The sequence below is a fragment of the Phocoena phocoena genome, chromosome 4 (genome assembly GCF_963924675.1).
Source record: "Phocoena phocoena chromosome 4, mPhoPho1.1, whole genome shotgun sequence".
Lineage (NCBI taxonomy): Eukaryota > Metazoa > Chordata > Mammalia > Artiodactyla > Phocoenidae > Phocoena > Phocoena phocoena.
The window spans coordinates 73,687,548-73,759,636 of NC_089222.1; the positions used below are offsets into that span (position 1 = coordinate 73,687,548).

Sequence of the window (72,089 nt, forward strand, 5' to 3'; positions counted from 1 at the left end):
GGGAGGTAACTAAAGTTAGATGAGGTCATGAGGGTGGGATCTTTTGATGGGACTAGTGTCCTTGTAAGAAGAGACTCCACAGAGATTGCTCTTTCCAAGTGTACATATACAGAAGAGGGTCCAGTGAGCACACAGCTAGATGGTGACCACCCACAAGCCGAAAGGCCTCAGAATGAAACCTACTTTGCCGGCATCTTGATCTTGGACTTTTAAGACTCTGCAGCTGTGAGAAATAAATTTCTGTTGTTGAAACCACTCAGTGTATGGTATTTTGTTATGGCAACTTGAGCTAAGGAAAAACTCTTTTAATACACCAGGGAAGATATTGAATTTATGAAATAAGAACAGAAGGCTGTAAAAAGATCAGAAAACGAGAATGATCTTAAAAACGTGAGGGAGTTCCCTGGTGGTCCAGTGGTTAGGACCTGGCACTTTCACTGCCGTGGCTCCGGGTTCAATCCCTGGTTGGGTAACTAAGATCCCACAGGCTGCACGGCGAGGCCAAAAAAAAAAAAAAAATAATAATAATAATAAAAAATAAGTAAAACAACAAAAAATGAGATAGTTGATATATGTTCAAAAACGGGTCAGAGATAAAATCAAGGAAATTCTCCCAGAAAGTTAAAAACAAAAGGCAAAGAGATGGAAAGCAGGGAAGATAAGAAAAACAGGAGATTAATGCTGGAATTCCAGAAAGAAATAACAGGGGCAGAAAGTGGCAATTATTAAAGAAATAATACAAGAATTTACCAGATCTGAAGGAAATTAGTCTGTTATCATGAAGGCCTGCCGAAACCTAAACATATAGACCCTCTCCAAGGCATTTCATGGTAAATTTTCAGAACAAAAGCTCCAGAGAGGCAGGAAAATGGGTTACATATAAAGATGTTATCAGAAATGGCAGGTTTTTAAGATAATGAAGCAGGGACTTCAAAATTCTCAAGGAAGATTATTTCCAGTCTAAAATCCTGTACTATCAATTAAATGTGAGACATTTTCAGACATGCAAGCTCTTAAAAATCTTAACCTATATGCACCCTTCCTCAGGACACTAATGAAAGATGTACTTCTCCAGGACACTAATGAAAGATGTACTTCTCCAAAATGAGGAATAAACCAAGCAAAAGGAAACAAAGGATCTAAAGTCAGGAGAAAAGTGAAACTGAGTTTCAGATGCCCGAGGGCAGAAGGCCTGTAGAGAAAGAGCCCAAACTGGAGCCCTAATCAAGTTCCCGGAAAGAAAAAGGAACTGTCCTTATCCAAGACATTTAATTCTACAGAAAATTGTCTTCAGAGGGCTTTTGTGGTGAGTTTGGAAAAACTTAGCGATAGGAACATAGAAACTTTCAAAGGAAACAAAAAGACAAAATTAACAATAAGAAAAGCAAAGAGTTGCACAAGAAATGACATGTGATAATAAATTACTCAACTCAAGTGAACAACAGTCCTACATAGTCATAAGGTAAAAACTGACTGCTAATCAAATAAAACTTTGCCACCTTTCTTAATTGGGAGACTAGAGGGAGTAGAAATGGGAAAATGGGATGGTATAATAGTAACTAAATTCTCAACTGTCATAACAGGAAGTTTCCAGAAAAAGAAAAATACAGAAATGTCAAGAAATACCCGTAGGACTTCGCTGGTGGTGCAGTGGTTAAGAATCCACCTGCCAATGCAGGGGACACAGGTTTGAGCCCCGGTCCGGGAAGATCCCACATGCTGTGTGTGCCACAACTACTGAGCCTGTGTGCTGCAACTACTGAAGCCTGCATGCCTAGAGCCCGTGCTCCGCAACAAGAGAAGCCACTGCAATGAGAAGCCCACGCACTGCAACAAAGAGTAGCCCCCACTCGCCGCAACTAGAGAAAGCCCGTGTTGCAACAACTAAGACCAAACACAGCCAAAATAAATAAAATTAATAAAAAAGTAAAAAAAAAAAAAAGAAATACCTGTATAAGTATATAATATAGAAATCTGAAAATTAATGCATGCTAAAACCAGCTCAAAGTTAAAAGCAGATGCCTCTGTGGAGCAGGACTCTGCAGTGAGAAAGTCTGCAGCTGGGGACTGGCACTATTTATGACTCCTTTAAGATTACCTGACTTTTTAATCTGTGCATATTATTTTATTAAAAACCTAAAATAAAGGTCAAACAAGACCTTTCCTTTCATTGTTCTACTCTTCCTCCTCTTCCAAAGATAAAAACTTGTTAAATGATTTGAATAAAAAATAATTCCCTAATTTAAAAAAAGTCACAAATGTCAAAGTAGTAGTAAAGCATGTGTTAAGCTCCTACAAATACTGCTTTTCAATAAAATCAATCATCTAGGCATTTTTGAACTTTTCTTAGGCAAATGTTTTGGGCATTTGCTATAGTTTAAGAAATACAAATGTCAGAATAGCAAAAAGCAGTTTTATAGTGTAACAAATATATTTTATGCAGTCATTGCCTACACTCCCCACTCCAGGCTAAAAAATGTATAATTTTGTTTTTTCATAGTGAACTCTCTATAATGCACCCGTTCTCCATGTCAGCATATCCAACATTCAAATTAAATGCGTATAATGAAGTGATGCCTTAATGTATGGCACTTTTAAAGATTTCTTGGTGCATTTAACACAAAAATTCTAGTAAGATTCTTATTACTTCACCTAGGTAAGCATTAGAATTTCAGGCCAAATTATTGAAGGTATTTCAACAGATCAGAAGTGCTTCCCTGGGTCTGATAGCCAGAACATTTTGAACAAATTTATTCTGAAACTGATTTAGAAGAGCGAAGGCTCATGCTTATTACTCATTAATTTTTGAAAACCTTTCTAATTTGGAGCTCTGTAATACATTCATGGTGCCATGACATGTTTAAAAAATATTCATCCTTAAAAATACTAGAACATTCTTTGAAAACCTATTACATTTATTCTTTTAAGCTATTCTGATCTAAAGAAAGAATTAAAGTTTAGGAAAAGGGAAAATGAACATTTAAAAAAGTTTATTTCTAGCCCTGAAAGAACAAAATTATTGAACAAGGTCATCAAATACAGCAGTTAATGTCAATGTAACAATTAAATAATTGAATGGGATTAAATTAAAAATAAAAGTCAATATAAAATTTGAAGACAAAACAGAAAAGACAAGTTACTTTCACTTAGTTCCATTTCTATCTAACAAAAACAAAAAAACCCAAAACAAACAAAAAACACACAAGACATTCCTACCAAAGATGTTTGACAGAATTATCATACATTTCTTTCTCTCTCATTTGGCAACATTCTAGAATGGTGAATGAGAAAGACTTCAGTTCTCTCAAGGCCAGGCCAGTGCTTGGTTCTCCTTTGTAATTCCCACAATATCTACCACAGTGTCTTTGTCAAAGTGGTCAATAAATGTGTTAGTGAGAAATAAAATCTGTGTGTGTGTGTGTATTTTTCCCCCTTCTTACACATACTCATATACACACACTGTGGAAAAACTGATTTTAGTTGTTTATTGTGGGAGCAGTTGAGACAAGGAAGACAGTCTGCTTTTTATACTACTATAATTTCACTAAAAAAAACCCCAAAAGAATCTTAATCTGGATTTTAGCTATATTGCATAATGATTTTTTGACATTTCACTGGATATGGATCTCAGTATATTTTAAAACTTTTAGATTAAAAAACTGATGCAAATTTAAGCACCCATTTTTTTTTCCTAACTATAGCTACTGCCTGATCAGATCTAAAATTATTCTGGCTAGAATACAGTATATATAAACAAACATGTATTTATGTGAGCCCTACAAAGAAATCCTCATAGGTAGTTTTAAATTGCTTATTAAAGGCACAGGTCATTTAGGACTGGTGGTAACTAGATACATTTTAAGCAGCTTAATATTTATATGTTGAGGAGAAGAGAATTTGTACTGTGTGCCAGGCACTCAACACATGAAAACAGAGTTGTGTTAGCCTTAGTTTCTTATGCTAGCACAATCACTCTACTTGTTTACTATTCTATGTAGGATGAAATATTCAATATTTTCATGGTTTCTCAGTTTTAACTGTCCCTTTTAAAGCAGCAAAAGGAACAAGAGGAGAAGGAAACTTTTAGACTGCCAGAGAGTCTGAAATATAATAAATACTACAGTAATATTGTCTTAATAACAAAAGAGGACTACTAAGCTAATTTTTAGATTTAAATGGGAATTTTCATTCTAAAGTAATGACAAAAAGGTAAATACAAAAGGCAGTTATTAAAAAAAAAAACCATGAATCTTGATTCAGATATAATTTTTCTTGCAACAACATGTGAACATTTTAATTTAAAATTAATAAATCACAATTCTGTATTGCTTTTAAGATTAAGATTATTCAAAAATTGACACATTTCAAATTAACCAAAGTACATTTCTATTACAAGTTAGTTTATCCAAGTAAGTAAAGAATAAACCACAGCGTAGCTCCCTTAACCTAGGAGTCAGGTTTTAATGACAAAGTCCGTTGCCAGCAATGGACATGCAGGTAACCATCAAGGAAGTTGTAAATACAAACCCCAAACTGCTTCTATAAACCGAAAAGACCTTTGTTGAGTCACAGGCATAAAAATGGGGCATTGGCACTGCATTCAGTGAATATGGCCTTTATGACTTACGCATGGAAGTGCCTTCTAGAGTGGTCATGAGGATCACAGTCTTATACCATCTAGTTGGTTTTCTATTTCATTGGTAGCATCTTCTTTATCATAATCCATCCAGAGAACTATTTACAAAGAATGTTCAAATCTGGAACTCAACAGACGCTGTAGCTTCCACCAGAAATAAACCAGCTTATTTCTGTAAAGTAATTTAGTAATAGCTGTAGAAGGCCAATATAATCCAGAGAAAAATGAAATCAAGAATCAAATTGAAAACAGAGACTATTAAGTGCTCTAGATACAAGTTTCACTAATTATCTTACTTATTTTTGTGAAAACCTTCCTGTATTACCAATTTAAAAAAAAAAAAACCCCACCAGCCATTTCTATCCTTATACCTGTATCTTAACAGAGATATGACGGGAATGATAGGAAATAAAACTCATATTTAAGTTCTCCTAATGTACTCCAAAACATCAAAATTATTTTTATTCATGATTTGTACTATTGCAGGATGGCAAGTAGGTGTGAAGTCAATTAGGAGCGAATGGTGGGAACAAAAAGCCAGAACCAAAGCACGTATTTTTCTCTTTCATGTGGCTCTTGGCATGTCAGAAGGGACAATACTGCCTCCAAAAGCCAAACAATTAAAATGATGAGAGAAGAAGAAGGGAGGAGGGGAAGGGAGAAGAGAGGGCACTCTAATAATTAATGTTACAGGTCACAGACCTTTTTTAAATCTTTAAAATAAAAAATGTATTGCTATCAACAAGCACATTTCATTATTCTTTCTTTCTCCAGTTTTTTACATGAATATTATTTACTTATTTGAAAAAAATCTAAAGTAACTCAACATCTCAAATGACCCATGAATTTACCAAGAAGTACTCTGTCACTTAAGTTCTCACAGACAGTAAAAATGTTGGTAATGGGCTGGAAACAATGTTTATAACAAATCTCTACAGTTTACTGGTCAGAAGCTGCATCTCTAAGTAACTGACATTTCTCTTTCATGAATATAATCTTATCTATTTTAGAGCTCACCAAGGTTCAAGCCTCTCACTTTGTCTCTGCTAGCTCCAAGTATTTTTTACCTTTAAATGGAAAAAAAAAGGTTAACTTTTAAATTCTGAAAATTCAATGGTTATTATATTATTTACCATGGGAAGGGGAGGAGGAGTAGGGTGAGAAAGGGTTAATTAAAAAACAAACTAGCTAAAATTACAACATATACAGAAACTTATTTCCAAAATGAAGGGGAAAAAAGAGGGAAGGGGAAACTAGCGGCACAAACCAAAGTCCTGAAGCCAAATCTGAAGAGGACATAGAAAGAAAAACACAGTGCAAGAAAGTAGAGTCAATGGGATTCTTTTTCTGTTTCAATGATTTAGTTATAAATATAGATTATTAGTCTTCTCTCTATACATGTAACAAATGCCAAACAACTCACTATTATGAAACTTTTAAAACTGATTCTTTCACATTTGTTAAAAAAGGTAAAAATCACATTCTTTTCTTCCCTTCCTTCAGTTCAAACTCTGAACTGAAATATTACATGTAACAATAGCTGGTTCTAACTTCTATACAAAGTTAAACGATATTGAACTCCTTTGCCAATATAAGGAGCTACATATTTTCTATCACACTTTCCTCCAATTTAGGCATAAGAAACATTTCTCAAAGCAACTCAAAAGGAGCAAGTCAAGGAAAAGAAAGTTATGGAGAGAAAAGAAGACTAGCAGATAAAAACACATACTCTGAAAAACTCAAATCTGCCATTCAAGTACTGAAAATACCTCAAAAGGGACAATGAATGGGATCTATTATAATGAAGTCAGCAAAATAAAATGCAAATCTCAAGCATGATAAATGGCCCTGATGGGCTTTCTGCTGAAAGATGTAAGGCTAGTGATTCAGTCCACAATTCCTTTTGGACCCTAAAGAAGGGATTCAATAGAAAGTTGTCATTCAGTTCTGCAATTTTTTCTTGGTTGTCTTCAGGAAATAGTAGCTTGTTTTTTTCCTCCTTGTTATGTAGACCATTTCTTTAAACCCCAAAAGAATAATAATTTTCATATATTAAAAGACTTCTTTTAGAAAATGGAGAAAAGAATATGAGGCCACGGCAATGATGTTAACGGTTACTCTTCATTGCTTCTTTAGCTGCCATGATCAGTGGTGTCAAGCTGGATAATGGTTTGGCCAGTTTCAGGAAGGGATGCTGTCAGAAAGAGTGGGGGAAAATAAATGTAAACGTCACCAGTTTAGAAGCCAAATATTTCAATTAAGCCCCTAAGACTATTTTATGGATCATAATTTATTTAACAAACACATATTTCAGTACTTATATAAAATCAACATAATCACTACATCACTTTTATGGTTGAAAGTGTAGTCTTTTTAGTTTTTCTCATATTATAAAATCTCAGTTAAATGACCCAGATACCCATGCCTGCAATGAACTGGTGTGAGACCTGGTAATATGAAAAACTTATACATTTATCCCAGTACTATGGGTACTTTATTCCCAGCAGATAAAATCCTGAACTGCAGCAGCTGCCATGCTGCTGGTAATGAATGGATAGTGAAATGTAATTATGAACTCTATGTAAACTTTCTGCCCATTACTCAAAAAAGTCAACTTTTTCCCAAAATAGTATTATTTCCAAATTCACCTGTAACAATTCTCTGGCTGAACCCCTTTTCTCCACATCCATCTCCAAACATCGATTTAAGAAATCCCGAAATATGGGGGAAAGTTTCTCTGGGTTTTGAAGTTCTGGAGTTCCATTAGTTGCTATCAGGTACAAGGCCTAAGAATAGAAGAACAACTCTGACATACTTAAGATAGCTCAGCAAAGTTAGAGAGTACTTTAAACTTTATGGATCTTTTATGTATTTAAAGACAATTGTCATACACACTAAAGTGTGGTTATTATTTCTACCCATTTCGATTAGATATTTTTCACTTTATTTTTAGATGTTACATTTCCCTGACTTCTTTTTCAAAATTATCTTCACCTTTTTCTTTTTTTGGATTATAAATACATAATGATAAATAAAACTACCACTATAATAAAATGGTATAAAGAAAACTGACCACAATCCCACCATCCACATATAGTATCCCATTTATCTTTCTTAAGATTTTTTTTCCAAGTCATACCACATTTCAAAACAATGGGATTTGTTGAAACTGCTTTAAGAAATTTTAAATTAGCTATATCTATATAGCTATAGATGGACAGGTGGAACACATAGGATTTTTAAGGCAATGAAGATACTCTTTAAGATACTTTTATAATGGACACGTTATTCAGTATACATTTGTCCAAACCCACGACATATGACATCAAGAGTGAACCCTAATGTAAACTATAGACTCTGGATGATAATGATGTGTCAGTGTAGGTTCAATGATGGTAAGAAATGTACCCTCTGTGAGGGATGGTGATAATGGGGGAGGTTATGCATGGGTAGGGGGAGAGGGCATATGGGAAATCTCTGTACTTTTCTCTCAATATTGCTGTGAACATGAAACTGCTCTAAAAAAACAAAGTCTTAAAAAAAAAAAACGAAACAAAACTAGCTGTATCCCACCCTCATCATTACTATCAATAATAACAGATTAGATCTATAAAATTATTTTAATGGCTGAATTGAATAGTGTCTTATTATATGGGTGCTTCATAATTTAGTCAATCCCCTTTGGAAAATCCTTGTATTCTTTATGTAATTCTCTATTTTCTTTGAATTCCTAGAAATGGAATTAAAAAAAAAACCAAAATCCTCAATAGACTTTTTAAAAGAAGTTTTAGATGCACAGAAAATTGAGCAGATAGCACACAGCTCCCATATACCACCCCTACACACATACACACACACACACACACACAGAATTCCCCCATTATTAAAATCGTACATTAGTACGGTACACTTTGTTACAAGTGATGAACCGATACTGACACACTTTCATTAAACAGAAGTCTGTAGTTTACACTGGGGTTCACTCTTTGTATTGCATAGTTCTATGGGTTTTGACAAACGTACACTGTCATGCAACTACCATTATAGTATCACACAGAATACTTTCACTGCCCTAAAAATTCCCTGTGTTCCACCTATTGGTTATTATGAATAATGCTGCCATGAACATTTGTGTACAAGTTCTTGGGTGGATGAATGCTTTTAATTCCCTTTGTTATTTATCTAGCAGTGGAACTGCCAAGTCACATGGTAACTCAAAGTTAATTTTTACAGGAACTGTCAAACTGTTTTCCAAAGTGCTGTACCATTTTACATTTCCACTAGCAGTGTATGAGGGTTCCAATTTCTTCACATTCTCACCAACACTTATCATTGTCTGCCTTTTTGATTACAGTCATTCTAGTAAGGGTGAAGTGATCTTGTTGAGGCTTTGATTTGCATTTCCTTATTAACTACTGATATTGAGTCATATATGATAATTTAAAAGAAGTAAAAGGTAAAAGAGAAAGAAAGAAAGATGGAACTCTCCACCTCAGCTGCTGGAATACGTACATAACTGTTTAAAATCTACTGACTTCATCTGTTTCTCAGAACCCTCACTCTTTTGTTTGAATATGGGCTTTAACATTGCCATCTACACAGGTTTCTCATAGATGTGACCCTGCTTTCCTCTTTGTACCTGGGGGTACAGAGGCCAAGGTTCAAAGTCAACAACCTGAAGGATATATCTAGAGCCCCTTAATTCTGCAGAAAAGTGACCAAATTCTTACTTATGTGCAAATTTAGAAACCACAGAGCTTACCAAAAATTTACAAACTCTTTACCTAACACATTCAACTCAATAAGCCAGAAGCAAATCATTTTTAGACGTAGAGTGAGGGCAGAGACTAGGTTTTATCAACTTCGTATCCTAAATTCTTGGCCAGTGCCTGTAAAAGCAAGGTCTAAATAAATGATTTAAAGAAAATTATTTTTCTTAAAATAAGGCTGGTGCTTAATTGGTCTTACCCTCAAAGGATTTTCATTGAGATATGGAGGCTCTCCTTCTACCATCTCAATAGCCATAATACCCAGAGACCAGATGTCAACCTTAGGACCATAAGCTTTCCGTGTAACCACCTCTGGTGCCATCCAGTATGGCGTTCCAACCATAGTACTTCGCTTGCTCTGCTCAGGGGTGATTTGGGCACAGAAACCAAAGTCAGCTATAAAACAAAATAAAACATCTTGAGTTAATGGTGTCCATGGGTTGTTTAAGAGTTTACTTAATATGATTTAACTAATTACATTTGAGTATTCAGCCTCTTAATTTTTAAGAATGTATTAATAAAGAAAACCAGAATGGGCTTACAAATATTTTGATGATGTTATATACTCTCACTTTTTAACTTTCACTTCCCACAAGTAGAGGGTAAATTATCAGGAAGCCTTTTTTTTTTTGGGGGGGCGGTACGTGGGCCTCTCACTGTTGTGGTCTCTCCCGTTGTGGAGCACATGCTCCGGACGTGCAGGCTCAGCGGCCATGGCTCACGGGCCTAGCCACTCCGCGGCATGTGGGATCTTCCTGGACCGGGGCACAAAGCCGTGGCCCCTGCATCAGCAGGCGGACTCTCAACCACTGCGCCACCAGGGAAGCTCTATCAGGAAGCCTTTTATTCTAAATAATTCTATCCTAAAAATTTTAATAAAGTTGAAAAAGGTCTAAAAGAAAAAGTCACCAAAGCCGGACACCAAAACTATGTCCACTGTGACTCAGGCAAAGGTCAGGAGGTGGAAATTACTTTTGAAGAAAATAAACAGAAGCTAGAATTAATAATAATAAGCATCTGACTCAGCAGAGAGCCTAGGAAAAGAGCATGTTTAACTGCAACTGTACCTACAAGGTCTTCACCAGCATTACTCTATTCTAACCACCTCATTTTATAACTGAAGAACAGAATGCCTAATTTAGTACCCAGTATTAATTTAGTAGAAAAGTCAAGATGAGAATCCAGAATTTTTTCCTTCCTTCTACTGTTAAACCCATTCTACTCCATATGTAAACACTGTTAACATTTAGGTTTGTAAGCTTTAGACTCTTCGTTATGCATTTCCAAATGTACAAATAATACCCGTGAACTGACTGATTTATTTTACCTAGTTAGGATATTTTGTAAACTGCTTTTTAAAACCTAATTTTTTAGATATCTTTCCATATTAGTACATTAACCCACCTCACTATTGTAACTACACAACTTCACGGAACATAAAAATACCATAATGTAATCACTTCTGTACTACTAGACATTTAAGATACTGTTGGACTTTTTTACAAGGTTGCAGAGAACATTTTTGTACTTATTGCTGTGCATATGTTCAGTAATTCTATAGGAGAGAATCCTAAAAGAGCAATTGTTAGGTCAAATCATAACATTTACAGCTAAAATGAGTGCTTATAACTGTTCCAAGTATAATAACTCATAAGAATTAACATACCTCATGATAACTTTATGAGACAGGCATATTTACTACTGTTATGATTTCCATTTTACAAATGGGGAAACTGAGGCATACATATTTTTAGATAACTTATCCAAGATCATTCATCTAGTAAGTGGTAGAGCCATGGTAACATATTAACTAAAAAAGTCAAATTTAGTTACCTGTGTATCCACCAAAAATGTATGAGAGTGTCAATTTCTAGTTTTCCCACTAAAATTACAATTATTAACTATATATTCTCACTATCTGACAGAACCTGGGTCCCCTTTTCTTGTGGTTGAATAACCTTTGGAGTATCTATCTTAAAAAAAGAGACGTTAAAAAAGGAGCCAAACTCTTTAGGCAAACATAAGAAAAAGTTTTTGGTCTCTTGATCTAAGAAATGCCTTGAATTTTGCATAGTTGGAGAAACCTCAGTAGAAGGTCTTCTTGAATCCTCCAGAGGACATGGTTGGAACTGAGATTATAGCCAGCAGAGGAAGGGAGTTTTTGTTTTTTTTTTTCCCATGACTCTACCATGTCTGATACAGAAGTTAATTAGGGAAAGAGGTTTACACATGGTTTTTTTCAGACCTTGTCATCTCTGACATAACAGTCATACAGCCCTCCCCCAATTAGGCCACCACCTACCAAATCCAGAGAAAGATGAACAGCATAATGACAAAAACCTACCCCAACAGGTAGCAGAGATAAATCCAACTTTATGTTTGGAAGACAGCACCAACATTATAATAGTCTCAGACACTGTTCCTCAATGCTTTACATTTTTACTACTCAGAAGAATTCTCTGAGATAGGTACTGTTATTTTCCTTATCATACAAATGAGAAAATGGACACAAAAAGAGATTACGTAACTCACCCAAAATTATTCAGCAAGTAGTAGCAGATCCGCTATTTAAACTCAAGCTGTCCAGCTGACAGTCCATATCTTTTTACTACTATTCTCCCCCACTGCATGTATTGTCATAAAAATGTTAATAGCAGAAGAGGGTTTTTACTTAAACAAAAGGCAGAAAATTATAAGTAACATATAAATGTTATTTATTCACTTGTTACTCACTAAGTTTAACAGATCCTTCCATGCCCAAAAGCACATTGTCACTTTTGATGTCTCTGTGGATCACTTGATTAGCATGTAAAAACTCCAATGCCTGTAAACACTGAACAGGAGAAAAACACCTATCAATGAAACAGTCCCTGAAAAGTCTAAGGGAAGTTCACATACACTATTTATGACCTGAGCACCACCTCTAGTAACCAGCAGAAGACACTCTAATAATACATTTGTGAAGAAAAAAATCCTGTCACATGCAGTTGTGAAAATAAGACACCTTAAATAATTAGATCCCCCTCTTCCCACTCTCTGCTCTTATCCAGAGACTATTATTATATAATGTCTTATCTAGGCTTATTTCTGCCACAGATTATTTAATACCATAGAATATCACTTAGTCTTCAATGTTCTCATTTATGAAATGGTGGGTGGGTCTACATGATTTCTAGGCCTGCTCAGGTTTAAATGCCGAAAGGTATGCAGCACTTGGTAAATATGCACAAGGCTTTTTAGAAATCATTTCAACAGTAAAGGATAAACTTGCTATCATTTCCATTTGAATCTGAAATATGCCAAAGTCTAATCAATGTAAGCCACTGCGGGTCTGGTTCTCTCCAGCTGTTCAATGCTATGTAAAATGTTTTCTTCATTTCTTCTATGGTAGGTTTTACATAAAGCTATACCCACACCCTAGACACCAATGATGATCCTGGACACCACTTCCATCTTATGCCATATTTCAGAAAGCACTGAGTCAAAAGAGCAGAAGAACTACTCTTACTTCCTTAAAAACAAGAATTAAATTCAATTTTAAAAATCTACTTGCTATGTTTTTTTTAATGTAAACTGAGTATAAATTGTAACTTGGAAAAAGCTGTTTTTATTTCTTACCCCCACTAAAGTAGAACAACAAATAAAGTCTGTACATCATTAATAACAAAAATCTCACTCAAAATAATCTCTTATTCAAAGAAAAAAACCAGATTAACTGTGTATTACTGCAATACATTTACCAAGTATTTAAGCATATTCCTGAAAAGAACAAATCCCCAGAAAAATTCTTGTGTTAACAAATAGAAACAAATGTTATCACAATTAGAGGAACTACTAAAATAATTTTATATTGATTATGAAAAAAATTATTAGAAAAACAAATTAAGTATAAATAGATAAATCCTTAAGTTTTTATCAGCTTTTAAGTGATCAAACATTCTTTGTTAAGGGATATATTATTGTTTCCCTCCTGAAAGAGTCAAGAGGGCTCCCCTTAGGTGAAGCATAATTACATTAGAATTAAAAGTTTCAAAGAATAGTTTCTAAAAACACCTAATAAAAGCTGAAAAAGGAAAAACATCACATATACTGTTCTTACATGAACAAAGTTTATAATTTACTTATAATTAACTGTAAAAATGCTGAAAGCCAAATCACAGGAAACATAATAGTCGTAAGAACTTTTACAATTTTGTCCTTTGTGACAATGATTCCTAGGGTACTCGAAGAAAGTACTGTTGCAGTTTTAATGACAATAAGCAAATCATTAACCTAAGTCTCATCTGTAGGAAAAGATTACATGGAAGAAAGAAAGGTTCATTTTTGGCTTATATGTAGGCAATGTGGCAGAATTCTACTAGCCTAAGCAAACAGTATGTCTCAAATTCATTAATGAATATCATCTCATTGGTCACCTTTAAAGAGATCGATAAGGCCACAAGTAAACTTATTAATTAATACTTAGGGTGAAGATGTGTACCACTTTGTCCTTGTTTCCACTGTTGAGCGGTGTTATTTTTAATGGCACTCCCTCTCACCCTTAAAAGTATCCTGCTTGGATAATAACTAAAAATTTGCTTCTTTTCACATCCTGTTAACCACATTGTTACTGTAACTTTTCAAAAAGGGAGCAAACTCACCTCTCTGCATACAGCAGCAATCTGTGCTTCGTCCATGCAGGTCTCTGTTACAACATCAGTAAGTGATCCCCCAGCGAGGTACTCCATTACCACAAACAATTCGTCTCCCACCAAGTAACTAAAAAAAAGAACATACAAAATACATTCACACTTTCACTTTTTCTAAACACGTGGCACTCTATATTGAAGAATTCAAATGTTAGGGATCCTAATTAAAAAAACTAGAAAGCTGGTAGCTTTGATAGCTGGGAAGAAAACTGAAAAGTTGCTATGGAACAGCACAAAAAAAAAAAATACCTGAGGGTCATTATGATTTTTCCCAAATCACTAAAATTTTGCCCGCAATTCTAACTTGAGTGTGTACGTAGATTATTCCAATTCAAATAACCTTGTATGGCAGGAATGATTTGTCCTTTTTTACAGATGAAGAGATGGAGGCTTGGAAAGGCTAAGTAACTCATCCAAGGTCACACAGCCAGTAAGTGCCAGAACAAGAACCTGAAGCCAAGCACAACTGATTCCAAAGCTTATGACTTATTTTAACCACCATGCTTTACTGACTTGAAATACTATTTTAAAAAGCAGAGAAATGTACCTGGCAAGTTTCTTTCTATGAACATGGTGCCCAGAGCTAGCCCTAAAGTCTAAAACTGTGTTTTCTTTTAACCCATTCAAAAAAATTTAAATATGGAAATTAAAAAAAGATCAACTACGATTCCCTATCTCCAATACAATCACTACTATAATTTTCATTTATTTTTCTACAATTCTTCTTTCATTCACATATATGTAACTGCTTTAAAAATAAGCAGATGTAAGGTAATTCCCCGGCGGTCCACTGGTTAGGACTCTGAGCTCTCACTGCCGAGGGCTCGGGTTCAAGCCCTGGTTGGGGAACTAAAATCCCATATGCCACATGGTGCGGCCAAAAATTTTTAAAAATTAAAAATTTAAAAAATAAAAAATGTAAGATACGTAATTTTCTCTCCTACTTGTTGTTCTGCTATTTAACATCAATTCCTAAATTAAGTCAGGTTTTGATAAACATGCTATTTGCCCATGAAAGACAAAATTTGAAATCAAAATTGACTTGAATGTTTAAAAACTGTGTGGCCGGTCATCTCTGTCAGTCAAGACATGAATCATAGCCAACGTTTCCTTAATGTTTCTGCTTCTGATCATTTGTAATTCATATGAGCACCAGCAGCAATGTCCTTCATTTAACTGCCTTCTCTCACTTGCCAAGTGATAGCTATGTAGCAAAAGGACCTTCTGAACTGCAATATGCTATTTTTAACCTTTCCTCCTCCTTCAAGTTTATTTTTCAGTGTTGACACTCAACCTTAGTCTAACTAAACTGGCTAGCCCCCAAAACCATGAGACTTAAAATTTCAACATTTTTCTCCCAATGTTTAAGAAATATTTATATTTACCTGTCTAAGAAGTTAACTATGTTGGGATTCTTTAATTCTTTCATCACCAGAATCTCATTAATGATCAATTCCTTCTTTGGCTGTTTCTGTAAATTAATCTGCTTAATAGCAACCTATGACGGAAACAGGAAAAAAAAAGTCAGAACAAGTTTCCTAATACTCTTAGAAAATTACAAACACAGATCAGTTAATAATCTAATTTATTACATACATACTATACGATGAGATTATAATTTACTCATAGGCAGTACTTTAACTTCCACACTGCCTATGCACAATTCTTTGTAATACACAGAGCTTAAATATTTTTAGATTTCTCTTGAAATCTAAATGCAAGGTCAGCCCAGTGCCAGGAATTAATCCTCTTTTCATCCCAAGCTGGGAAAATAATTTTTAAAATATTTATTTATGAAACCAAACACATAATTACTTCTTTTTTCCCCTCAATAAGGAAAGTGCTATAAAATTACCTAGAGTAATTCTTTCAACATATTCAACTGCAAGAGATTCCTTACTGATTATTCACAGGCAGATCTAGTTTCTTCCCATATTAAAAGCTAATGGTAACACCCAGAAGTATGAAAAAGTAGCTACCTCTTGTCCCAATGCCACATCAGTAGCAGTGAAAACTGTGCCAGAAGCCCTAGGGAAAAAAAGACATAACCAGATTTAAGGTTTCAAAATCATTCTCATTTATAACATCCAGACTTTATACTCAGAACTAAAAAGAGGTTAAAGAACGTTTAAGACTGAACCTCTTCAAAAGAAGTAAAAGCAAAAACAAAGGGGGAAAAAATAAGAAAAAGAGGCAATTCTTGTGGCCAAAACTTATGTTAGAAATTTGTCATAAATTTCAGACCTACAAAAATACAGAAAAAAGATAAAGAAAAGAAAGAAAAAAGTCACATATACTCATGGATCCACTGCCCTGTTTAACAAACAAAGAACTACAAATAAATTTGAAGGTTCTTATGTGCCCTTTCCAAAGGCATCATACCTCCTCCCTAAAGTAATCTATATTGCGTATTTATTCTATATTTGATGTGCATCATTTACATGTATTTCTCTATACTTTATTAGACCCATAGGTGTGTACCGCTATAGAAAATGCTTCACATAATTTTTTTGTGTGTGTGTGTGGTACGCGGGCCTCTCACTGTTGTGGCCTCTCCCGTTGCGGAGCATAGGTTCTGGACACGCAGGTTCAGCCACTCCGCAGCATGTGGGATGTTCCCAGACCAGGGCACGAACCCGTGTTCCCTGCATCGGCAAGCGGACTCTCAACCACTGCGCCACCAGGGAAGCCCCAATTTTCTAACTTCATATAAATGATTTCATTTTATGTATTTTCCTATAATTTGCTTTTTTAATTCAACATTGGATTGGGGATGGTCATCCATATGGATAGGTGTTATCCTTGTTCACTTGTAATTATTACATATATTATCCAGTATACTATTTACAGTTTATCCATTCTCAGGCAGAAGAATATTAACATGATTTTCAATTTCTTGTTATTAAAACCAGTGCCACAAGTGAATTTGGTTTTTAAAAAGAAATTCATAAGGAAGTTTTCAAAAAGACTCAAGCTCACTTTCTAAACTGACAGAACACTTTCCAGAGATTAATAACATTAAAAATTCAAGATGTTCATTTGCTCCCAAGCAACAGAAAAAAAGATTTCAGTTAGCATAGTTTAAAAATACAAATTATTGGGAATTCCCTGGAGGTGCAGTGGTTAGGACTCCGCGTTTCCACTGCAGGAGGCCTGGGTTCAGTCTCTGCTCGGGGAACTAAGATCCCATGAGCCATGTGGCACAGCCAAAAAAAAAAAATAATAATTTTTTTAAAAATACAAATGATTGAACAAAATCAGAAGATCAGTAGAATTAAATATCCATACTTAATGATGTGATTAAAATGCAGGTTTTTAAAACTATAATCCTGTAGTAAATTTTCTTACTGTCTTTTAAATATTTGCCAGGCAATTTTCCCACCCATCTAATTTCTTATCACCAACGCAAAATAACACTTAAGAAGAAACAATGCACAATCACTGCTAAGTAGTACAGTATTTTAATAGCATCTAGAAATAAACGCATTACTTATTTACACAAATCCAAGGATACTACTCATAGAATACCAGAAGTGCTCAATGTCAGCAGGCAAAAGAGGTATCATGCTGGGTACCCAGGAAATAATGAATATTCTGGTAATACAGTCACAAATACTTACCCTTGCCCAATTTTTTCATATCTTGTGTATTTTTTCTTAGGGTCACCTATGCTTACAATAGTTCCTATTTTAAACAAAAACAACAAAAAGTTGGAAACTCAGTTAAGCATTTAAAAATTGTAAACTAATTCTGATAACATTATTTCTTTTAATAACCTCCACTGATTTTAGAAGTTTTCAAACATAACACTAAGTTTCAAAAATAATGTATGTTTCAAACACTAAAGAAACAATTAACAAAAATAAAAAAGTGTCAGAAGGAAGAAGACACATTATTTCCACTAGGTTAGACCTCCTAACTAATGTCTTGATTATCCCACCTTCTCAAAAATGACCACGTTTTAGAATGACCAACAGTACTAGTTTTCTTGAGACTAAGGGAGTTTTAGGATGTGGCATGTTCAGTCTTAAAACTGGTAAATTCCTGGGGAAAGGAAAAGTTGGTCATCCTACTTAGCATACTCCACTGAAATGTACTAAACTAATGATAAGTTATAAAACTACTTACTATGAGAAAAAATATAAATATTTATATATATATAAAATATCCAAATGAAAAACCCTAAATGGCTTTTCTGACTCTTCTCGTATATCTTTCAATATATTTAGGAAATCACTTATTGCTATAAACATTACTCTAATGTGAACTAATCATACATCTGTTTTAGGAAAGTTCACTATGTCACAACTAAGAAACAGGTTTTACTTTACTTTATTTAACTTTTAATTTTATATTGGAGTATAGCTGATTAACAATGTTGTGATAGTTTCAGGTGCACAGCAAAGGGACTCAGCCATACATATACATGTATCCACTCTCCCCCAAACTCCCCTCCCATCCAGGCTGCCATGTAACATTGGGCAGAGTTCCCTGTGCTATACAGTAGGTCTTTGTTGGTTATACTTTTTTTTTTTAATTAAAAAATTCTTTTTAAATTTTTGGTTGTGTTGGGTCTTCATTGCTACGCAAGGGCTTTCTCTAGTTGCGGTGAGCAGGGGCTACTCTTTGTTGCGGTGCACAGACTTCTCATTGCTGTGGCTTCTCTTGTTGTGGAGCACGGGCTCTAGGAGTGCAGGCTTCAGTAGTTGTGGCACGCAGGCTCAGTAGTTGTAGCACATGGGCTTAGTTGCTCCATGGCATGTGGGATCTTCCCGGACAAGTGATCGAATCCATGTCCCCTGAATTGGCAGGCGGATTCTAAACCACTGTGCTACCAGGGAAGTCCCTGGTTATCCATTTTAAATATAGCAGTGTCTACATGACAATTCCAAACTCCCTAACTATCCCTTCCCCCATTCTTCCCCCCTGGTAACCGTAAGTTCATTCTCTAAGTCTGTGAGTCTGTTTCTGTTTTGTAAATAAGTTCATTTGTATCATTTCTTTTTAGATTGCCCATATAAGGGATATCATACGATATTTCTCTTTCTCTGACTTACTTCACTCAATTTAACAATCTCTAGGTCCATCTGTAGTGCTGCAAATGGCATTATTTCATTCTTTTTAATGGCTGGGTGATATTCCATTGTATGTATGTACCACATCTTCTTTATCCATTCCTCTGTCGATGGACATTTAGGTTGCTTCCATGTCTTGGCTATCGTAAACAGTGTTCCAATGAACACTGGGGTGAATGCACCCTTTCGGACCATGTTTTTCTCCAGGTATATGCCCAGGAGTGGGACTGTAGTGTCATGTGGCAGCTCTGCTTCTAGGTTTTTAAGGAACCTCTATACTGTTCTCCATAGTGGTTGTACCAATTCACATTCCCACCAACAGTGTAGGAGGGTTCCCATCTCTCCACACCCTCTCCAGCATTTATTGTATGTGGATTTTTTGATGAAAGCCATTTTTGACTGGTGTGATATCTCATTGTAGTTTTGACTTGCATTTCTCTAATAATTAGCGATGTTGAACATCTTTTCATGTGCCTCTCGGCCACCTGTGTCTTCTTGGAGAAATATCTATTTAGGTCCTCTGCCCATTTTTTGATTGGGTTGTTTGTTTTGATATTAAGCCTCACGAACTGTTTGTAAATTTTGGAGACTAATCCCTTGTCAGTCACATCATTTGCAAATATTTTCTCCCAATCTGTGGGTTGTCTTTTCATTTTGTTTATGGTTTCCTTTGCTGGGCAAAAGCTTTTGAGTTTAATTAGGTCCCGTTTGTTTATTTTTGTTTTTATTTCCATTATTCTGGGAGACAGATCAAAAAAGATATTGTTGCGATTTATGTCAAGAGAGTGCTCTGTTTATGTTTTCCTCTAGGAATTTTAGAGTGTCCAGTCTCACATTTAGCTCTTTAATCCATTTTTGAGCTTATTTTTGTATATGGTGCTAAAGAATGATCTAATTTCATTTTTTTACATGTAGCTGTCCAGTTTTCCTGCAACCATTTGTTTAAGAGACTGTCTTTCCACCATTGTGTAGTCTTGCCTCCTTTGTTGTAGATTAATTGATCACAGGTGCATGGGTTTATTTCTGGGCTTTCTATCCTGTTCCACTGATCTATATTTCTATTTGTGTGCCAGTACCATACTGTTTTGATGACTGTAGCTTTGTAGTACAGTCTGAAGTCAGGGAGCCTGATTCCTCCAGTTCCGTTTTCCCTTCTCCAGATTGCCTTGGCTATTTGGGGTCTTTTGTGTCTCCATATAAATTTTATGATTTTCTTGTTCTAGTTCTGTGAAAAATGCCATTGGTAATTTGATAGGGATTGCACTGAATCTGTAGATTGCCTTGGGTAGTATAGTCATTTTGACAATATTGATTCTTCCAATCCATGAACATGGTGTATCTTTCCATCTGTTTGTCTTCTTTGATTTCTTTTATCAGCGTCATATAGTTTTCGGAGTACAGGTCATTTGTCTCCTTAGGCAGGTTTACTCCTAAGTATTTTATTCTTTTGATGCAATGGTAAATGGGATTGTTTCTTGAACTTCTCTTTCTGATCTTTCGTTGTCAGTGTATAGAAATGCAACAGATTTCTGTGTATTAATTTTGTAACCTGCAACTTTACCAAATTCATTGATTAGCTCTAGTAGTTTTCTGGTAGCATCTTTAGGATCTACTATGCATACTATCATGTCATCTGCAAACAGTGACAGTTTAACTTCTTTTCCAGTCTGGATACCTTTCATTTCTTTTTCTTCTCTGATTGCTGTAGCTAGGACTTCCAAAACTATGCTGAATAATAGTGGTGAGAGTGGACATCCTTGTCTTGTTCCTGATCTTAGAGGAAATGCTTTCAGCTTTTCACCATTGAGTATGATATTAGCTGTAGGTTTGTAGTATATGCCCTTTATTATGTTGAGCTATGTTCCCTCTATGCCCACTTTCTGGAGAGTTTTTATCATATATGTGTGCCGAATTTTGTCAAAAGCTTTTTCTGCATCTGTTGAGATGATCATATGGTTTTTATTCTTCAATTTGTTGGTGTGGTGTATCACACTGCTTGATTTGTGGATACTGAAAATCCTTGCATCCCTGGGATAAATACCAATTGATCATGGTGTATGATACTTTTACAGTATTATTGGATCTGGACTGCTAGTATTTTGTTGATTATTTTTGAATCAGTGATATGTTCATCAGTGATACTGGCTGTAATTTTCTTCTTTTGTGGCATCTTTCTCTGGTTTTGGTATCAGGGTGATGGTGGCCTCATAGAATGAGTTTAGGAGTTTTCCTTCCTCTGCAATTTTTTGGAACAGTTTCAGAAGGACAGGAGTTAGCTCTTCTGTAAATGTCTGATGGAATTCGCCTGTGAAGCCATCAGGTCTTGGACTTTTGTTTGTTCGGAGTTTTTAAATCACAGTTTCAATTTCAGTGCTTGTGATTGGTCTGTTCATATTTTCTATTTCTTCCTGGCTTAGTCTTGGAAGGTTGTATTTTTCTAAGAATTTGTCCATTTCTTCCAGGTTGTCCATTTTATTGGCATACAGCTGCTTGTAGTAGTCTCTTATGATCCTTTGTATTTCTGTGGTGTCCGTTGTAACTTCCCCTTTTTCTTTTCTAATTTTATTGATTTGAGCCCAGTCCCTTTTTTTCTTGATGAGTCTGGCTAAAGTTTATCAATTTTGTTTATCTCTTCAAAGAACCAGTTTTAGTTTCATTGATCTTTGCTACTGTCTTCTTTGTCTCTATTTCATTTATTTCTGCTCTGATCTTTATGATTTCTTTCCTTCTACTAACTTTAGGTTTTGTTTGTTCTTCTTTCTCTAGTTGCTTTAGGTATAAGGTTAGGTTGTTTATTTGAGATTTTTCTTGAGAAGCAGATTTTAAAATTAGGATATCGTACATAAAACTCTAACTTATATTCGTATTAACAGTAAGTCAAAACACGAGAAAACCACACGAAATTTTCACTTAAACTTTCACTAGGTAAAAAGAGAGAGGGGCATATCAAAGAAATTCACAGAAATAATCCAGTTTTACATAGGTACCCAATCTCAAGCCTACTGCCAATATATAATATTTTTCCTTGATCCCTCTAGGTCAGTATCCTTTATAACTAAAGTTGCTACAGACTTGTAGTGAGATGTTATTGCTACCCTCTCTGGCACTGTGTGTATTATTTCCAGTGCTTGATCCAGGCCAATGATAGCTGATGAATGAAAAAGGAGAAGAGAAAAAAATATATTTTATGCTTACACATATGATCTATATAGGCCATTTTGTTTAGTTATTTAGGGACATATTTTATTCTACAGGTGTGCATAAATATATACAAACTTCCTTTGATAAAGTTTCCAACTAGGACCCATAGATTTGGCCCTTTGAGAAGAAGTATTGCTCCCCAAGGTACTGACTATTTTGCAAAGATGCTGCTCACTAGCCAGCACATAATAATAAGAAAGCAAAGAACAGTATTATTTTGGCTTTACTACATTAATTGAAGCTGTTGTTCCTAGAAGAAAACAATTTATTTTTTATGTCTTAAGCCAACATATAAGACATAAATCAAGATCCATCTGGGCCAAATGTTTCAGGGGCTGTTAACAATTTAAGAATAATGTAAAATGTAGTTAACATACTTAATTTCTCCATAATCTCTTCATCTGTCATTTTGGCCTTCTTTTTCTGTTTGTCTGAAGTCTTGGCACCACTATCAACATTAGAATCACCAACTGGTGCAGGAATAGGATCAATTACAGACCGTGTATAAATCTGCAGAGAAACAGTTAATTACCGAGACTTGAGGAAAAATATTTTTAGGTATTCTTACTGGCACACTGTTCAGTTCTTTGATTTTTGACAAAAACTAAGTTGTCCTCAGTGTTCTAAAGAATGAGAATAGTATTTTCAGACTTGTCTTATAAAAGACTGGTAACTAAGATGCAGTGTGAAACATTTTTCTTTGGCACATCATGTATATATTTTAAAAGTCTGTCTAGCAAAACAGCAGATCTGTGAATGAAATTTAAGTGTAACCAGACTGAAAATAATATGCAAGAAATGAAGCAAAAAGAAGTACAAGTTAGAAGTCATATTTTTTCTACAAGAGAGAAATAAGGAGCAAAGAAACCCTGATGTTGAAATAACTATTAATTTCCACAAAATTTTTTTATACAAATATCTACCATTTCATTTCAAACAGCCAGTTCTAAGTGGTAAAGAAAATAGAGCTCTCTATCATTAGATGAGGACCCAATGGCAGTCCTTGGAGCCTTACCTGCCTATTGTGCCAACACTTCATCATGCTCCCCGGACTGTATTTGTATTAGTACAGGGAGAGGGACAAGACTCTTTCTGTCTCTATCTAAGGTTTTTATTATTAAAATTCTCCCATATCTGTTAGAAACTTCACTCTCGGCAGCCTCTTGAATGATACCAAGTTTTTAAGACAAATGTTAAATGGGAGTTAAATACGTACTTTGGATAAAAGGTAAGATCCAAGTTTTAGATACAGTACTTTTCTGCACTGAGATAAACAGAAAGAGGCAGAGAAACAGATGAGTTCTCGGGAACAGATGGTGTAATACAGAAAGAAAACAAAATGAGAAAAGTATTTTAACTTTTAAAGAATCCATTCGGTTTTAATTTTCAAAAAACTAGTTTTTTGATGAGTGGCGTTTAGGTAAAGATCTCCTAGTCAAATATCCCATATTAAAACATTTTAAGCCTGAGGACTTTTAAAAAATTAATCACTGGAAGTCAAATACAGACTGCTTTTTAAAACACACATGCACAGACACACACAACCCAATTCACTAATCAGAAACTCACTGATTTTGTATGATCTGGTCGTGGGGCAATAACAGGAGGAGGAGTCTCTTCATCATCATCGTCTTCTTCTGTTACTACTGCTGTTTCCGAACCCTTGGTATTCAGCTGCATTTATCACAGGAGCAAAGTGAGGAAGATAAGTCAAATATGACTCTCTCTCTTTTTCACCATACTTGAAAAAATAATAGCTCATTTCAAAGCAATAAAACCTCACTGGTTCTAATCAAAATCATTTAAAAAGTAAAGGTAGGGGCTTCCCTGGTGGCGCAGTGGTTTAGAGTCCACCTGCCCATGCAGGGGACACAGGATCGTGCCCCGGTCCGGGAAGATCCCACATGCTGCAGAGCGGCTAGGCCCGTGAGGCGTGGCCGCTGAGCCTGTACATCTGGAGCCTGTGCTCCGCAATGGGAGAGGCCACAACAGTGAGAGGCCCGCATACCACACACACACACACACACACACACACACACACACACACAAAAAAAAAGTAAAGGTAATTCTATACGTTACAGAAAAGTTTATGAAACAAATGTATACAGTATATACCAAGTATTCTTAAGAGGGAATTCATACCTTTTATAGAGAATTTTATACCGTTTTAACAAGCCCAAAAAGTAAACAATCATTTCATTTGTTAAGACCAAAAACAAAAATCCTCTGGACTTTGTATAAGTCAGAGAGTTCTGGCTATTTAAAACAGCTAGAATCATCAGAAGTTGTGGCAAAAGAGGAAGGCATTATCCTTTATACAGAGCTTATTATATGCCAGGTGTATGCTAAGTAGGTACTTTACATGTTATTACATATAGTCTTCAAAAAACTCCAGGAGACTGTGTCCTCCTAATTGAGAAATTGAAAATAAAATAGCTGCTGTTTTCAAGAGGTATTTGTGCTTACATGATAACTTAGATAAAGTTTCAGACAACTCTGAAGATTCTGACAGGCTTCCATTGTTCAGTATATTTCCATAGTCTATATTCAGTAGGATGATGCCAGAGGAAAATGCTGGCAAGTTCTTTGTGTTCATGTTTATATATGGAAACATTATCAAAAGTAGCTAAACTGCTCTAAAGATCATAAGCTTTAGTTACTTTAAGCATCACCTGAGGAAATTCTATTTGCTTAATATGGCTTCCTCCAATAATCAAGTGGCTAGCTAAAAACATATATCAATATTAAGTAGCTATTTCTGGAGGCTGTAATTTATTTCAGAAAGTAATATAAAAACTGAGACTTGTTTGGGGTAACTTAAATTAGAACAAGAGCTATAAGAAATAACATATTAACTTACTGCTGGTGTTCCAGACGGGAAGCCATCTTTCTCTGAATACAAAACAGAAAATAATGCTAAGTTAACAATTCAAAACACAAAACAATTTTATACAATAAAAGGAAAAAAAGATAAAGCAGAGCAAGTAAAAAGTTCTTAGACTGATTTCACTTTAAGTTGAATTAAGTCTTGAGAAAAACAATATCAGTATTCAAACAAGAATTTACACATTATAAACCTCAAATTTAATGGAACTCTGTAAATTTGCTAAAAATCATTGAATTGTATACTTCAAGTGGGTGATTTTTGCAGCGTGAAATTATACCTTAATAAAAAAATTTTATTTGAAACTATACCTGTATTTCTTAAAATAAGACAGAAGTCTATTCATAATGATATTTTTCTCCAGCAAACTGCCTATCAAGGAACTTAAAGAAACCAACAGTAACTCTGCAAAGGAAAATTACTGACATAAATTTTGATCAGTATGAAAGCAAATCCCTGAAGACAAAACACAGTTCATGAAGACTAAATATCACAATATTCATTCTGGAGTTTAGAAGAGCTAGTTTTGTTTTACCTTTTAAAATGACCAGACACACACACACATGAATATACCATTCTCTGTTCAAACACTGATTAAAAAAAAGATTATTCATCTACACAGACTTAGAAGTTTACAAGAAAGTTGGGGACAAATCTGACCTTTTGCTAACGTTGTACTAGACTATGTAAAAAAGGTCGAGATTTACCAAGTGGGCTCTATTTCTTCCCTCAACACAGCCCTTATTTCTACGAGAATGCAATCAAATAAGTACAATTAATTAAAACTAAATGTATGATTTTTAGCTCAATCATATTGTTTTTTAAAACTACATGTATGACTTGAGAGGACAGAGAAACATATTAAATAATAACCTGTGATGTAATTAGCAAAATCTACACTGAGGTAAACAGGACAAATGATTCTGTTTCTTTAACAAATAAACTGCAAGAAAAGGAGAGCATGAGAGCAACCAACGTGAGGGAGGGGAAGCCTAAATAATAAGAGATGCAAGAGACACCACAATCAACTGTAATGTATGGGTTTTATTATAATCCTTATTTGAACAAATAAACTTAAATAAAGCCCACTATTCTCCAATTCTTACCTGACGATATTCCAATTCTGAGGAAAAAATACTTTTAGTTCTAACGCTCATTTTATGTTTATATATGTGATGAGTTTCAATTTTTGAGCAAACATTTTTTACTTCAAAGTCTGTGCGTTTATATATAGTAAAACAACCTGTCCCACTGACAATAAATATATTTCTAGTACAAACATGCCTATAAATCAGCCTCTTTCCCTTCTATTGCTGAACTCATTCAAAAACAGTAAAGAGAAAAAAACAAACAAAAGGCCCAAACACCCACTTTTGGCAAAACTAAGAGATTAATATAATCCCCAGACTCCAAATTATACATAAGAACTGCCACAATGAGTTTACAAAAGGCAGGATGTATGCAGGGAAAAAAGTAGCTTAGCTTTTTAATTTTTCCAGAAGCAATCTTTTTATCCAGAAGTGCTCCACAACTCTACAATCCCATTTAAGTCAGCCTTTTACCATGGTCTGATGTCTTACCAGGAGGGGTAAAGCTCAGATATTTCTGCTTCACTGTGTTGGAGTCATAGAACTTTAAGACATCCAGCACAGCCTGAGGATTCTTCTTTTGCTCTAGTTTGGTGATATTGGAGGTCTGTAATAATCGAGCCCACTGTTCTGGCATGCCCTAACAAAAAGATATTCAGAAGTTAGTTGTTTTGAATTGCTCTAATTAGATCAATTTCCAGAGGAAAGTTAGAAAATATATAAAACAAATCAATCTACATAATTGCAGGTATGACTAAATTCTAAAAAATGTCTGGTTTTCTAAATCTATTTTGCAAATTATAATCAATAGGCTCAGCTCCCTAGGAAAAGAACACATCTAAACACAAACACTTTGGTAAGAAGAGAAAAGCACTAAGAATTCACAGTTAACATGTGGATGGAAAAGTTAACTTCAAATTTAATACTGAAAGGAAAGGTTTGAGTACTGCTTTCTAAATGAGTCTCAACTTGGTAAACTTACAGTGAATTCTCCAGTAACAGCATCAAAGCCAACATGGATGGTGTGCTCAAAATCAGATGGAGGAGAAATTTCTGGCCTTTCCTTCTCTTTCTTCTTACTTCCTAGAGGGCATTAAAAAAAGAGCCTCTTTAAACAAGATTAATAAAGGTACTTATAATCATGTTTATAGTTTTCCCAAAACAGACTAGGAACAAAATTATTCTAAAAAAGAAATTTTCCCTAAAAACACCAGCTGATAGGAAACTGATAAATCAAGTACAGAAACCTATTCTGTCATCAAGGGCCAGGGTTGGGGGAGGGGCGAGGAGGGGGAGGGTGTCAACCTGTGTTCTGATTAAAGAGGCACACAGACTGACCCAGCACCAGGCCTGAATAAAAGCCCTCAGGGCAGAAGAGAGAGCCCCTTAGATTATCGGTTCTCTCATAAATAAAGAACTACACCTCAGATGCTGAACAATCTGGAAAACAAAGTCTATCAAGTCCTATTTCCAGTGAGCTATACTCATCTAGAAAGAACAATTTACATTACTATGACTATGGATAATATACACCATATAAACAGGTAGTTTACAAGGACCACATCACCTTTCTTGTGCAGCAACTCTAACTCTTCCTTTTTATTGACATTAATAACTTACATTTTAAGATTTCCCAGTTCTTCTGTGGTTCTGCCAATTATTTTTACAACATTTCTGCCACACACCTATCAATAATATTCTCTGTAAATTCAAACACATCAGTTCCTTTTTTTCCCCACCTAGACACCTTGCTCTCAGATCCTCTTGCTCTAATCTGCAGTAGTTCATCATGCGGAGGCTTCTGGCACAGCTATTGGTCCTAGGTCATTCCTTCACTTTTATGCTGTGCTAGAATCTATTTTCTGTATCCTGTGTTCTCCTCTTCTGGTATACACCTTTGTTTTAATTTATAGTTCTTGACTAACTATATATGATAGTTCTTGACTAACTATATATGTATTTAGGTTGAAAATACCATCCCCCTTTGAATTTCTTCTAATTTCCAGTGTTGCTATTTAGAAGGCCAAAGCCACTTTCTCATTCTGAACCACTGTTGAAAATCAGTTGACCATATATATATGCCCAGGTCTATTTCTGGATGTTCAACTCTCTTGCAATAATCTCTTTATCTTATGCCAATAGTATAAGACTGCCTGGATTACTGTAGTTTTATAATAAGCATTGAAACTACACAGTATAAGCCTTGTGACCTTTTCTTTCTTTTTTTTCTTTCTTTTTTAAAAAGAATTCACAAGTTTTTCTTGTTTTATACATATATTTTTATTTATTTTTTATAATTTATTTTATTTTTTTCAGCTGCATCGGGTCTTAGTTGCAGCATGCAGGATCTTTCGATGCGGTGTGCGGGCTTCTCCCCAGTTGTGGCACTCGGGCTTCTCTCTAGTTGTGGTGTGCGGGTTTTTTCTCTCTAGTTGTGGCGTGCGGGTTTTTTCTCTCTAGTTGTGGCGTGCAGGCTCCAGGGCATGCGGGCTCCAGAGTGCATGGGCTCTGTAGTTTGCAGCACGTGGGCTCTCTGGTTGAGGTGCACGAGCTCAGTAGTTGTGGTGCACAGGTTTAGTTGCCCTGTGGCATGTGGGATCTTAGTTCCCCAACCAGGCATCAAACCCACGTCCCTGCACTGGAAGGCAGATTCTTTACCACTGGACCACCAGGGAAGTCCCCAACCTTTTCTTTTTTAAAGAATTGTTTGGCTGTATTCTAGGTCTTTTGCATTTCCATGTGAATTTTAGAATAATCTTGATAATTTCCAAAAAAAAGCCTGCTGGGATTTTGATTTAGACTGCATTGAATCGATAGATCATTTTAGGGAGAACCGATTTATTAACAATATTGTGTCTTCTAATCCATGAAAATAGTGACTCTCTCCACTTACTTAGGTCTTCTTTCATTTCTCTCAGCAATGTTTTATAGTTATCGTTGTACAGATCTGTTACTGCTTTTGTCTGATTTCTGCCACAGTATTTCAGAAGGTCTGATGCTACTGCAAATGGTACATACAGCTTTTAAAATTTCAATTGTTCATTGATGGCACAGAGAAACACAATTGATTCTTAAATACTGATCTTATATCCTGAAACCTTACTATTAATATTAAGCCTTACTTTTTCTTCCAGTAGCACTTTGTAGCTATCACAGAATTTCCTATAAAGTTTCGGGCTTCCCTGGTGGCACAGTGGTTGAGAGTCCGCCTGCCGATGCAGGGGACATGGTTCGTGCCCTGGTCCAGGAAGATTCCACATGCCGTGGAGCGGCTGGGCCCGTGAGCCATGGCCGGTGAGCCTGCGCGTCCGGAGCCTGTGCTCCGCAACGGGAGAGGCCACAACAGTGAGATGCCCGCGTACCGCAAAAAAAAAAAAAAAAAAAAAATTTCAATTATGTTGCTGGTGAATAAAGACAGCTTTACTTCTTCCTTCCCGCTCTGGATTCCTTTCATTTATTTTTCTTGCCTTGTTGCACTGGCTAGAACCTCTAGCACACTGTTGAATAAAAGTGGTGAAAGGGAAATCTTTGTATTTTTCCTAATCTAAGTAGCAAAAGCCATTTTTTCTCCACCAAGTTTGATACCAGAGGTAAGTTTTTCAAAGACGTTAAAGGTATTTACTTCTATTTCAAATTTGCTGAATGCTTTGATCAGAAATGAATATTGGATTTCGTCAAATGCTTTTTCTACATCTATTGAGATGAACGTGTGGTTCACCTTTTAAATTTTGTTAATATAGTAAATTACACTGATTGATTTCCAAATGTTACACCAACCCTGCATTACTGAAATGAAATCCACTTGGTCATGATGTATTACTCTTTATGTATACTGTTGGGTTGTAATTACTAAAATCTTGCTAAGATTTTGCATCTATGTTAATGAAGGATATTGGTGTGTAGCTTTCTTTTCTTGTAATGTCTTTGGTTGGGGTATGAGTAATGCTGGTCTCATAAAATGATTTGGGAAGTATTCCTTCCTATTCAATTTTCTAGAAGTCTGTGTAGAATTGGTCATGTTTCTACCTCACATGCTTGGTAAAATTCACCAATGGAGCCATCTGAGTCTTTGTGGGAAGGCTAGTAACTATAAACTAAATTTTCCTAAGAAATATAGGGTTTTCAGGTTACGTATTTCTTTTTTGAGTGAGCTTTGAAAACTTGTGTCTTTCAAGAAATCTTTTCACTTTAATGTGTTGAATTTATCTGGATATATTTGTTCATAATACTACCTTCTTTTTAATATCTGTAAAATGTATAGAGATACCATCTCTGTCATTCTCAATATTGATAATTTGTGTCTTTTCTGCCTCCTGACTACCCTGTCAGTCTTGCTAAAGGTTCACCTATTTTATTGGTATTCTCAACGAATTAACTTATTTCATTGATTTTCCTGTATTTTTTTTTTATTTCACTGATTTCTGCTTTGACTTTTATTATTTCTTTTCATCTACTTACTCTGGATCTCACCTGTTCTTTCCTTCTAGTTTATTAAAATGGCTTAGCTGAAATCACTGATTTGAAATCTTTCTTTTCTTTTCTAATATGGATGTTTTAAATACTATAAATTTCCTCTAAGTACTGCTTTAGCAGCATCATGCAGATATAGCTGTCTTGAATTTTCATTTTTATTCAGTTTTATGTATTTCCTAAATATTCTTTTAATTTCTTCATTTATTTGGAAGTGCTTTTATTTACTTTCCAAGTATTTCCAGGGATCTTTCTGCTACTGATTTCTAACTTAATTACACTGTGGTCACAGAATATACTTTGTGATTTGAATCTTCCTAAATTTATAGAGACTTTAAAAAATGGCCACAGAATACATCTTTGTAAATGTTCCACGTTCACTTAAAAAGAATGGAATATTCTATAAAGGTCAATTGGTCAAGTTGGCTGATAGTTTTAGCAATTTTCTGTCTACTTGTTCTACCAATTATTGTGAAAGTGTACTGGAATTTCCAACTTGTCTATTTCTTCTTGAAATCTGTTTTTTGTTTCATGTATTTTGAAGCTCTGCTATTAAGTGCATAAATGTTTAGCTCTATTACACCATATTGATGAATAGACCCTATTATCATTATAAAATGAATTATTCCTTATCCCTTAACTAGAGGACTATTTCTTGCTCTAAAATCTACTTTGTCTGATATTAACAAAGCCCATCCAGCTTTTTTTCATTGTTAGCATACTTTATTTTTTTTTTAAAGCACCAGTGCTCTCTTTTTTTTTTTGAAGCTGTTCACAGTCTTTAAAAAAATTATTTATTTATTTGGTTGCACCGGGTCTTGCATCTTGCTGGCTCCTTAGATGCAGCATGTGGCCTCCTTAGTTGTGGCATGTGAACTCTTAGTTGTGGCATGCATGTGGGATCTAGTTCCCTGACCAGGAATCAAACCCTAGCCCCCTGCATTGGGAGTGTGGAGTCTTATCCACTGCGCCACCAGGGAAGTCCCATTGTTAGCATACTTTAAAAAAAATTTTTTTTTTTTTTTTGCGGTACATGGGCCTCTCACTGCTGTGGCCTCTCCTGTTGTGGGGCACAGGCTCTGGACGTGCAGGCCCAGCGGCCATGGCTCACGGGCCCAGCCGCTCCACGGCATGTGGGATCCTCCCAGATGGGGCCACGAACCCACGTCCCCTGCATCGGCAGGCAGACTCTCAACCACTGTGCCACCAGGGAAGTCCTAAAAAAATTATTTTATTTTAACCTATTTTGTGGTTTTATATTTTTAAAGTGGGTTTCTTATAGGTTGCATATAAATTTAGGTCTGCTTTAGCAATCTGTTAATCTCTGTCTTTTAAACAGGGTGTCTAGATCAGTAACATTTAATGTGATTGCTATAGTTAGGTTTAAACCCACCATTCTTTCATTTGTTTTATAATCATCTCTATCTATTCTTTGTTCCCACTTCCTTTTTTTCTTCTTTTGGATTAACTACGTATTTTTTTTATAATTACCTTTTTTCCCCCTTCTATATTTGTCTTTTCTTTCTGACAGCGTTTTTTTTTAAAACAGACTTTTTTAGAGCAGTTTTAGGTTCACAGAAAATTGAGCCTATGGACTTCCCTGATGGCACAGTGATTAAGAATCCAACTGCCAATGTAGGGTACATGGGTTCGATCCCTGGTATGGGAAGATCCCACATGCTGCAGAGCAACTAAGCCTGTGCGCCACAACTACTGACCCTGGGCTCTAGAGCCCACAAGCCACAACTACTGAGCCTGTATGCTGCAACCACTGAATACTGAAGCTCGTGGGCCTAGAGCCCATGCTCCACAAGAGAAGCCACCGCAATGAGAAGCCCGCACACCACAAGTAGCCCTTGCTCGTCACAACTAGAGAAAGCCCGTGCACAGCAGCAAAGACCCAACATAGACAAAAATAAATAAATAAAATAAAATAAAAATAAAATTATTTTAAAAAAAAGAAAATTGAGCCTAAGGTCTGGATGTTTTTAAGATTTTTCTATCACTGGTTTTAAACAATGATTATGTGCTTTTGTGCAGTTTTCATCATGTTTCCTGTGCTCAGAATCTACTGAACTTCTTGAAGCTGTGGGTTTATAGTGTCCATTAAATTCTGGGGGAAGAAATCAGCCACTGTTTAAAGTTTTCTTTTTAAGTTTTTTTTTTTTAATAATTTTTATTGGAGTATAGCTGATTTACAATGTTATGTTAGTTTCAGGTGTACAGCAAAGTGAATCAGTTATACATATACCTGTATCCACTCTTTTTTAAATTCTTTTCCCATATAGGTCATTACAGAGTACTGAGTAGAGTTCCCTGTGCTATACAGTAGGCCCTTACTGTAAGTATTGTTTTCTAAATGTCTCTCCTTCCCCTCCTTTAGAGAATTCAGTTATACTTAGTCTGTGTGAAGTTGTCCCATGGTTGTTCACTTTTTCAGTCTTTTTTCTCCAAGTTTTATTTTGATGCTTTCTATTGCCATCGTCTTCAAATTCACTAATCTTTTACTCTGCAATGTCTAGTCTACTGTTAGTTTTGTCCAGTGTATTTTCCAACTCTAGAATTTTGATTTGCTCTTTTTTCTCTCTTCCTTTGCTTTTCCTTAATATGCTGAATCCTTCCTTTGGGTTCTTCAACATATAGGATACAGTTATTTAAATATTTTAATGTACATGCCTACTAATTCTATCACCTGTGTTATTCTGGTATTGATTCCAATTGATGGATTTTACTCATTTGCTCATATTTATTTACAAATATTGATTGGATACCAGGCTGACATTTTTTCCTTGTTAGGTGCAGATATTTTTGCATTCCTATAAACATTTGTGAACTTTGTTCTGGGACACAGATAGGTGATTCTTAGCTGTCTACTCATATAGGAGAGAAATAAATTTAGAAACAGTTGATCCTTTTAGGTATTATTTTTAAAGTTTTGTTAGGCAGGGCTAGAGCAGCATTTAATCTAGGGCTAATTCTGTCCTGCTACTGAGGCAAGACCTCTATCCAATATTTTGTACTCTGAACAGTGGGAACAGGAAATATTCTGGGCCCTGTGTGAGCTTTAAAGGCTGTTCCCTTTTATAATTTCCAGTGGTTTTTTCCCTCCAGTTTTGGGTAGTTTCCTCACATGCATGTGCTACTGAAGACTCAAAGGGAACCCTCTGCAGATCTCTTTTTCTCTCTCTCTGTTCAGCTGTTTACTCTCTGATACTCTGACTACAAACTAGGAGCCTTGGCACCCCCAAATTCCCAGTTCTGTTTTTCAACTTTACGAGACCACTTAATTGTCCCTCCCTATTGCTTCTTCAGGCAATAAGCTGCATCAATTATAGGACTCAACTCGTTTGTTTCCCATCTCTTTGGGATCACTTTCCTTTACTATTTGATGTCCAATGTCTTGAAAACTGTTGTTTCGTACATTTTTCCCCAGTGTTTTAGTTTTTTTAGATGGGGAGATAAATCTGGTCCTTGTTACTCCATCTTGAGTGGAAGTATAAGAGGTTTTGCCGTCTTATCTGTGGTATAATGAAACTTCAGGATGATGTGATTTGATATGGTCTTCATTCTTTCACTGTGCTGAGCACTCAGTGAGCTGCCTCCACCTAAAAATCATATTCTTCAGATCTGGAAATTTTTTTCTATTATTTAATTATTTTCTTCTATTTTCTTTGTCATTATTAGTTAGATAAGTCCATCCTAGTCTGATCTTATAACTGTTACCTTTTCTCTCATATTTTCCATCTTTGTACTTTCAACAACCTGGGAAAATTTTCTTGACTATCTTCCAATGCTTTGCCTATTGATATCTTTTGTTTGTGTTGATAATCTTAACTGTTGATATTCCAATAATTATTTCTCATTGTTCTCTGATCATTTTTTCTCTGAGAATACTTTTCCTGTTTCATGGATGCACTTTATCTTCTCTCTTTGAAGATTATATAGTTTATGTGTGTGTATATGCTGGGTTTTTTTCCCTCCCTGTTTCTTCTACATTCACATTTTGCCCCATGTTGTTTTGGACTCTCTTATGTTAAGGGTTTTTCTCAAATGTCTGGTGATGCTTTGCTGTCTGCTCGTACAGAAAAGTATTAAAAAGTTAACTGGGAGATAAGTCAGGCTTTTCATTAAAGGTAAGGATGGGTATGGAGTATCTGAAATATTTCTCCCCAGGACATTCTGTTTATCCAGAAAAAAATCGTTCATTCTCTTGTCTGAGGGCTTTGACTCAAGGTACAAGTACTCTAAAAGCAGGACAGAAGAAAGAAGTTCAGTATGTTAACTTTCCTGAATCTGCCTTTTTCACTTCGGTTCTATACCTTTTTCTGACTCCTCTACAAGAATAAGGAGACTCTCAGACTTAATTCTCCTCAAATAAATATAAATATCTTTCTGTTCTTTTATTCTCCCAGAGGATGGAGTTATATTTGCATGCCTATGGGATAAAGGAGGGGCCCCGAGGGCCTTCAACACATCCTATATAGATATTCAACTAATTCCCCCTTTTCAGCCTATGTATTACACACAACCACACACACACACACACAATTGTGTACCTCTAAATCCTGAGCCTCTGAGGTTTTTACAAGGGAAATTGGTCACTTCTCATAAACATTCCCCTCTGCAAACACTTAGGATATGTCTTCCTCTGTTCTGCTTAGTCAGTTAACATTCTCCACCACTTCACTCTTCCAAATATGTATTGAAATCTCTTGTATACTATTGTCTCCTCTCCCGTTCTCTTTGTCCTTGTGATAGAAAAAATAATTCTTTTTTTACTGTTATTTTAGTTGTGTCTGGGGAGGGAGAGTAAATAGAGGCATGTTTAACCATTAGATTCTCCTAATAGGCTATGGTAGGAGGGCAGCACGCATTGGTCATGGAAAGGAGCAGAGGGAAATGCAACTGTTAAGCCTAATATAAACTTTGCTACCTTTACTGAAATGCACATTTACATCTCTCATAAACAATCTTTCATATTCCATTAGACCGTGAATAAACTGAAGTCATGCCCTCTACTTTCTCTATTATGTCCCTTGACTTCTAACTTGGTATCCTGCATATAGGAGGAAATATTTATTAACCAACTATAAACTAATAGTTGACGACTCTTTATACGGCTCTGAACTGCTGACAGAAAAACATACAATTTCATGCACTATATAAAAGTATTTGTTTCTTCTTTTTATAAAATCTGCTCAGTATCCACTTCTGATATGTACATAGTTGGGAAAGATGCCATTTTCTTTCTTTCTTTTTTTTTTTTTTGCGGTACGCAGGCCTCTCACTGTTGTGGCCTCTCCCGTTGCGGAGCACAGGCTCCGGACGCGCAGGCTCACCGGCCATGGCTCACGGGCCCAGCCGCTCCGCGGCATGTGGGATCTTCCCAGACCGGGGCACGAACCCGTGTCCCCTGCATCGGCAGGTGGACTCTCAACCACTGCACCACCAGGGAAGCCCACCATTTTCTTATATGACCCTGATTACAGATTACTGGTCCAAGGTAGGCATCTAATTTAAGCCATGTCAGGCACAGTTGCCCACACACTCCCAGACAGTTTGATTGGTTCAGGGGTGAATACATAAACTAAGCCAGACTTAGGACCCTTAGAATCAGTCTCTCACCAGTGAATGTACGAAATAAAGCCCAGGAACTGTTGAGGGCTGTATTTCCCAACACACAAAGAAAAAAAATCAGTCTGATATAGGAAAGAAATATGACCAGATACACAGAAAGCAGAAAAACTAGACATATAGCAGGAGAATTCCCGGTTCCTGTTGTATCTAAGGCCTAGCCATATTTTTCAACTTGGGAATTTTGAAAACTTTACAGATATTTAATAGAAAGTTTCATATATGTTAGGAGTATAGAATAAAGAGTTAAAGGAAAGAAGTGAAGATGATTAAGCAAAACTTGAAGCACAATACCCTAAAAATCTGTTTAATTTCACTTCTTTTTATATAACACACATACACACAAATACTCCTTGAATTTTAGTAGTCCTAGTAGGAGGGGAAAGGGATATTAAAAACAGTATCTAAAACAAAAAGATACTGAGGCATGTCTCAAATCAAACAATGTGCTGGAAGGATATTGCTATGTAAACAGAATCACTGCTTTGTAACTCTGGAATCCAAGAGCTATATGGACAAACAACAACAAAAAAACCCCCACAATCATCTACCTACAGGATGTCCACCCAGCAACTGGATCACTTGATGGGAAGTAATGGAACAGGGAAAGAAACTTCTTTTAATAAAAATGCACAACTTTTTAGTGGACTGGGGGAAAAAAGGATTCTTAGCATCATTTTTCAACTTCATGAGACAACAAAACAAGCAGTCAGGCAGCAACCTTCAGCTAAGAGGTGGGTACCCTGAGTGATGTGCTGCACAAAAGGTACTTGAAAGAATCCTAAATATGCCACTACCATATCCTTAAAAGCCACCACTACTTAGGCTACATTTGAGCTAGAGTCTAAGGCTAAAAAAGCCCCCATTTCTTTAAGACTTTTCTGTTTAACAGAATCAGTGATTACTGATTACTTTGTTCTTTTGACCCAAAACAGCTTCCAACTGGTGACCTAAACTTGTTCCATCACACAGAAGGGTATTCTCTAGGAAATAGTGGAGTATGGACTACTATTATTAATCTTAGAACTAGATTTTGAGACCAGAAAGAATGTTTACAGTTCTAAGTCATCTTCATAACCAACTAGAGGTGAAGGTGCATATAGGTTGAATAATTAGATACAAAAATTGCTTTAGTTTATAAATACACACCATTCAACACTAGCTAACTGAAGAGAGCTTTTAAAACTAAGCCAAGACAATGGCTCACTGACATTTTCGTTTTTCGTTATCAAAACTACTATACTTGTTAAGCCCATTTCTCACCTGGACTACTGCAAAATCCTCCTAACTAGTTTCCGACTTCAGTCTTAGACCTCCAACAAAACCTATTTTCTAGACAGCTACTAGTCTCGCCTCTTTAAGATAGAAATGTGACCAGGTCTTCCCACTGTTTAAAATCCTGTAATGGTTCCCCAGGAAACAAGATAAAATCTGAGCTCTGTAGCATGGAATACAAGGGCCCTTTATGAACTACTCCCTGCCTACCTCTTTAGCCTCTTCTGCTACCTGTAGTTTCCTACATACATCATGCTATTATTCTCTCTTCTTCTCTGCTTTCACACCACACTTGACCATACTCAGCTCCACGAATGTGTTATGATCCCCCCCTTGTACCTGGGCCACTGAAACTCTTTTCTAGGCACAGAACATACTTTTTAACTGTCAAAATCCTCCTATTTTCACTTACTCATCCTTCAGTCTTCAGCTCTAATATCTCTTCTTTAGGAAGCCTTCCCAGATATTACAGACATCTTACTCTATCCCTATTATCACTTTTCACAGTTTGTAATGATATGTTGCAGTCTTTTATTAGTGCATGAGGGCAGGGATATCATCTGCCTTGCTGATCATGAAATCTCTGATGACTCACAGAGTGCAAAAGATACATAATTAGCAGGGATATTAAAAAGATTTATTCAGGCAAGTTGTTATAAAAGGTACAATTTCTAATTTTCTTAATTTTTGCAGTGACATGAAAACCAATAATGAATAACTGAAGATACTCTAGAGTCTTTTTTTTAAATGAAAATATTAGCTGTCTGTTTAGTAATAAGGACAGCAATAAGGGATGTAAATTTGAGAACAAAATTAATATCTCTAGATGAGGCTTTACATTAGAGTTGGCAAAGATCTTAGGGTCACTGTAATTTTTTAAAATAAAAATACAATTTTTCCCCTTTTATCCTTCTGTTTAAAGTGGATAGACCAAGCACATATTGTGGCTCTCCCCTTCTACACCAAACCTCTTTATTCACCGTGGAACAAAATCTGTGAGGAATGCCCAAAGATGAAAAGCAATTAGGATAAAACTAGAGAGAGAAACAGCAGCTCAGGATGTAGAAAGGAGAATGAAATTGCAGATGGATTTCTGTATTCATACAAGCATGAACGTGCATACACATTCACATTCCTAACCCTGATTCCTAACCCTCAAGGTTCAGGCCTGGTTAGCTCCCAGAAAGGAACTGTAAGTGTGGGAGGTTGGGTTGGAAAGGGAGTAGAGCCCCAGGAATAGGAGGAATCAAAGAGCACCCCACCCTCCAAACATCTTTTTCTCTCTCAGTCTAAGGGAAAATTATGCACTCCTAAATATCTCCCTCCAAGTAGACGACACAGAGACTCTGCAGATGTTCTACTCTCAACTACAAAGCTGAATGCAATTCTCCCCAACTTGCCCTACAAATTCAAGGCAATTCTAATCAAAGCATCAACAGGTTTTTTTAAAAAGTACATGATAAGCGAAGTCCAAAATTTATACAGAAGAGCAAAGGGTCAAAAGATCCTGAAGAACCACATGGTACCAGATTTGCTCTATCAGTATTAAGAATTATAAGCTATAACAATTAAGGCAGTCTGGTATTAGTGTAGGTACAGAGAAATGAGCCAATGCAATAAAATAGAAAACACAGAAACAGATCCTGGCATACATGGAAACCTGACGGATAATGGCTAATACTGTAGGTTAGTGGAGAAATGATAAAAGTTTCAATAAATGGTCTGGGACACTGGCTTAAAAAAAAAAAGTGAAAATGAATCTCTCTTTACAAGTACACAAAAACCAAATCCAGATAGTTCAAAGGTTTAAATTGTAAAAGCCAAATTATAAAACATTTAGAAAAACCTAAGAAAATATCACCTCTAGTTTGGCAAAAATTTCTTAAAACACAAAAAGCTCAAACTTTACATAAAGGAAAGGAACAGATCAATTCAACTACACCAAAATTAATAACTTCTATTCATCAAAAGATACCACTGAAAGGGTGAAAAGGCATACTGCAACCTGGAAATCTATATTTAATAACACACAGCTGACAAAGGATTAGTATATAGACTATAAGGAATGTTTAAGGAAAAAGAACTCAACAGAAAACTGGACTAAAAAACAGGTATGTCACAGAAAACACAAATGAATAAATTAATATATGGAAAGACAATTTCCCAAGTCATCAGGGAAATCCAAATTAAAACCACAATGAGATACCATTTCACACCTCCCAAATTGGCAAAAATTAAAATCCCATAATACAAGAATTGGCAAGGATGTTCAGCAATAGAACATTTGTGTTCTGTGGGTCAGAATGAACATTAAAAAAAAAAACTTTAGAAAGTAATTTGATAAACCTAGTCAAGTCAAACATGGGAATACCCTGTAAGCCCAGCAATTTTACTACTATGTATACAGCTGAGAGCAACCTTTTAATCTTTGGCCAGGACCCACATCAATACATTTTACATCCTGACACACACACAACTGAAACAAAAGTTTCATGAAACTTTTGCAATAACTCTATTTATACTGTGTGCAATAACTCTATACTCCATTTCATTTAGTGTCACCCACTATACAGATTTCATAACTCACTATTGCAGTGGTTCTTAATATTAGATGCACATTAGAATCCCCTGAGGTATTAAAAAAATTAAAAGCAAAACCAAAACTGATGCCCAGGTAAGCTCCTGAAGACTGATTCAATTGGCCTGCAATGGAGCTTGGACACAGATTTATTTAATTAAGCTTCCCAAGAGATTCTAATAAGCAATTAGAATCAAAACGACCTCATGTCTGAAAAGCACTGCCCTAGAAAAATATTTCCACATGTCCACCGAGAGATATGTTCAAAATTACCCATAGCAGCGCTGTTCATGAAAATAATCCAAAGGTCTATAGATAGGAGACCAGGTAAATAAACTGCCATCTATTTATACAGTGTACTAGTATACAGCAATGAAAATGTACTACAGCTACATATATCAACATTAGCGGTAAAAAAGAACTACAGCTATATATATCAACATAAATCTCAAAAACATGAGGTTGAGTGAAAATATACATCCTGAAAGTATGCATATACTGTAGTATGATTCCATTTATAAAATGTTCCCAAATAGGCAAACCCAAACCATATATTATTTGGGGATATTATGTCATAAGATTATAATAAAAAGCAAGAAATAAAAAATGCAAAATTCAGGATGGTAGATATTGTCGGGGGAGGAGAAGGAGGAAGAGGAGGGGTAGGATGGGGTGTGGCCAATGGGGACTTCAGGGCATACTGGTAAAATTCTATGTTGGGTGGTGGGTACAAGGGTGTTGATTAAAATATATACATTATGTATATTATACTCTTTTGTGGATGATGTCACCACAAAACTTAAAGCAAAATTCTATTTATGTAAAGTTCTAAAACAGGCTGAACCGATCAAAGGTGAAAAATCAGACAGAAGTTTCCCAAAGGTCGGGGAGGAGTAGACTGTTTGGGACACAATGTGAAAGAGTCTTCCAGGGAGATGGAAGTGGTGCATAATATGATATAGGGGGATAATGATTATGGTTTACACAGGTCTGTCCATTTGTCAAAACCGTACTTAATTTTCATGCATTTCAATATATGTAATTTTAACCAAAAAAGTAAGTGGAGAAAGAATGATAATTGTTGAAGCTGGGTTACAAGGTTCATTAGACTGTTACACTTTGTATAGTTTGATATTTTCTATTTTTTAGAGAAAGAAAAAAAGGAATTGGATAAGAAATGCAAAGTTTTTTTTAAAGAGCTTGTAAAGTTTTAAGATTAGCACTAAAGAGTTATTAAATCTTGAATATAATAAGCACAAGAAAACAAAAGACTTCAGAAATCACCAAAAAAAATTTAATGGATGTTAATTACAGACCTCAAAAGCTGATAAACCTGAAGGCAATCAGAGCCTTCCCTAGGACCCCCAGGTACCCTCACCCTCCCTTTGTTAGCGGGGGACCTTGAATTAGTTACCACTGGTAAGTATTAATATTTCTAGGAGAAAAGAAAAGAAAGGGGAGTTAATGAAGGAGGGTAAAACTGGAAGATTCTCAGTATGATCAGAGAGATAGGCATGCTCTGCTACATATATGTAAATGCGTGTTCAATTTGCTCACAAACCCCACCACCCTACCATTTACCCAAAGTGCGGGACTATCCACACTTTCTCCTTCAGTTAGTGCTCTTCTCTTCCCCTTTCCAAGGCTGTCCCCAAGTACATGCTGTTATCCTATCTTGAGCATTCTCCTACCCCAGTTTTGCATTCTACTCTCCATAGGCAAGTAATATCAACCCTTTGATCAATTTCTTCTGGTACTAACCACCATAAATTTTTTTCTAACCTCCGCAAGTATAAATACTGTGTTTACACTGCCATTTTTAGGTTTTCTTACTTTAAATACACTGATTTACAACTACGGAAGGTTACAATTTAGTGCTCTCCAACACATCCACTTTTTCTGCCTTCTTCCCACGCGTATTTTTTGGTTCATTTCCTGATTTCCCCCTTTATCTTTTATTTAATCCAGTCCAAGTAGATACACTTTTCATTCTCAAATATGTCAAATACACATGCTACAACTTCTGTTAAATAAACTTAAAAAACATATTTTCATGAGGCTTTTCAGTTACAACCTCATATGAAATCTTAAAAATAAGAGGAAAATTAGAAATAAGAGATATACACTAAAATGAACAGTTTTTCAACTGCTCAATATCCTGCTGGCATATCTAAATTCTCTAAGACTTGATTCTCTATTAATATTAACTATATTACCTCATTCAAATTTTCATTGATTATGTATTTTCAACTCTCAAATTAAATGTGTATTTATTATTATATACAAAGCACTGTTTTCTTCCACTAGGGTTTACCTCTCCATGTAAACTTAGACATATATAAGCGGAAAAATATCTTTACCTCTACTTATATCTATTACAGAGCCATACTGTCATGCTTAATATAATAAAACAAACTAATCCCTAACTTTTATTCTAAAATCCATTACAGTCCATAATCCCTTATTCAATTCTAAAATCCATAAAGCTCTGAAAACCAAAAGTTCTTTCTTTAGGTTTGGCACCAAAACAAATTTGGTGAATTCAACTTACGTGAGACTATTCATAGTTTTTATTCTACTTTGTGTGACTAGACCAGTGGTTCTTAACTGGAGGCAATTTTGCCCCACAGGCGAATCTGGCAATGTCTGGAGACATTTTCAGTTGTCACAACTGGGTACGAGGTGCTCAGTTGTCACAACTGGGTACGAGGTGCTACTTACTAACATCTAGCAGGTAAAAGCTAGAAATGGTGCTTAACATCCTACAGTGCACAAGACAGATCCCTGCAACAAGGCATTATTTGGCCCCCAAATGTCTATCTTACTGAGGATGAGTAACACTGGACTAGACTCTTGTTTATGGAAGATCCATTTATGTGTTGAGTACTGAGTGTTGCCTCAGATGAATCTGAGGGTATTACAGAATACATGATAAAAAGAGAGCATTACTACTACTCGAAAGTCAGAAAAACTCTTAATTCCAAGCCACAGTTGGCTCCTGAGATTTCAGACAGGAGACTGTAGACTTTATATTTCCATTCTTCTAATGGCAAGTCTTTCTCAAATATCACGAATCTCATTAATGTTAGGAAGCCATGAACTGTGGCCCAAGCCTTAGAAAATGAAGGAGGGGAGTACAGAAATTCACTGGACGAAACAAATAGAATGAGCAACAACCTTCGTTTTATTCTTTTCCATTACAGTTTAAAATAAACTAGCCTTCCTATTTTTTTCTTTTTTTGGCTGCACCGCGTGGCTTGTGGGATCTTAGTTCCCGCCAGGGATTGAATCCGCACCCTCAGCAGTGAAAGCACAGAGTCCTAACCACTGGACCACCAGGGAATTTCCAAACTAGCCTTTCTAATAGTGCCTATATACCACCATCAATTGTATGTTTACTGTTCTCACCATAAAGGATATCAGCTTATTATACTTTAATTAAAAAGATATCAAAACCAATAACATAAAATAATAGCTGTGACTCTTGAAATCACAGTAGCTATTTACCTTTCTCTGTGCTTGAGAATATAGAGATGATTTTATTCCTGGGCTTCTTTTCCTCTGGAACAGAGGGCAAAGGTTTTAAACTGTGATTGGCTGACAAAGGGTCTTTGCCTCCAGTGCTAAAAATGGTACTGCTCATTCGCACAGGGGGTGCTGGAGGCTTGTCTTCCAGTTCTCCGTTATCAGACATGATTCAGAATTATGATATGGCCTGAAACAGAAAGGCAAAAACATACAGTTAACAACAAGGTAAAAAATAGTATGTACAGGCACAAAACAGTATTAATTACCTCCCCAACTTCAAATTAGAAAATGTTACCCATTTAAAGCTGTAAAACTTAAGAGATGAAATTAGTTGCAATATAGGCAATCTCCCCTAACAAAGTTGGTAAATGGCTAGCTGAGGGAACCTTTGAAAAGTCATATCCCATTAAGAGGACTATGATAATTTGGGGGAAGCAAGATGACACTAACATATCAGAGTATATCACCTGTTCAACCGGTTCTAAGAGTAAATGTTCCAATGAACAGACAACATAGAGTCTTAAAAAAATAATAATTTGAAGAGGAAGACTATGTCCTGACCAGCCAATAATAGGATATATGTCTCTGATAGGTCTACTTCTAGAGCAGAGATAGGATGCTTGCTACTAAAAATATCAACCAATAGCCTCCAAACTGATTCCAGGCTTGCTAGCTTTGTCATTACAACTTAACCTCAATATAAACTTTCGTAAAGGATAGGAACGTGCCACTGATACAATATTTGGTTTCTCTAAAAATCTGACCATCTAACTACATATGTTAGTCCCTTCAAGTCTGGGAACACTGACAAAAGTAAATCCAGAGTTTGGCCAAATCCCAAGGTTCTGTCATCCCGTGATGCCCTGTCCAGGCTGTCAAGTTACCCTCCTTATCCACATGGCTAATTCAGCAGAAATGTCAACCTTGTTTACATATATGTATACACATCTATTTTATGTCTTTAAAACAAAGTAGATTACACACATTTAAAATCAGCAGTGAAGGAGAAGGGATGTCTAACTTATAGATGAGCTCTGATACAAAAGTATATATGTTAGGAAATAATACCTCACTAAACAAGATTTTGATTGATAATTAGATCCTGATTTGATTGTAACATTATTTAATACATGTAAGCGAACAAAATTTTGTATATGTACAATGAAAAGAATGCAACTGTTTTTAGATAAAATTAATAATAATTTAAAAGATTTTTATTTAGCCTGAATGCTAGTACCTGAAGAATAGTAGGTATAATTTGAAAAAAACTGAGGGATGAAGAATACCTAATTCCACGCCAAATCTTACAGCTTTTGTTTCCCTTGATAGAGGTATGTCAAAGCACTACTGTATAATTTATATGTCATATGACAGTTACTTTTCAGCCTACAAGAGGAAGAATGAAAGAAGGTAAAGGGAAAAATAAACATTTCTGGAGGTAACGAGCTGGAGAAGAGAGAAAGAAAAGATCTATAACTGTGTATGAGAAAGACTGCCTGAAGTGAAATTAAACTACTGGTGCTCAAAGGAAGAAATGGGGGTGGGATCTAAGAAGGTGGTGTGAACAACATACAGTCAGATGATTCTTCCAAACCAGCTGGTCACATCATGTGGATTACTTGATGAATTGATAAAATCAAGACAGATATTTAGCTTTTATGTGACCAAACATTAAGGCAAAACAGATGAACCCTAGAGTAGCTCACTTTTATCTTAATCACCAGTTACAATATAGAAACTACACGTTTAGATTTTGATTACACTGTGAATTGCTCCTATTTAAAAATCAGGGTAACAAAATTCCAAAATACATTTGCATGCATTTACAGAAGGAAATGCACCAAAACATTAACAGTGGTTATCTGTGATTAATAAGTTATTTTTTTTAATAAGTAATTCTTAAACTTGATTATAATCAGCATAGCTGTGGTTAAAAAAAGATCAATATAAAACAGGGCACAATAATTATTTAATGTAAACTGACTACAAATTCTATCCTTAAGGCTGGCTCATAAATGGAACATAACTGGAAATTGGCAATGCACCTTCAGCTGCATGTTGTCCAGTACTGGGTTGTGGAATCAGATTGCTTTGGTTGGAATCCTAGTTCCATCATTTACTTAAGTGTGTGACCTCAGGACTAAACTGTGCCTCAGAGTTTCTTAGAGAAATGGCTGGTTCTAGGCCTGGACAGGGAAAATACAAGATGAGTCTATAGTGTCTTATAGTGTCAGAAGATAAGGAAGTACTTATAAAGGATGAGAGCATGTCAAAAGGACACAGGAAAGAGTTCCCAAAAGCCAATACTGGAATGATTTGAGCAATAAAATTAATAAAGTAGTATATAATCCAAAGTATAAAAATAAATATACATAATTCATATCGATACAAAAAAACTGAATAAATAAAATGGGGTGGGGGGACAAATCTTCCTTACAAAAGAATTCCAAATAATATATATGTAGATACATTCCCTTCTAGGAGTTGGAACTTAACTTCTCTCCCCATTTGATTGTAGGCTAGACTTCGTGACTCATTTCCAAAGAAAAGAATATGGAAAGGGGAAAATAACACCGCAATGGAAAAATCTGGCATTAACCAAGTGATCAAGGTTAACATCACTAGTGATAAGTCACAGTGACATCATTAATCTCCTGACGTAATGTGTTGAGGAGCACAATCTACCTCTGTGGCATTCTTCCCCAAACCCATATCTAGTCATGGGGGGAAAAATCAGATAAACCCAAACTGAGCGACATCCTACAAAATTCCTGACCAACACTTCTCAAAACCGTTAAGGACATGAAAAACAAAGACGGATTGAGAAATTATTATAGAACAGAAGAGGCTAAGGAGACATGACAATGTGGTATCCTGGAATTGAAAAGAAGACATTGGTGGAAAAATAGGTGAAATCCAAATAAAAATCTAGAATTTAGTTAATAATAATGTACTAGTGTTGGCGTCTTTGCTTTGAGATACATTTTATGGTTTATGTAATGTTAATATTAGGGGAAGATGGGTGATAGTTATACAGGAAATCTACTATCTTTGTAACTTCTCTGTAAGTCTAAAATTATTCAAAAATAAGAACTCTAGGGGCTTCCCTGGTGGCGCAGTGGTAGAGAGTCCGCCTGCCACTGCAGGGGACACGGGTTCGTGCCCCAGTCCAGAAAGATCCCACATGTCGTGGAGCGGCTGGGCCCGTGAGCCATAGCCGCTGAGCCTGTGAGTCCAGAGCCTGTGCTCCGCAACGGGAGAGGCCACAACAGTGAGAAGCCCGCGTACCGCAAAAAAAAAAAAAAAAAAAAAAAAAAAACTCTATTAAAAAAGGAATAAATTCCTCAAAAAGTTAAATATAGAGTAACCTACCATACGACCTAGCGACTTCACTTCCAGTATATGCCTAAGAGAGTTGAAAACACATGTCCGTACAAAAACTTGCATATGAATGTTCACAGCAGCATCATTCGTGATAGCCCAAAGAGGAAAACAACCAAAATATCAACGGATGGACAAAATATGTCATATCTATACAATGGAACACTGTTTGGCCACAAAAAGGAGTCAAGTACTGATACATGCTACAACATGAAATAAACCTTGAAAACATAAGTGAAAAAAGTCTGACACAAAAAGACCACAAATTATAAGATTCCACTTACATGAAATGTCTAGAACAGTCAAATCCACAGAGACAGAGAGTAGATCAGTGGTTGCTAGACAGTGAGGGGAATGGGACGTGACTTTGGGGGAATGAAAATATTCTGGAATTAGACATTGGTAACAGTTGCACAACCTTGTGAATATATTAAAACCACTGAACTGTACACTTTAAAATGGTAAATTTCAGCTATGTGAATTACATCTCAATTTAAAATAGGAATTAATAATATTTACCTCATAAAGATTAAATGAGTTAATAACTGAAGGCTGCTACTATTACTATCATGATATTATTATTTACAAGATTCTATGCTAGAAGTTGGAGAAAGAAAAGAGGACTTAATTCTTTTCCAAGAGTTCATAATCTACTGGGAAAGACCAGCACATACATATTTAAGTTAGGTTATGCCCTTTATCAACATTTGTTCTCAACACATGCATATTAAAAGCCACTTTGTTTCTTCAAAGCAGCAGTTCTCAAAACATTTTGGCCTCAAGACCACTTCACACTCTTAAAGATTACTGAGCATCTCAATTTTTGTTTATGTGCATTCTATCTATATTCACTATAAGAAATTAAAATGAGCTACTTAAAGTATTTACTTCATTAAACCCCTTACATTACAATGTTATTCATAAATAACATTTTTATGAAAAAAAAATTTTCCAAAACAGAATATAGTGACAAGAGTGGCATTAGTTTACTTTTCTGCAAATCTTTTAAATGTCTGGCTTAGTAGAAGACAGTTGGATTCTCATATCTGCTTCTGTATTCAATTTACTGTGTTATGTTTTGGTTGAAGTATATGAAGAAAATCTGGTCTTACACAGATATGTAGCTGGAAAAGGGAGTATCTTAATAGCTTTCAGATAATTGTGGATATTCTTCTTTGATACTACACCAAACTCAACCTTCATACGGTTAGCTATGGACTCTGAAACCACAGCAATAAATTTTTTGTACTCTGTTACATTAAAGCCATTGAATTCTCTTGCACTTTGAATGGATCTTTTACCCATGAATGAATTTTGTAATGTCATGAATTGATTATCTGGAAAGTATTGGCTCACTCAATTATTAAGATATTCCAATGTTGACACTTCATTATACAATAAAAATAAAATCACGTTCATTAATATCACCACTGATATCATCAGAAAAGTCTAGGTATTGGGAACCTGTCAAATTCAAGAAAGTGAATACAAGTTTTCTAAAACTCTAATTTTCATTTGAAATTTTAAATTTTATCAATTAACAACAAATTCTGTCACTTCATTCATTTTCGAGAAAATGTCTGCCAAATACCTAAGTCTGAACAACCAGAGTTGTTCAGTGGGCCAGTCGTTCTTTCAAATAAAAATGGTGTTCCAGGAAATGGGGCCTTTTTAAGCTCAATCATATAAGTGGTTTTCTGTAAGACAACCATTTCATACTTCATAAGTACCTTATGAGTACTTCCCATTTTGCTATACAAAATACTTTAAAAGTAAACTCAAAAGTAGAGATATAATAAGATTAGTAATTTTATTGTTTCAAGTACATTCTTAAGTGAAACTAGCTTTTAAAAAAAAACTACAAGCACATAGCTATTGCCTTGAATGAGTTGTATTAAAGTACAGTCAGTTTTACCCACCACTGCTTTTGCATCATCAATGCAAATGTCAACACAGTGTAAAAAGGCAAAGAACACCTTAGTATTATTATGAAAAATAGGTTTTGACTCACAGACCCCAAGGGTACCACAGACCACTCTTTGAGAACTGCTGCTTTAGAGTTTACCCCAGCTCCATACTTCACCCTCATAGTCCCAATTCTTTCTGATGTGCTACTAGGCAGCAGAAGACCCATTATTTATTTCCTCCTATACGCTACAGAACACATTTTTGACATAGGAAAAGGTAAAAGGTAATCAATGGCTAGATTTCCAAGCTGGGGCACAAAAACCTAATCAAATCTTGAAAATGGTTCAAAATCTATACATATGTCATAATAATTACTACAGTGTTTTTTGTAACAAAACCCAGAAAGATGTCAGCCAAAGAGACTGTCATTTATATGAAAAATACCACCACCAAATTCTAAAGCAAACAACACTAACAAGGCAACTTTCAGAACACAGCCTTTCCTTATACTCTGGTTATTCAAAAAATTTTCTTTACTGCTTTATTTTAATATACTGTGCAGTAATTTTTAAAGTTTTCTGCACAAATTCAGTCCAATAAAACTAAAGAGGAACTAATACGTTATTTGTTTCAGAACTTTCTTCTTTATCTACATTATAAAGTTAAACCAGCTATGTCTCAAGGAAATCCCAATTAACACGACGTACCCTATTAGGCAACACATGTCTAAACAAAATCTAAATTTTATAGGTCACAGATGTCCCTAATGAGATTACTCAAAATGACAAATATTACGGCAATAATTCTAAGTAATATGCCTCATAAGTGATTAGATGGTAGTAAATAAAAGCATGACCCTTGATAAAACACTGATGACTCTGCCACTAGCTAAGCTGAGGACTTGATCCCTTCATCTCACGATTTCTCTAATGAATCTGTCTTCAGCTGCTATTCAGAGGAAGAGGTTAGAAGAAGCCCTAACTAGCTTCCCAAAGAGTCTCTATACATTCAGCTTTTGTTTAGAGAAAGAAGTTAAAATTGGTTGACTAAAAATAACACATGATAACACTCTCCCTGGCTATACATTCCTCAGCAGGTACTGCCATTTAGGGCCATTTACTACCAAATCAATCTGATCTCACATGAGTGCACATAAATACTATACTTCATGTTCCCCAATATACCAAAGACTCTCCTGGCCTAAATCATCTTTGGGTATACATTTCTCCATTCTTAAATTTTCTTTATCCTTTTCTCTACCCAACCAAATGCTCAGTAAAAATTATTTCCTATGTAAGGTCATGCCTGTCTGTCCCTGTTCAAAAAGACCCCTCACATCCTCTGAATGCAAGTTACACAAGAATATAAATCCAGAGAGTATTGAAGTTGGAATGGAATTCATTTGGTCCATCTTCCTTATTTTATTTGTGAAGAATCTGACTCACCAAAATGTAAGCAGTTTGCCTGAAGTCACACAAATCTAATTATTAACAGAACTAAACCAGAATCCAAGTTTACTAACAACGCTTCATCTCATATTTTTCTAATTATATTAACATATCAGACCATTCTTTGGCAATGAATTACAACTGTGCATCATTAATTATTATTTTAAGTGTTCCTGCCCAAGACTTCAAGCAATTCAAAAGCAGGGATTATACAGTCTCTTCAATAAGTGGTGCTGGGAAAACCGGACAGCTACATGTAAAAGAATGAAATTAGAACATTCTCAAACACAATACACAAAAATACACTCAAAATGGATTAAGACCTAAATGTAAGACCAGGTACTACAGAACTCTTAGAGGAAAACATAGGCAGAACACTCTTCCACATAAATTGCAGTAGTATCTTTCGGATCCACCTCCTAGAGTAATGGAAATAAAAGCAAAAATAAACAAATGGGACCTAATTAAATTTAAAAGCTTTTGCACAGCAAAGGAAACCATAAACAAAACACAAAGACAACCTACAGATGGGAGAAAATATTTGCAAATGACGCAACTGACAAGGGTTTCATCTCCTAAATGTATAAACAGCCCATGCAGCTCAATATCTAAAAAAACAAACAACCCAATCAAAAAATGGGCAGAGGAATTCCCTGGCAGTCCTGTGGTTAGGACTCTGCACTTCCATTGCAGGGGGCACAGGTTTGATCCCTGGTTGGGGAACTAAGATCCTGCAAGCCGCATGGCACTGCCAAAAGAAAAAGAAAAAAAAGGCAGATCTAAATAGACAGTTCTCCAAAGAAGATGTACAGATGATCAAGAGGCACATGAAAAGATGCTCAAGGGACTTCCCTGGTGGTCCAGTGGCTAAGACTCCAAGCTCCCAATGCAGGGGGCCCAGGTTCTAACCCAGTTTGGGGAACTAGATCCCACATGCCTCAACTAAAGATCCCGCAAGTGGCAACGAAGATCCCATGTGCCTCAAATAAGACCCAATGCAGTCAAATAAATAAATAAATATTAAAAAAGAAAAAAAGATGCTCAACATGGCTAATTATTAGAAAAATGCAAATCAAAATTACAATGAAGTATCACCTCACACCAGTCAGAATGGCCATGATCAAAAGGCCTGCAAGCAATAAGTGCTGGAGACGGTGTGGAGAAAAGGGAACCCTCATACACTGTTAGTGGGAATGTAAATGGTACAGCCAGTATGGAGAACAGTATGGAGGTCCCTTAAACAACTAAAAATAGAACTACCATATGATCCAGGAATCCCACTCCTGGGCATATATCTGGAGAAAACCATGGTTCAAAAGGATACATATACCCCAATGTTCACTGCAGCACTGTTTACTGTAGCCAAGAAAGGGAAGCAACCTAAATGTCCATCAACGGATGAATAAAGAAAATGTGGTACATGTATACAATGGAATATTACTCAGCCATTGAAAGGAATGAAATAATGCCATTTGCAGCAACATGGGTGGACCTGGAGATTATCATTACTAAGTGAAGTAAGTCAGACAGAGAAAGACAAATATCATATGGTATCACTTATATTTGAATCTAAAAAATAATACAAATGAACTTTTTTACAAAACAGAAACAGACTCACAGAAACAGAAAACAAACTTATGGTTACCAATGGGGAAAGGTGAGGAAGAGGGATAAATTAAGAGTTTAGGATTAACATATACACACTACTATATAAAAATAGATAATGAACAAAGATCTAATGTATAGCACAGGGAACTTTACTCAATAGTCTGTAATAACTCATATGGTTAAAGAATCTGAAAAAGAATGGATATATGTATACATATAACTGTATCACTTTGCTATATACCTGAAATTAACACAACACTGTAAATCAACTATACTCCAATATAAAATAAAAAATTTTTTAAAAAGCAGGGATTATACTACTACTACTATTATACCATATTACTATTTCCTTTAACACAAATCCTTCCATGTATCAGACAATAATGTGTACTGACTTACAGTAGTACACTCTGTACCCAGATGAAATATTGTTTTTCCTCAACTTTCTTGTATCAAACAGCATTTCACTAGACAACATATAAACTACCCTATATTAACAAAAATATCTTTGGAAAGATTTATACTTTTCCCCTAATAGCCAATTCATAGCCTTAGTCTTCAACTTTTCCATAAGGCAGTGTATTTTTTTCTTTATTGCTTCTACTGACAGTGTCAAATGGCTAAGAAGCACCAAGTGAAGATGTGATAAGGTTCTTTACATCTTATATTTTAGCAGAAACAACAAAGAATATAAAAACAATTCATTATAAAATACTGATTTACCAATGTTTTGCTCCACCATTACACAAAAATGTTTTATAAAAAAGGGCAAAATGATAAGGAATGCCTCTCTCCAAAACCTTTCACTTTTTGCTACTTTTCAGTGAAAAACAAGTAGGCGAAACAAAAAGCATGCCCAAAACACACTGTACTCTTCTAACAAGACCATTGTTTAATTGTGACACAACTCAAAGACAAACAATTCCTCAATTGTCTACTGAAGAAGATGAGGGGAAGCTAAATACACAACAGAAATGAAAAAAGGAGTGGTGTCTGGAACCAGTCAGTCCAACTAGGAGAAATTACTAAATTTATTATAATTCACTCAGATCATCTATGGTACTCCAAGTACAAACCACATACTACTGAAAAACATGATTTTAAAAGCACAATTTTGCTTTATATTTTTTACTTACATTTTATATAAATACCAAACAAACCTTAATTTTTTAGTACCTTATGAATATAGTAATACAACACTATAAGACATCAAACAATCTCTCAATCAGCTCTAAGAGTCCCAACATCACTGACCCTGAGTCTCTCCAAAAAAGCCTCAAATGCCTTTGAGAGCAAAAGCATTAATGAAAATATCCCAAATCACCTTAAGTGGATGGATAACACACACTATGAAAGGGAAGTTCACAAATCAGTAAGAAAGGAGTGTTTTCATTTGGTGGCAATGGCCGTAACATCAGGTCTATCAGTAGCAAAGCCTATCCGTAGCAAAGTCTATCAATAGCAAAGTAGAAAACAACTGGGGCACTAGTAAAGAATAAAGGAAAATAAAAAGAAACTTTGCTTCAAACTCAAATAAATAAAGGATTGGATAATGCAACAAATCCTTAAATATGCATGGATAAGCTAGTTAAGAGGAAAGGGATGTTTCCATATGGTGCAAAGCAAAGTGAAATCAGGAACAAGAGAGTAAGCAATTTACTAATCCAGGTATTCTCAAGGGACTTCTGACTAAAGTTCTACTATGATGGCTGCCACAGGGGACAGGTGATAAAACCCAGAGTCTGCCAAAATTGGAGTCCCTCCCACAGAAGGCTAGCTATAATCTATATAAGAGTAAATCAGGAATAAATCCCTTTGCACAGAAGGGAATGAGAAAACCTTAAGCATTTTGAGCCCAGTAATAACAACAGAAGTGCAGGCAATGGGGAATCCCTGAGAAATCCTAACAACAAAATGCACGCTTGTGGTCTGAATTCATTTCACCCATGAGGTCCCCCCACATCCCAAACAGGTTTAATTGAATGTGGCCGTGTTGCTAGCACTCCCTAGTGAATGACAGAATCAAATATAAAGCCTCCTTGGGAGAAAACCACTTCAACACAGGTCTCAAAATATACCCAAAGATCAAATTCTAATGAAAAGGAGCAGCTCATAGGGAAAAAAAACCAACACACTGTGACTGAGAACTAACCAAAACAGACTGGTGAAACAGATGTGAAATAATCTGACACAGAACATGTACCAGAAGCTCAAATATGAAAGCAGAAAAAAGCAAATGTGAAAAACAACCATACAGAACTTTCAGTAAGAAAAAACATAATACCTGAAAATTAAAAATTGACATTTGAAGTAAAGAGCAGCATGGACTCAGTAAAAGAGAGAGTTAATGAACAGGAAGATATATACGAAGAAAGTACCTAGAATGCAGCACAAAAGACAAAGAGATAGAAAATATAAAAGAAAAGTAAAATGAGTAGGCTAGATGGTCTAAGGAGATGACAGAATGAATGAGGGACTCACTCACCAGATAAATTGGGGGTGAGAAATTTCTAAGGCCGATGAAGGACACAAATCTGTAAGTTGAAGAAACCTAATGAATCAAAAGCAGGATAAAATGTAATCTATGCACATCAAAGTGAAGACAAAACATAGTGAAATTAAGATAAAGTTCTTAATATCAAAGGAGAAAAAAGGATAAACCTCACAGAAGTGGCAGTTGGACTGTCAGCTTACTTTTTGATAATAGCAATGAAAGCAACAAGACACTGGAATATCCTCATGTATTGAGAGAAAAAGCGGCCAACACAAATTGCAGATTTAACAAAACTATCTTTCAAGAATATGGTTAAAATAAATACATTTTGAGAGAAAGAAAATTTCCAGAAGATTGGAATCACTATATACTTTTAACCAAAATCAATTAAGTTGGAAATCAATAACAAAAAGGTAACTAGGAAAAAACTCCATGAGTTTGTAAATATAAAACACCTCTTAAAAACTTATGGTTAAAAAAAAAGATATCATAATGGAAATGAGAAAATACTTAGAATTGAATGAGAATGAAAAACTATATCAAAATTTGCAGGATTAGGATAAACAAAATGTGGTGTATATATACTGTAGAGTATTATTTCCCTTTAAAAAGAGATGAAATTTGATACATGCTCTAACAAGGATGAACTATGAAAACATTAAGTAAAATAAGCCAGACAAAAGGACAAATACTGTATAATTCCACGTATATGAAGTATCCAGAGTGGTCAAATTCAATAGAGACATAAAGTAGAATAGAGGTCACCAGGGCCTGGGGTGGGGGGTTTGTGAAATAGGGAGTTATTGTTTAATTGGTAGAGTTTGTATTTGGGATGATGAAAAAGTGTTGGAAATGGATAATGGTAGGAGTTGCTCAACACTGTGAGTGTACTTAATGCCAATGAACTACACACCTAAAAGAATGGTAAATTTTATGTTATGTATATTTTACTGCACACACAGAACAGCCTCGCAAGATGTGATTAAAGCACTTAATGACACCTACAGTTCTGAATTTTTACTTTAAAAAAGAACCAAAAATTAATGACTTAAGCATCCAACCTAAGAAGCAAAACAACAACAAAAAAAAAAAAAAAATAGCAAAATAAACCCAAAGAAAGTAGGAAGAAAAATAATAATTTAAGATAAAAGCAGAAACTGCTGAATGTAAGGCTATCATACAATAGAGAAGATCAATAAAGCTAAAAAGTTGAGTCTTAGACAAAACTAATGATACCTCTGGCAAAATTAACCAAGGAACAAAGAAATCACAAATAAACACTAACAGGAATGAAAAGGGGTTCTATCAGTAGTGAGCAGAGGTCACTAATACCAATATTCTGCAATGTGCCAACAAGTCTTCACAACTCTTGAACGTTCCACCATGCTCTGATTTATAACTAAAAAGACATATATATAAAATTACCCGAACCTAGAGCACAGTTCTATTTTATACATAAAAGATACTTTTTACACAGTTTTAACACACACTGAATTCTCCAGGTATGTAACCACTATGAAATCAAGAAGAGCTTACACTTTGTTTTGCTCAGTTTTACCAAGAAGTTTATTCATCATTTGGAATATCATGTCACTGAAAGCAATGCACTCATGCTTGTTGAATCATCAAAGCAGCACACCTGCATGAGATTGCACTGTGACTGAACCTATGAGTATTAGATACAGGCCTATGATCACTTCATACTTTTAAAGTTGCTGTGATCAAGTATTTACAAATGGAAATATTATTTTATTAAAGTTTTCCTGTTAGTTCTATTTTTTCCATTATATATTAATTTTCCTCCCAAAATTGATTTAGGGAAGTAGAGTAAGGCATTATATTGATTTTTCCCTGAAAAGAGGATAAAGTAAATAATCTGTGACTTTTAATTTCATAGGAGAGCAATAAAACATAGTGTCTAAAAAGAACAGACCCATGGCAGGCGGCGGGTGTTTCCCTGGTGGCCCAGTGGTTAGAATTCTGCGCTTCACTGTCGTGGCCTGGGTTCACCCCCTGGTTGGGGAACTAAGATCCTGCAAGCTGTGTAGCGGGAAAAAAAAAAAAAAAGTACAGACCCAGACACCCCATTGCTAGCAACCTATCCCAAAGACACACCAACAAAAATACAATACAAATAAACATATACACTAGACTGTTATTGTTGTATTATCTATAACAGCAAAAGACAGGAAGCATCTCAAATGGCCAAAAATAGGGGACTGCTTGAATTAACTATGGTATATCACACACTAAAGTATTATGAAGCTGTAAAAATGAAGGAGGAAACCACTGTATACATTGCCATGGAGTAATCTCAGGATATACTACTGATGAAAATGTAAGATGAGGGAAAAATGTATGTCTGGTATGCTACCATTTACCTAAGGGGAGAAAAAAAGGTGTATCAACACAAAAACACACACACACACACACACATGCGGTTATTATTACTTTTTTTAATGGAAGGATAAACCATAATTTTTTTTATGGTTGCTTTGGGAGGGGAAGAATAAAATGGAAGGGACTGAGTTAAAAGTTAGACTTCTCTGAACATATCTTGTTTTGTACATTTGTAAATTAACAATTTTTTATTACCCTTTATTCCTTTTCCTGCAGCATTTTGCTAAACAAGTGTCATTAATTGCAAATAATAAGACTGTCTACAAAATGCAAACAAAACTATGATGAATTATTAGGATAAACACAAATTTAGCAAAGTTGCAGGATAAAGAGGAATACACAAAATTCAACTGCATTTGTGCACACTAAACAGAAAATGAAATGGGGGGAGGGGGAAGATACCATTTATAATACCATTAAAAAGTCTGAAGTTCCTAGGACAGAAATTTCCAAACCTGCTTAGTTCATGGTGCCCATACTATTCTCAGTAATCATTTCATAGCACCTCTAAGCCAAAAGACATTCCTAACAGTTTCATTTAGTGTTTAGTAGTTAGGTCCAAACAACTTCATTAGTATTTATCATTCACTCATCCTAAAAACTTAGTAACTACTGGAAAAAGCAATTGAATTAAACAAAAAACTTTTCTTTCTTTCTCTTTCAGGTACATTAGGTAAGCATGCACAACCTCTGAAACCTCGGACCCCACACACCCTCATTTCCTGTTCCATATTGATTTTCATACTTCTAATCTCAGCAACCATTTCACAAAGATAGACTTAATCAAATGTATCACAATCTAATGTTGAAACGTGGAACTTCCTAGAGCTAGAAGTTCACATTGTGTCCAATGGACATCCATCCATTCCCTGGTGGCACAGTGGTTAAGAATCCACCTGCCAGTGCAGGGGACACGGGTTCGATCCCTGGTCCAGGAAGATCCCACTTGCCACGGAGCAACTAAGCCCGTGAGCCACAACTACTGAGCCTGCACTCTAGAGCCCATGAGCCACAACTATTGAGTCCGCATGCCACAACTAGTGAAGCCTGCATGCCTAGAGTCCGTGCACCACAAGAGAAGCCACCGCCATGAGAAGACTGCGCATCGCAAAGAACAGTGGCCCCCACTCGCTGCCAACTAGAGAAAGCCCATGGCAAGAAGACCCAACACAGCCAAATAAAGTTCAAAAATAAATAAATAAATAAACATCCCATGGTGCCTTTAAGCTCAGTGGGGTACTCCAGGACACCATGGCACAGTTTGGGAACTGTGGACCTAGAATCTGTATAGAGAGGAAAAATGTACTGGAAGACATTAAGACCTAAATAAACGGTGAGATACTGATGGTCACTAATTTAAAAACTCAATAATGTACAAATGCCACATTTCCTCAAACTAATCTATAGATTCAAAGCAATCCTAATCAAAGATCCAAGGGAGTTTTGTGAAAAACTGGACAGTTAATTCTAAAATCTATACGGAAGAGCAAGAGCATAGCAAAGATATTCCTGAAGAATAATGTAGAAACACTCACTGTGAAATGAAGTCTTTATTAAAAAAAAATGGATCCTATACCATGCCACTTATGCAACTTTTCCAATCTTTTTATTTCGCTTTACCTGTCTTTTCAAGCTACTATCCCAACAACCAGCTCTATACTGGGTGTGGCCAACTTTTTCATTCAGGCACAACATGACAACACCCCTCTTCATTCTGAGCTACACAATGCCATGGGATAGTGTGGCACCCACACACATGCAACCTGGTAGGGCAGGGGAGTTAATTGTGGAGTGAACCTATGACGAATGGTGATGAAACAGATAGATTCCATCTCCTTAGATCATTTTTCTCATCCTGTCGGATGATCCTGTGAATGACTTTATAGTGTAACTTCCTGGGGGACAATACACTGGGATTGAGCAATCAGTTGCACTGCAATTCTGGCTACCACTTCACTCCCCTTTTCCTACACTGGGGAAATACTTTCTAATAATGTAAAGATATGTAAGCCTTCAGCCTCAAGCTCTGTTTTCTGGGGAATCCAGGTGAAGAAAGATTCCTACCTTGCATTATACCAAAAAAATTTTAGATGAATTAAAGATTTAATGTGAAAGGCAAAATTCTAACTTTTAGAAGATTATATGTGAGAATATCTGTATACAGAAGAATATCTTTATACAACACACGACTCTAAAGGAAAAGATTGATAAATATGACTACATTGTACACCATAGAATAAAAAGACAAGCCACAAACCAGGGTATAACTGCAACAAAAGTAACTGACAAAAACTGCATCAACAATAAATAAAGAATTCCTACAAAGAAATATGCAAAAGGCAAACAATCCAGTAAAAAAATGAGCAAATGACAAGAACAGGCATTTCATAGAAGACAACAAACAGTGAATAAACACATGAGAACAAGCCCAGTCTCATATGGAAATGTAAATTAAGGCCATTTGTAGATACCATCTAACACCTAGATTGGCAAAAATTAAGACACTTGACTGAAAACAAGGATGCAGAGCAAAGATAATTCTCATTCACTGCTAGCAGGAGTATAAACCAGTAAAACTACTTCAGAAAACAACTTGGTATTAGCTTATACAGTTGACTGACTGTACATTGTGCAACTCAGCAATTTTACTCCTGGATATAAATCCAAGAAACTCTTGCACATGTACAAATTATAAGAATATTCATAATAGCACTGTCATAACAGCAAAAGACTAAAAACAACCCTGTAATTAGCCTGGGCTAGGCTATGCACTGGTAACAAACATATCCCAAAATCTCAATTGTTTAACACAACAAAAATTTCTAATGAACACTAAGCCTGAGGAAGTTTGTTCTTCTTCTTAAGGTGATTTACGGATCTAGGCTGCTGCCATCTTAAAGTTCCACTCCCTCAGCAAGCCACCACACCAAAATGAGAGACTGAGGGTGCATATGGGCTCATACCCGTCTCAGTCCACGAGTGACATGCCTCACTTCCCCACTCATGGTTCAACAGAACCCAGCACATGCAATGCAATGCAATCGATAAATACCTGTTGAACAAATGCATGAGTACAGAGGGGTAAGAAATTATTTCTATCATTTCAAAATGATCTGTGAAACAGCGTGACTGTGACTTGATAAATGACATAGGACAGATAGTTTCCATACATAAAAAGTGGGGGAATGATACTCCAGGTACTATCTATAGGTCACAAATGGCAAGCAGGCTTTACCTCACAGAGCTACTCTGAATGACCCAGAGTGGCTGGCTGTCATGTCATCCGTATGCTGTGACAGGAAGAATTCTGAGGCTGCATTCCACTTATGGGAGGATGTGAAATAAAATAATCCGGTGAAGACAGGGAGACAAAAACCTCTCTCTTTGATTTTAAAAAAAAAATGGTTTTTAAAAGGAGAGGCAAGTTTTTAAAGAAAGAATATTCTTAAGCAGTATCAAACTGCATACAGGGCTTCCCTGGTGGCGCAATGGTTGAGAGTCCGCCTGCCGATGCAGGGGACATGGGCTCGTACCCCGGTCCGGGAAGATCCCACATGCAGCGGAGCAGCTGGGCCCGTGAGCCACGGCTGCTGAGCCTGCGCGTCCGGAGCCTGTGCTCCGCAACGGAAGAGGCCACAACAATGAGAGGCCCACGTACCGCAAAAAAAAAACAAAAACAAAAACAAAACCAAAAACTGCATACAGAGGTTTTTTTTAAAAAAGGGAACACTTAAAAGTTTCCCTTTACCCCTACCTCCCTCTCCCTTAATCCCAACTTGACTAAACTGCTAATGACAGCAATTATGCCTTATTAGCTTTTGTACTCCCAGCACATAGTACAGAGCTTGGCACATTGTATGTGCTCAACAAATGCTTACTATAACGAGCTGAGAGTAGTTGAATAAGTTATAGAAACAGATGTCGCCAAGGGATATGCATTTTTAAAAATGCCTTAAAAGAAGAAATGGATCTTGACCCAATTTTAGTAATCACATCAGTGATTATAAAAAATTCAGTGATGTAAAAAATTCTTCAAAAAGTATCAAGTTAAGATAGTTTGAGAAAATGAAGTGCTAGAATGTAGACAGACCAACCCTGAATGGAAATTTTTTTCAATGAAATTTATATATTTTATTTTAAAATAAATCATCTCTATTAACCCATTTTTCTTATTTTAAGGCTCTTATAGATGGTTACCTAGGAGCTCATGTTTGTTTCTTCGCATCAATATACTCTTTAATACACTTGGCCTTGTTCTAGTTCATTAATCTAGCTGTACGAGAAGTTTTGTGGAGAAACAAAATGGAACCCGGGATTACGGGGAAGCTTTGTTACCATTTCCTAGGGAACCAGGGAGCAGTAGCTTGGGTGGTCCAGAAGTGAGAACAGATTTTTCAGAGAGCTCCTTGAAAGATGAACAAGTATTTGCCAGGTAGAGAAAAAAGAGTTCATTTATTTTACCCTCTCGGCTCCTATGGGATTTTTTTAAGTTGCACACTTTGGTCTACAAATTAAAGGATAATCCTCAGACTGAGGTCAGCATCCTGTCTAGAATTATGCCTTGCTAGGCTCTGCTAAGTTCTGCTGCTTCTTGCTTTCACCTGAATGGGAATTTGCTCTTAAAGTCATCTTCAAATTATTTATCTTTAAAACTTTTTTCCTTATGAACACACCATTCTGTAAGCTGTGCTATCCAACATGGGTAGGCCATACTAAGCCACATATGGCTATTTAAATATAAGTGAATTTAAATAAAAGTTTCTTCGTCACACTAGCCATACTGGATAGCACAGATATAGAACATTTCCATCACTGCAACAAGTTCAAATTGGACAGTTCTAAACTGTTCATATATGGTCAGAGGATGAGTGCTTACTGTATCTAAAAGGCATGAAAACTAAACTTACACTAAAGTTTTAATGTTTTCCTAATTTTATCAAAAACAGGAATGCAAACAATTCACCTTTGTACCAACTTGGTTAAAAGGCAACAAGTCAACAGGAACTAGTCTGAATTTAGCAGTATAGGATATTTCTCTGAAAACAGGCCTAACATTATATGTCCTAATCATTCATGAGCCAGTTATTGGTTAATACACAAGAACTTTGTTTCATTCTCTACAATTATTGTCTAACTTTTAAAAAATAAATGCCAATAAACACTGATATGGTATTATAAAGTCTTTCTCTTTCAGAATGGATATACTATGTATAACTGAATCACTTTGCTGTACACCCAAAACTAACACAACATTATGAATCAACTATACTCCAATACAGAATAGAAATTAAATTAAAAAAAAATAAAGTCTTCCTCTTTCATGAGAATCCTGCAGCCTTTGCTATCTGGGGGAATTAATCCCCGTATCTCAAAAAGGGCAAGATTCAGTTTTCAATTTGTTTTCTCAGATTAAGTCTGCTAGAACCCTATTCCTAAGAGGAGGATTCATATGGAAATCTTTGAGCAAAGAGGAGACAAGCACAATGGACTTCTACGATACAACATTCCATCAGTGTGATTACAACAGAAAATACCTTCCTAATGGTCACTTAAAGAGCACAAAAGTGATGTCTAGTAATTATCTATTTGACAAACTTGTCTCTTTCACAAATGTGAAGTTACATAAATAAATCTCATTAACGCCAAAGATAGAAAGTTCCTCAAAATGCTAGTTTATATAATTTAGCATTATTATATTTCAAAGCCAACTTTTCTTCCTGTGAACGAAGATACAAAAGCAGCAGCAAGCACCATCATAAAAAGCTTTTCCTCCCTACTATATCCACTATCTAGCCATATTTTGTCAAACAATTAACAATGGTTCTCTTCATGGGTAATAGAACTGACTGCTTTTCCCTTCTTTATCTAGAGACTATAGACAAAAATGCTTGTCTAATTTTTATAAAATGAACACGTACTATTTTTCTAATGAGGAAAAACAGTAAGTCATTTTCTTTTTTTAAAATTTATTTATTTTTGGTTGCATTGGGTCTTTGTTGCTGTGTGTGGGCTTTCTCTAGTTGCAGCGAGCGGGGACTACTTACTCTTCGTTGCACTGCGCAGACTTCTCATTGCGGTGGCTTCTCTTGTTGCGGAGCACAGGCTCTAAGCGCGGGGGCTTCAATGGTTGTGGCGCTCGGGCCTTGTTGCTCCGTGGCATATGGGATCTTCCTGGACCAGGGCTCAAACCCCTGTCCCCTGCATTGGCAGGTGGGTTCTTAACCACTGTGCCACCAGGGAAGCCCTAAGTCATTTTCAATTAAAAAAAAAAAAAACCCTACTCATGTTACAAGGGCTCTTTCAAATAGTACTTCTTCCTTAACTGTCATAACCTGATAGGATCTCTGAGCTCCTGCAGCACTATTACCATTACCGTGCTGATTTCTGATTTAGTGTCTTTCAATTCCAAATTCATCCTTTTTGTCTACTGTGAAAACAGATCTGGGATCTTCAAGTATTTTTCTTTGGCCAGTTGGCATGATGCTAAACTTAATCAGTAGAGGGCACAGGAGAGACATTGTAGTAGAAAAGTTTTGTTTTGCTTCCTGGTTCTGGGGCCCTTGCTCACAGGCTCCTCTAGCACCAGGCTTCTATAGGGCAAGGTGGCCAGCAGCATACCCAGCAGCCAGCAGCTTCCTCACACTTTCTTCTTGGGAGGTTTCGCAGTGGAGTTAACACCTCCCCGTGAACAACTTTACGAGCACCCTAGGGAGCAGATGTCCAGCACATACTACCAATACAGCACCACATCAACTTCTCTGTCACCCACAGCCATGCTCTGTCCAACAAGGTCTGGACCTTCCCCTTCTCAGGGAAGGAGGACTCTTCCCTAGGTGCTGAGATATGAGCCCTAGGGGTAGTAGTTGCTCCTTATTTCTGTTATTCCTATGGTCTTTGGAGTTCTATATACTTTTTACTACTAGCTAATCCTTCACTATTCCATTCTCCTGCTATAGTCAATAATTCTTTCCATGTTCAAATTATTGTGTGGTCTCTCTCGTGATTGGACCCAGAGTGATACAGTCCTATCTATTAATTTGACACTTACACACTTCCTTGAACTTCAGTCAACCAACTTCTAACTTTTCTTCTTTCTACAAGATTATAAACTCCTGGCTGCCAAGGAACACTTTTCATACTTCTCTGTATCAATCTGACACTGTGTAACATATGCTCTTTAACACAGAAGCACAAACAAATGTTTAAAATCACACTTCAAATGATTCATAAATACTCTATTACACCTTCATTAGTTTAAGGCCACTAGAAACATGTTCTAATAACCCACTTTTTTTTTCCAGAATGTTCACCACCAAAAGCATAAGTAATTTGAATACTATAAGAATGTATTCCTCAGTATTCCTAGACTATAAGGTTTCAAAGTCAGAACAGCCTGTGGACTTCGACCTTCTAGACCTTGTAAGATAAGAGATAATGAACGCTCATGCTCACAGACTGTTCATGGCTGCAGGGTCAAAAAGGGGCTGAGCATGACTAATGCTTATTTTTGTATAAATGTGAACAATGAGGTAAAAAATTATGTTCAGAATAAGGATATAACAGCCAAGTGACTATTTCTTTACAAACAAATAAGTATATTGGGATTTCAGGGTGACATGGTTGGAAGTATAAGAGGCTTTATGGTAAGCTTCTACTCTGTGCTTCTGAACACCTAGCAGAAACCCCTTCAACAAGAACAGTATCATCAACACTGAGGGTCCTACGAGAAAAACTGGGAGGACAGAGGGAGGCTACCCTCACTGGCCCCAAATCCAATTTGCCTTGTTATCTTTTGCTAAAAATGTACCCTCTAGCTTGTCCCAATAAAATATAACCAGCTTATATGAAATCTGTATGCAGTGCTTATTTTCATCAAGCCTCAAAACCAGCCCTCTGTGGGATTAATTCAATAGCAAATTAGAATTGGTAGCCATATCCGGAAGTGAGAAAATTCAAGAATCAAGCAACTGCCTTGAGTTCAAACATGGAAAAAGGTAACTACTTTTCAAATGCCTTTTAGTAATTTAAAGCAGTACCTCTGGAAGAGAGTTATGTGGACTGGCTATCTATTACCCGTACTGAATGAAATACAAAAATTGAGAATAAGTGTTTAGAAACTTTCAGAGCAATTTGACAGAGTGATTTGCCATTGACTCTGACAACAATTGGGGCTTGTATTTTTGCCTGATTTTTCTTTCATTTCCATTTTATGGTATTGTACTAAAGTTATTAGCCCATTACAGAAAATTTCTAAGAAGCATTCATCTAAAATACTCAATTCTGAACATAAAATGCTTTCCCAAAGGAGATGAAGTTAAACAAATGGCAAATAACCACGTGAAAAGATACTCAACTTCATCAGTGATCAGAGAAATGCAAATCAAAACCACAATGAGATACCATCTCACACCCATTAGGATGGCTATAATCAAAAGACAGAAAATAGCAAGTATTAGTGAGGATGTAGAGAAACTGGAATCCTCATATACTGCTGGCAGGATTGCAAAACGATGCAGTTGCTCTGTAAAACAGTCTGGCAGCTTCTCAAAAGATTAAACATGGAGTTACTATATGACTCAGCAATTCCACTCCTATGTATATAAATGAAATGGAATATTATTCAGCCATATAAAGGAATGAAGTACTCATACATGCTACAATATGGATGAACCTTGAAAACCTTGTGCTAAATGAAACCAATCATAAAAGACTACATATTGTATGAATCTGCTTATATGTCCAGAATAGACAAACTTATAGACAGAAAACAGATCTGTGAAAATAGATCTTGCCTGGGGCAAGGGGGTGCAATTCGGGGTAAAATAAGTGACTGTTATTGGGTGTAAGATTTCCCCTTGCAGTAATGTAAATATTCTGGTATTAGTGGTGATGGTTGTACAACCTTGGGAATAGAGAAACAACAACAAAAACCCACTTAATTGTACATCTTTGGGAGGGTAGATTTTATCATATACAAATTATATCTCATGTTTTTAAATTTAAGGGAAAAGAAAGAAACCACGGTGGGGCAGATGTAGTGGAGAAAGCAACGGGGACTCATGGAAACAGGCAAAGGCAAAGACGGAAGGTCTGCCTCTGTTGAGGAAGACAGGAAAAATGTGGAAGTAAAAAGGTTTGTTTTCCCATTTTTAAGAAATTAGCATTCTTGGAGGAAAACAATTTTTGAAAATCATTTGCTTCAGGATTTCATAATACTATCAAAATAACCTAATTCTCAAAACTATCTATGCTTCTTCCCAAGACAGCTTCCTCAACTTCTAAGTTGCTGTAGCCTAATAATTGTTATTAACTGTCCCCAAATCCACTCTCGGTCTCTCCCAGTCTATTCTTTACAGCACAGGGAGCCACTTTAAAATACATAAAACTTTATCACTTCAGTCCCCTTCTTAAAGCCTTTAAGTAGGATACTTAAGATGAAGCCCAGTAGTGCATGCATGATCAGGCCCCTCATTTCCCAGACTCATCTCTCTGTAGACCTTCCCTCAACAGGCTTTAAGTTTTCTCTATTCAGTTTCTCTAATAGCCATCTCAGGCCTTCACACACGACCTTTCCGGAAAACTTTCTGTTCAGTGACCAATCATCCAGTTTCCCTGGAACTGGGGGAGTTATACTGGGACACAAGATTTTCAGTGCTAAACCCAGGAAAGCCCAGGACAAACTGGGATTGAACGGGTCGCCCTACTTTCTGTTCACCACCCCTACCTGTCAAACACCTACTTCAAGTATTATTGGCCTAAAGGTCACTTTCTCAGGAAACCTTCTCTAATACCTCCTCACTCCCATCCCAGGCACATTATTTTTATTCTGTCTTAACATTCATCACACTGGATTTGCTTTTAAAAGTCTGTCTACCCTAACTACGTTATAAACTCCACAAGCATGGATCCAGTGAGTATTCTGTTGACCATTACATCATTAATACCTAACACCGTGTCTAGTTCATGTGTCTCAGAGATGAATATTGTTGAATGAATAAATCAATCAATGAAAGGTGTATCTGTGATGGCATCGGAGCCAAGTAGTTTGTTTCCTTTTTTTTTAGATGTTGGGGGTAGGAGTTTATTAATTAATTAATTAATTTTTGCTGTGTTGGGTCTTCGTTTCTGTGCGAGGGCTTTCTCTAGTTGTTAAGCGGGGGCCACTCTTCATCGCTGTGGGCGGGCCTCTCGCTATCGTGGCCTCTCTTGCTGCGGAGCACAGGCTCCAGACGCGCAGACTCAGTAGTTATGGCTCACGGGCCTAGTTGCTCCACGGCATGTGGGATCCTCCCACACTAGGGCTCGAACCCGTGTCCCCTGCATTAGCAGGCAGATTCTCAACCACTGCGCCACCAGGGAAGCCCTGTTTCCTTTTTTAGGCTAGGGTAGACCCAGGAAATTTTGAAGATATTTTCACTATTCTATCTTCTTTAAGATCACTATTCTAGAAAGCTAAGATAATTAAATGCTCCATTTATCTCGATCCTCACAACTGATAAAACTCATCCAAGCACCTCACCTTAACTACTGTATATTCAAAATAAGACCAGCAGGACATTAGTCTAAATTCTCACTACTCAATCCCTATTACAAGCATTTCTCCATTTACAACAGATCATACTCCGACCCAGGAGATGGGATTCTAGGCAACAGGAACGATAAGAATGATCTAGTTCATAAGACAAAAGGGCACATAGGAGCAAGTAGGGGGAAGTAAGACTGTGAAGTGGGACCAGAAAGTTGCAGGTGCTGGGCAATGGGGAACACCTGGAAGTTCGGGAGGTTTGGTTTTAAGTGTCTTTTATTCTCATAATAAAAGTAGTACAAGGTCATTACAAAGAAACCCAAACCAGAATAAAATTTAAAGAAAAACAGAATATCCATAATTACACTTCCCAGAAAGAACTGGTTTTTACATTTCACACTAGAAGCAGGAAAACAACATGGTTGAAGAATGAAAATATTTTTAGTATGTCCTTCCTAAGTCACTGAAATATTTATTTTGTGAATACAATGTGTCAGATGTTAGAGATCAAAGATAACTGAGATGTAGTCTCAGTTTTGAGCTCACCATCAGTGGGAAAAGAGTAACAAATGACTACTCCGAAATGAGATAAGAGCTGACAGGGATGAGTGGAATGCAGTGGAAAAGAGGACCCAGAGCTCCTATGCAGATGAAAGTAATTAGGCAAAGAAATCAGAACCGGCCTTTGAAGGATGAGAAAAAACTTGCCAAGCAAAAAGAGAGGAAGGTCTCGGTAAACAGAGGAAGCAGTGTGTTATAGAAACTTTGTAATCGAAATGTGATCCTCCTTTTTTTCTTCTTCCCCTTGGCCTTCACCCAATCACTACACTAAAAAAGTGAAACTATGACTAACCATGAAAGAAGTAAAGGGGTGAGACTCAGAAAATGCTTCAAAAGTGCCTACAAGGTAGTGAATGGTGAAGCAAGGAACAACAAATTAAAAAGTTAAAAAAAGAAGTAAGAAGAAATGTGTTCAACAGTGCAGTCTAGCTTTCCTCAAGTTTGGTCGCAAAACCCAAATGGCGATTCAAAATGAAAAAAGAGGAGAGGGGCAACAAACACAGATCTTCCTTAAGATGGGGCTACATAACGATATGTATGTTGAAAATACCGTTAAGTCGAAAATGCATTTAATACACCTAAACCTATCAAGGAACATCATAGCCCAGCCTACCTTAAACATGCTCAAAACACATTAGCTGACAGTTGAGCAAAATCATCTAACACAAGGCCTATTTTATAACAAAGAGTTGAATATCTCTTGTAGTTTATTGAATGCTGTACTTAAAGTGAACGAGAGAATGGTAGTATGGGTATAGAACGGTTGTTAAGTGTATCACAAGTGTATGCCCTTGTGATTGCATGGCTGACTGGGAGCTACAGCTCGCTGCCTCTGCCCAGCACCACCAGAGTACTGAACCTTGTATAGCTGGCCTAGAAAAAGATCAAAATTCAAAGTATGGTTTCTACTGAATGCATACCACTTCTGCACCATAGTAAAGTCAAAAAATAGTAAGTAGGGGGACTGTATGTATATAAAAAGTGTTCAACTAGACATCAAAAAGATGCAAATTGTAACAAGATGCCATTTTTCTACAATCAAAGTGAAAACTTATCAATCTAAGACCTTATACTGAAAAATGAAGGTCAACTGCAGACTGATTATTTGATTACTTAGGTGGTTATCTAAGTTAAACAAAAACTGAAACCAGTTTATTGTAGCAAAAAATAGTATCATATCAGAAGTCACCATGGAGTCTATCCCACACTTCCAGGAAGACAATTTATATAAAATCTTTGAAGGCTTTTCATTAGCTATAAGGTCACACAATCTCAACTAAGAAAAGATTCATGACCCATCTATGCTCTGTTTCATAAAAGAAAGTTTGACCATTTGCCTAGAAGAAGGCAATACTTCTATTTGGAGACCCGAAGTCTGCCTCAAAGAAACAAGCTAGTCAGTCATCCTTGCTAAGCCATTTCCTGCTATATAGAAGTGGGTTCTGTGATAGCTGGAGCTCCTTATCATCTCTTCTGATCTTTCTACATACATTTAGGAGGCTGCCATGCAAGTTCCAGAAAACAAGTATCTTTCTATATGCCTGTGTGTATGTAAGGTTCAAGTGGAGCTGTAAATGGGCAGAAAAACCTGGATTGGTACATGGCTTCCTGGGAGGTGTGGTCACACAAGCAAAGTGCTGTGTTGTGGGTACTTGGTTAGAATCAGGAAGAGCCCTAATAGTAGCACATGCTAGAAACCACAGTACCATAAGATCCCACCATCCTAGCCCAGAACTACCCTATAAGATGAATGCCAATTTATCACTGGAACTCACGCTAGGTGCTGTGTGTGTTTATCCTTTAGCAATACACCTAAGAAGAGGTTTCAACCAGAATCCCAGTCAACTGTAGAGGCAAGGACAATCAATCCCACAAATGTTTCTGACAAATGCATACCAGGTAACAGATAACTGTTACCATTCAAGGATGAATAAGCAGGAAAAAATCCAACATTGACGCCAACAAAAAATAATGCAGCACAAGAAAGAGACAAAATTACCTTTCACAGAAGCAGAATCTAACTTAGAAGGTGAATTAAAATTACTTCAGGACAAGGACTTCCCTGGTGGCTCAGTGGTTAAGAATCCACCTGCCAATGCAGGAGACACGGGTTCGAGCCCTGGTCGGGGAAGATCCCACATGCCGTGGAGCAACTAAGCCCGTGCACCACAACCACTAAGCATGCGCTCTAGAGCCCACGAGCCACAACTACTGAGTCCATGTGCCACAACTACTGAAACCCACCTGCTCCACAACAAGGGAAAGCACCGCAATGAGAAGCCCGCACACTGCAACAAAGAGTAACCCCACTCACTGCAACTAGAGAAAGCCTGCACGTAGCAAGGAAGACCCAACACAGCCAAAAATAAATAATAAATAAATTTTTAAAAAAATTACTTCAAGACACAGAATTAAGTTCCAAACACTGTTTGGTAAAATCCATGAAACAGGCATATATGAAGAGAAAAGACCAAGATGAAATGAGAGTAATTTACGAAGAAAAGGGAGTGGAGTAAATTTTTAAAGGATGTAAAGAAACTAAAATTTCCATAGCAGAAATAAACCCCACATTGGAGGTAATAAAGGAAAGTCAAATGAGTGCTAAAGACAAACATTCGAGAAGCTCACACAAAAGACAGAAATGATAAGCCAACCTAATTACTGTAAGTGTTTTCAAGGAAGAAAAAAGAACTAAAAATAACCAAAAATATTTCTGGAAATGAAAAAAAAGTATGAAGATCGTAAGGAGTTAATGTATCAGGCAACATTAATAAACACGTACAAGACACAATCAGTCAAAATATCTCGATAAAAAGAAAAAGGAAGATTCCTAGCACCACCAGATATAGGAAGCTCTGAAACAAAATTAATGTGAGACCACATGGCATGAAAGTTTCTGTGGACATTAGTGACCTAATAATTATTAAATGTGCCTTCCAGTTACTCCTATATTAAATGAAAATTTATGTTAGCTGACATACATGATGACTCAATTTAAATGCAAGATTGAGAAACTGACAATGAACATTAAAGTGAGGGCTGGTTAAGAGAATAAGCCAGTCTTCAGTTATGGGGAGTCAAAGTATAATTTTCTTTTTCAGACTGACAAATCAGAAATCGTTATTTTTTTAAATTTTAGATTTACAGTTGAATTAACTTCAAGTATAAATTAGTTGGCTTTAAGACACTGACAGATAACAGGATAAACACACACACTATGGAATATTATTCAGCCTCAAAAAGGAATTAAGTACTCATAAATGCTATAACATGGATGAACCTTGAAAACATGCTACGTGAAATAAGCCAGACACAAAAGGACAAACATTGTATGATTCCACTTATATGAATCATCTAGAAACAGCAAAATCATAAGAGAAAGTAGATTAGAGACAGTCACCAGGGGTTGTGGGTAGGGAGGAACAGGGAGTCAGTGTTTAATGAGTGTAGATTCTGTTAGGGAAGATGAAAAATTCTGGAGATGGATGGTGATGATGGTTGCACAACAATGTAAGTGTACTTAATGCCAAAGAACTGTATACAGTTGACCCTGAACAACTTGGGGGTTGGGGCGTGACCCTCCACACAGTCAAATATCTGAGTATAACTTATAGTCTGGCTCTCCATATACATGGTTCCTCCAAATCCAAAGTTCCTCTGTATCTGCAGTTCTGCATCCTAGGATTCAACCATCCTTGGATAGTGCAGTACTATAGTACTTACTACTGAAAAAAATCCACGTATAAGTGGACCTGCACAGTTCAAACTCGTGTTGTTCAAGGGTTAACTTTACTTTAAAATGGTTAAGATGATAACTTTACATTATGTATATTTTACAAAAATGTAGAAGCAGTAGCAATGAATCATTAAAAAACAGAAAGCATTAAATAACAGAAACACACCCAACAGAATTAACTATCACAATACAGATAAATGTT

General features: G+C 36.2%; 1 protein-coding gene across 1 annotated transcript; it reads right to left on the reverse strand.

The window, feature by feature from the left end:
• Nucleotides 1–6,743: 6,743 nt before the first annotated feature.
• On the reverse strand, nucleotides 6,744–43,992 carry PAK2 (p21 (RAC1) activated kinase 2). Its single transcript, XM_065876599.1, has 14 exons — nucleotides 43,806–43,992; nucleotides 27,324–27,424; nucleotides 26,834–26,981; nucleotides 25,230–25,261; nucleotides 23,939–24,043; nucleotides 22,747–22,879; nucleotides 17,714–17,777; nucleotides 16,073–16,121; nucleotides 15,479–15,591; nucleotides 14,046–14,163; nucleotides 12,139–12,238; nucleotides 9,605–9,801; nucleotides 7,285–7,422; nucleotides 6,744–6,830 (listed from the first exon to the last, which is right to left on the reverse strand). Exons 1-14 carry the CDS (start codon nucleotides 43,990–43,992, stop codon nucleotides 6,744–6,746), a joined length of 1,572 nt encoding a protein of 523 aa, XP_065732671.1.
• Nucleotides 43,993–72,089: the final 28,097 nt, after the last annotated feature.

Coding starts and splice junctions, on each gene's coding strand:
- PAK2 (XM_065876599.1), bottom strand. CDS start 43,992: ATGTCTGATAACGGAGAACTGGAAGACAAGCCTCCAGCACCCCCTGTG. Junction 17,778..22,746: donor AGAGATTATGGAGAAATTAA/GTATGTTAACTA, acceptor TGTTTAAAATAG/GAACTATTGTAAGCATAGGT. Junction 16,122..17,713: donor TATGAAAAAATTGGGCAAGG/GTAAGTATTTGT, acceptor TTTTTTCCCTAG/GGCTTCTGGCACAGTTTTCA.